Source organism: Chlorocebus sabaeus, chromosome 28 (genome assembly GCF_047675955.1).
Source record: "Chlorocebus sabaeus isolate Y175 chromosome 28, mChlSab1.0.hap1, whole genome shotgun sequence".
NCBI lineage: Eukaryota > Metazoa > Chordata > Mammalia > Primates > Cercopithecidae > Chlorocebus > Chlorocebus sabaeus.
Genome location: NC_132931.1, coordinates 15,275,810 through 15,336,989, shown reverse-complemented (window position 1 = coordinate 15,336,989; position 61,180 = coordinate 15,275,810). Strand labels below are relative to the sequence as shown.

The 61,180-nt window shown below is 47.2% G+C and overlaps 1 protein-coding gene and 1 pseudogene across 2 annotated transcripts; both read right to left on the bottom strand.

Annotated features, from left to right (window-relative positions):
• Positions 1-4,590: 4,590 nt before the first annotated feature.
• On the bottom strand, positions 4,591-33,198 carry RAC1 (Rac family small GTPase 1). Of its 2 annotated transcripts, XM_008018730.3 has the most exons (7): positions 32,917-33,171; positions 21,807-21,878; positions 16,197-16,314; positions 9,461-9,517; positions 7,981-8,043; positions 6,501-6,660; positions 4,591-6,211 (listed from the first exon to the last, which is right to left on the bottom strand). In XM_008018730.3, the coding sequence occupies exons 1-7, from the start codon at positions 32,949-32,951 to the stop codon at positions 6,081-6,083; spliced, it is 636 nt and encodes a 211-aa protein (XP_008016921.1). In that variant the 5' UTR covers positions 32,952-33,171; the 3' UTR covers positions 4,591-6,080. The 2 variants fall into 2 exon arrangements, with proteins under 2 accessions (XP_008016921.1, XP_008016922.1); XM_008018731.3 differs by lacking the exon at positions 9,461-9,517 and having other exon boundaries at positions 32,917-33,198.
• An 8,389-nt stretch (positions 33,199-41,587) lies between these two features.
• Positions 41,588-44,143, bottom strand: LOC119622780 (small ribosomal subunit protein uS2-like; annotated as a pseudogene).
• Positions 44,144-61,180: the final 17,037 nt, after the last annotated feature.

Sequence of the window (61,180 nt, the reverse complement as noted above, 5' to 3'; positions counted from 1 at the left end):
CCAGCTAAAGATCAGGTTTGCTCGAAAGCGGGAAGAAACCTGGCCCGTCGTTTGCTCTGAGGTGGAAGGCGGGGACTGGACACAAGCACAGTTGAGGGAAGGAGACTCTGCCCTCCTGGCTCCCCAAGTCTTCAAGAAGATTCACCCAGGAAATCTGACCTCAGAAGACACCACCGTGGGGCCTCTGCTGTCACAGCCATGCCACCCTAGAGCTTTGTAAAGCCTGCAAAGGGTCCTTTAAAAACTTCAGGCCGGGCATGGTGGCGCACGCCTGTAATCCCAGCACTGTGGGGAGGACCAGTGGGCGGATCACCTGAGGTCAAGAGTTCGAGACCAGCCTGGTCAACATGGTGAAACCCTGTCTGCTACAAATACAAAAATTAGCCAGGAGTGGTGGTGCGCGCCCATAGCCCCAGCTATTCAGGAGACTGAGGCAGGAGAATCACTTGAACCTGGGAGGCGGAGGTTGCAGTGAGCTGAGATCATGCCACTGTACTCCAGCCTGGGCAACAGAGCAAGACTCCACCTCAAAAAAATAATAAATAAATAGCCAGGCGTGGTGGCAGGTACCTGTAATCCCAGCTACTCAGGAGGTGAGGCAGGAGAATTGCTTGACCCCAGGAGGCAGAGGCTGCAGTGAGCCGAGATCGTGCCACTGCATTCCAGCTTGGGTGACAGAGCAAGACTGTCTCAAAAAAGAAAAAAAAAAGGCTATAGCAGCGTCCAACTGCTACAAGCTTGTTTCTAAACCCAATTCCTGCGCTCACCTAGTGTCAGAAAGGTACAAGATGGACTTGCTACGTGGTGTGACCCTCCTAGGGAACTGTTTCCAACTTCAGCCTTTAAGCATAAGCCAAGGACTCCTGACACTAGAACAAGAGACCAAAAGAAACAGATGATGTGGGTAGAAGCTCCTGATGAGCCATGCCATGGCTTGGGACTCAGAGAAAGCACTGTGACTCAGAACTGACCCTGGAGGCTCACAGTGGAGACCGCGGAAAAGAGCTCCTGAAGATGAATAGCATCAGAGACAAAATGAAAACCTCAAAGATAACAAACCGGGAAAAGAAAAAGGTTACGAGGCCACTCCAGGTCTGACATCTGAGTCTGAAAGTCACGAATTTCCAAGATGGAAAGAGGCCACTAAGTGCACAGCACGGTGGATAAAATAAACCCTAGGATGTGGAAGAGAAAAGGACAATCTCACAAGATGTAAGAAAAAATACATCCCAACAGAAATGGCTAAGAACAATCATGGAAGAACTGCCTTCAAAAGTCTGAAGGGGCGAGGCACAGTGGCTCCGGCCTGTCATCATTCCATTTTGGGAGGCCAAAGTGGGAGGATTCCTTGAGCTCAAGACAAGTGTGGGCAACCCTGTCTCTACAGGGGGGAAAAAAACAATTGAGATGGAGTCTCACTTCGTCGCCCAGGCTGGAGTGCGGTGGCGCAATCTCAGCTCACTGCAACTTCGTCTCCCAGGTTCAAGCAATTCTTCTGCCTCAGGCTCCCAAGTAGCTGGGATTACAGGCGCGCACCACCACACCTGGCTAATTTTTGTATTTTTAGTAGAGACAGGGTCTCACCATGTTGGCCAGGCTGCTCTCGAACCCCTGACCTCAAATGATCTGCCCACCTTGGCCTCCCAAAGTGCTGGGATTACAGGCGTGAGCCACTGCGCCCGGCCAAGAATAAATTTTTTTTGACTGAAGGGAGGCTGGGTGCAGTGGGCCAAAGCCTGTAGTCCTAGCTACTTGAGAGCCTGCAGTGGGAGGATCACTTGAGTCCAGGAGTTTGAGTCTAGGCCTGGTCAACATAGCAAGAGCCTGTCTCAAAAGAAAAAATCTGCAACCTGAGCAACATAGTCAGATCCCATCTCTACAAAACAAAATTAGCTGGGCATGGTGGTGCACACCTGTAGTCCCTGCTACTCGGGATGCTGAGCAGGCCTGCTTGAGCCCAGGTCATTCAGGCCACAGTACGCTGAGATGATGCTACTGCACTCCGGCCTGGGTAACAAAGTGAGACCCTGTCTCAATAAAACTTAGGGATGTTAACACCAACCTAGAATTTTAGGCCCAGCCAGAAGTACTGTAAAACAGTTGTCAAGATGCAGGGGCTCAAAAATAAGAGTGATGCCTTACTTAACAACAGGTATACATTCTGAGAAACACATGAGTGATTTCACTGTTAACGTCAGCCTACTATACACCTAGGTCGAAGGTGGGGCCTGTTCACTGCTCCCAGACTACTCACCTGCACAGCCCGTTACTATACTGAATGCAGCTGGCAGTTTTAACAGTGGTATGTGCGTATCTGTACACAGAAAAGTTACAGTAGAATTAAGGTAGTCACACACACTATCATATATGCAATACACTGTTGACTACAATGTCATTACATGGTGCATGACTGTGTGTACTTCCAGCACACTCGCAAGGAGCTCTTGGAGAAACCATTCAGGATGAAGTAAATCAAAAGAGAGAATCTAGGTGCAGGAAATGAAGACCAGCACCTAAGAGAGGTGCAGGTCAGATGACTTCAGGAAAATGGATATTGGCAAAATAACACCACATCTGAACATCTTGAGAGGTTTAGACAATGGATAAAAAGTTCACAGCTGAGGCCGGGCACAGTGGCTCATACCTGTAATCCCAGCACTTTGGGAGGCTGAGGTGGAATGGTGGCTTCAGGCCAGGAGTTCAAGACCAGCCTAGGCAACATAGGGAAACCCCAATCTACTAAAAATTTTAAAAATTAGCTGGACATGGTTGCACACACCTGTGGTCCCAGCTACTCAGGTGGCTAGGGCCGGAGGATCACTTGAGCCCAGGAGCTGTGATGGCACCACTGCACTCCAACCTGGGTGACAGAGCAAGACCCTGCCTCAAAAAAAAAAAAAAAATAGTAGTTCACAATTGAATTCATAGGAAAGTAAGCAAAGTACTAATTATCCCAAAGAAAACCAGAAGTTGTGCAGGAAACGCAGTTTTGTTGCTACATGGCATGGCCGGTGAGTAGTTTATGTAGTAGTGACTGTGCAGGCACTAAACTGAGTCCACCAAAACCATCATATTGAGGGGATGAGAAAGGTTTTGGGTGGAGAGGGTTGCAACCAGAAAAGCAAGCCTCACATCTTCCATGGTGGGAATGTCGACGAGAATGGTTGAACTCAGAAGTTTCACTGGCACAAAAAGCCTAATTTAGACATGGGCAGGTAAAATACCAAAAATCAGGTAAGCAAACAAAGTATTCCTTTTGGAGAGGGTACGAAGGGGGAAGACTGTTTTTCTTTAAAAACCACTAAAACTTTTACTTTTTTTTTTTGAGACGGAGTCTTGCTCTGTTGCCTAGGCTGGAGCGCAGTGGCCGGATCTCAGAACTTTTACTTTCAAAAACTGCATATTGCCAGGTATGGTGGCTGGAGTCCTAGCACTTTGGGAGGTCGAGGCTGGCGGACTGCTTGAGCTCAGGAGTTCGAGACCAGCCTGGCCAATGGCAAAACCCTACAAAAAATACAAAAAAATTAGCTGGGTGTGGTGGCGCACACCTGTGGTCCCAGCTACTCCAGAGGCTGAAGTGGGAGGATGGCTTGAGCGCAGGAGGCATAGGTTGCAGCAGGCCAAGATCATGCCACTGCACTCCAGTCTGTGAGACAGAGCCAGACCCTGTCTCAAAACACAAAAACTGCATTATTTAATCTGTTAAAAAAATACTCGGCTGGGGGTGGTGGCTCAGGCCTGTAATCCCAGCACTCTGGGAGGCCGAAGTGGACAAGCCTGGCCACGGTGAAACCCCGTCTCTACTAAAAAAAAATACAAAAAATGAGCTGGGCGTGGTGGCACATGCCTGTAATCCCAGCTACTCAGGAGGCTGAGGCAGGAGAATCGCTTGAACCCGAGAGGCAGAAGTTGCAGTGAGCCGAGATCGCACCATTGCACTCCAGCCTGGGCAACAAGAGCGAAGCTCCATCTCAAAAACAAAAACAAAACAAAACAAAACAAAAAATCTTCAAAGCAATAAAAAGGAATTTTAAGAAAACAAATTCTAACATGAACCTTTATATAGTACAAGTTCAGGTTCTTGTGTGGTTTTTTTTTTTTTTTTTTTTTGGTAGAGAGGTCTCTCTCTCTCGTCCAGGCTGGCCTAGAATTCCTGGGCTCAAGCACTCCTCCTGCCTCAACCTCCCAAAGCGCTGGGCTTACAGGCGTAAGCCACCCAGCCAGCCTCTGGAAAGGACCTTAAGGGTGTGTGGTTCACCAACCTCTACTCTTCCAGGGCCCGTCGAGGGTCCCAACGTCTGCATCTTCAGCCCCAAGCTCTGGGCCAGGATGTGCACAGCCCCCGACGCGCGTTTCTCCACCAGAGCTTTGCTGCTGTTCGACAGGTCCAAACGTGAACATCACCTCCACTCCTGCCGTATTGTTTGGGCTCACCCAGTTCTCCCCTGGAGGTGGCACTCCCTCTGTCCCTCCTGTGTGGAGACATGCATTGAAAATGACTGTCTCCAACAACCCGGGACTTTAAAGCGAGGCAAACAAACGCACACCAGGAACTTGTTCATCAAGTCTCAAAAACACCAGTATTACCAGTTGTATGATTCAAGGATTTATTAAGTCATACATGCAAAACATAATGCTAACTGCATTAGCAAAAGATCAATGTAAAAACACTCCACAATTCTGCAACTGTCAATTTAAAAAATCCTGTTGTCGTGGCTGAAAGGTTCCGCGTTGTATTCTTGCCGGTGAGTTAAGTTGTACAGAACATTGTCAGCACTAGCACAGTTTACAGAACCTCACAGACCCAAAGGAACATCATTAGGCAAAGCGACTACAGGAGGCGTGTGTCCGCGTGGGCGAGGTAAAGAGGGTCAGTATTGGTCAAGTGACAGTGTCGGTAATCTGGCAAGACAGTGATGTTAAGAAGGTTCATAGTTTAAGAATTATCTAAAATATTTTAAAAACTATAAAGCTGCAACACATGATTTTTACACCTAGTTACTAGAAAACTAAGGAAAGCACTTATTAGCTTTGAATAAAGTAACATGGAAAGCACTTTTACTCATCTACAAAAAAACCTTCTAATGCATTATCAGAAAGATTTTATAATACAAGGAGGCATATTGCTCAGTAAGAAGGGGTCCTATAAGAAAAGCACTTACTAAGTTAGCGACTAAGGGAACGACCAGTTTAAAGATGAATTAAATGCCCAATTTGGGGAGGGATGGCAGGTGTAAGAGAAAGGAAAAGCTTAAGAACACATTTCCTGATAATACCAACCTTTCTTTCATCATCTACTGCATTTGACAGAAATTAACCTTTTAGAGTTTTTACCCGTGACACTTTTGTTCCTTGTACAATGTAGTGTAAATCTCCACTTCGTATTTTGTCAAAATACTGTCTTTGTCCTTTGATCACACACACCCCACCCGGCACACCCACAGCTAAACAGAATTCTTCATTAGAGGAAACACGAGTTCTGTTCAAAATCTCCGCAAGAGCTGGTCAGAAAACTCACTATGAAATCAAAAAGACTGATCCAAAGAGCTGAGCTGTTACACTCACTCCATTACAGTACAATGTTATGTCGTGAACACGGGCCGCTAAATCACTGGTGAGTTCAATGGCAACGCGCCGTTCGGGAGGCTGTTCTGCTTTACACATCTGAGAACTACTGGGCAAGTGTCTGCATCTCCTAACTGCAGAGGCTACAGTCTTCTCAAAGACGAAGGTCCTTACACAGTTTAGTGCTCGGTGTTCTTAGCACAACAATGCAGTGTAGTTCAGAAGGTATTTTGGCAACTCTTAATCTGAGCAAGATGGGGGGGGGGGCTTTTGAAAAATAAGGCTTTAAGAAGGTTTGTCATTTTAGGGCTAAATTTTAATAGAACGTGAGTCTGAACTCTTACATTTAGAACAAACAAAAACCTTAAAATTACTGATTGGTTCAAAATGGTTTTATGGAAAAATTAATCTGTAACAAAAAGTTGGCATTGAGTGCGAAGGCTCCACCGTTTTTTTTTTGAGCAAAGCGTACAAAGGTTCCAAGGGACAGGACCAAGAACGAGGGGCTCAGACGTTTACAACAGCAGGCATTTTCTCTTCCTCTTCTTCACAGGAGGCGGGCAGAGGACTGCTCGGATCGCTTCGTCAAACACTGTCTTGAGGCCTCGCTGTGTGAGCGCCGAGCACTCCAGGTATTTCACAGCACCTACAGGAAACACGACCACACGGCAGTGTACACTCGAGCCCACTCTCTTCTGATCACAACACCGGCGGGAGGCAGCTCCGGGGACCCGGGCACCTTCTGCCGGCTCCCAGCCCTGCTTCCACCTTCCAACGCTGACATTAAGACCCAGAGGGCGATGCCAGCTGGTTCCCCAAGAGTACAACCAGGCCCTCAGTGGGAGACACACACCCTCCTTTCCCAGACTGGACTCCAGTCTCTGTCACTACAATCAAAGAGGTACAAGGCAGAGGAAAAACGCAGGATTCCATACCAATCTCCTTAGCCATGGCTAGACCCTGCGGATAGGTGATGGGAGTCAGCTTCTTCTCCTTCAGTTTCTCGATCGTGTCTTTATCATCCCTAAGATCAAGTTTAGTTCCCACTAGGATGATGGGAGTGTTGGGACAGTGGTGCCGCACCTCAGGATACCACTAGATGTGAAGAAGGAACAGAGGTTGTGACATGCTCCTTTACAGACGCCCTTCACCTACATCACACCCAGCCGGCGGCACTTGTGCCAGACACCTAACCTCCCCACCGAGCCTTCATGTGGTTCCCACCTTCAATCCGAGCCTTGAGCCGTAAGAAACATCTCAGGTGTTCCATTAGCAAGCTAGGCCTCCGGATCATGCCCGGACAGAACCACGACCAGAGAGAATGGGCTCTACAACCGCAGGGGAAGAGGCAGAAGGGAAGAGAGTTCCTCCCAAAGCAAATAAACCACTTTGTTTTTGGTAAAACAAGTTCTTAGGGTCATCTGAGAAAATTCATCATCTGTTCAGAAACGAGAATAAACTACCCAGCCCAAGGTCTCATGTCTGCCACCATTATCCCCACTGAAAATGTCCCTACTAAAGGGCCTGTCTCATCATTTTCACTAAGAAGTTTGTGAAAGAGACTGGAGTAGAAAGAAATGGTGGTTAGTTTTATTAGACCAATTCTGAGTGCCTCATTATTTTAATGAGGTCCAGGAAACTTCTGAACCAGAACCTGAAACTAAAAATCCACATATTAGGCCAGGCACAGTGGCTCACATCTGAAATCCCAGCACTTTGGGAGTTTGAGGTGGGTGGGTCACTTGAGGCCAGCGGTTCGAGACCAGTCTGGCAAACATGGTGAAACCCCGTCTCTACTAAAAGTACAAAAATTAGCCAGGTGTGGTGGCAGGCGCCTGTAATCCCAGCTACTCAGGAGGCTGAGACAGGAGAATCGCTTGAACCGGGAGGTGGAGGTTGCAGTGAGCCAAGATTGTGCCACTGCACTCCAGCCTGGGTGACAGTGCAAGACTCCATCTCAAAAATAAATAAATAAAAATAAACTGCTGATGGCTCAGGCGCAGTGGCTCACACCCGTAATCCCAGCACTTTGGGAGGCTGAAGTGGAAGGATCACTTTAGCCCAGGAGTTTGAGACCAGCCAGGGTGTACAAAACCAGTGCTACAAAAAATTTTTAAAGATTAGCCAGGCACAGTGGCGCACATTTACAGTCCCAGCAACACAGGAACGGAGGCAGGAGAACTGCAGGAGAACTGTTTGAGCCCAGGAGCTCAAGGCTACAGTGAGCTCTGATGTCACCACCACACTCCAGCCTGGACAACAGGGTGAGACCCCTGTCTCAAAAGAATAAAAAACCCAATCATATACTTAAGTAGCAAATTACTAAAACCAATTTAAATAACTGAAAATTCCGAGGCTAAGTGATATTTCTGAGAGTGTCATTCTATAACTCACATACTTTAAATCCCCACCTACCTTTGCACGGACATTTTCAAATGATGCAGGACTCACAAGGGAAAAGCAAATTAAGAACACATCCTACAAAAAGGAAACACAGGGAAACATTTAGACAACGCCTTAGAACAAAGCCTGCACTTTGCTTTCTGGATGTTGCTGGGAAGGACTTGTCGGACGCAGAGCGTGTCTGCTAGGTACCAGTGGCTTGGTCAGACGCTTCCTGATCCACCCTTTCAGTTTGTCGGAGGGCTCCCAAACCAAACCCAGCATGTCAAGCCACCAGTTACTTATGAAAATGGGGAGCGTGAAGGCAGAATGATGCCGGAAGCTCTTCAAGGATCGGGAGGATCAGACCAGACCCCCAGGAGGCTTCCTTTCCGCCTATCTATTTAAACAGAAAAAATCAAGTATGAAGGTATGATTCCAATATTTCAGTAAAATCTGGTTTAGAGTACAAACATTTTTAGATGGTCACTGGTTCCAATTAAACTGCTTCTTCAGGAGCTGCCTGTCACAGCTCCCAGCACCAAGCAGGGGCTCCAATATTTGCTACTTGAGCCCTTCCCTCCGCAAGGAAGGAGGACTTAGTGTGTAAGTGGCACCTTCACAGCTGACGACCACCCTCACGCTGCCCTCGAGTCAGCACAGCCAGGGCCTCAGGAGAACTTGCTCCCGGGGCAGCTGTGGCTGAAGCAGAGGCGCGAAGGGTGGGTGCGGAGGACACAGTGGAGGGTGCTTCGGGGAACACGCCAGACATCTGCATGCTTCCTCCATTCTGTATTTTGTGTCAAACCAAATTCAAATATTTACCTGTATTTAAAAATGCCCAAGAACTTCTAAAGTGCTAGATTTCTAAAATATTCTCCTAGAAAAAGGCAATTATGCTACTTTATGAAATGCACACAATTCCCAAGCTACACTTTCAACCCTCTAGCTGATACCTTGTACCTGAAAGGGAAAGAAACATCCCACACAACAGCTTTTTATAACTGGCATTTGAAGAATGCTGGCGCATGCACAAGCTCGTCCAAGAATCACCGCGGCACCCAGCACACCATCTCAAGCACGGTGGGGTTAGCTCAGCAGCACCACACAGCCGCGCCCAGACAGCCCCACCACACGGGACACCGAAGCAGAGATATAAGGCCCCGGCAACAAGGTTAGTCCTGCTCCAGCTCGGCTCACAGCCAGGTGGGCTTCCAAGAGGAGTCTCCGTATCTGCATCTCCAACCAGCCAGGAGAGGGGCCCTCTCACTCTCCCCTCCTTTCACTTGGGAGGGGAAGATGGCAGTTCACAAACTGCTTTAATTCAAGCCGGTGGGTAAACTATCACACTCTAATCAAGTTTATTTCATCAAGCAAAACCCCAACCTTGAGTGAATTAAATATAAAACACTCAAGGAGCTTGAGGCTTAATAAAAAAAAATCCTAAGAAAACAAAGTGAAATGAGAGAACAGAGAAAGCTTGAAACTGAAGTGGACTGAAAGTTTTACATACGGCAATCGGCTTGTCTTTGCCCCGGGAGGTTATATCCTTACCGTACGTTTCTCCAACCTAGTAATGCACGAGAACTTGGTTTGAGTTTAGTACAGACTGAGGAAAATAAAAATCAACATAACCTCTTATCGATTCTTTATTAGGATTTTGTCTTAACCCTCCAGAGGGATCCAAAAGCATATAATAATCTAACATCTTCGATGACAAATGCCACTGGAACACTCCACACCACCTGGTCAAAAGCGGGCGTCAGAAGTTCAACGATGGTGAAGACAGAGGTCAGGCAGATCCTCATGGGGGCAACAACGTGCTCCTCCTCCCACGGCAGCACCCACCAGAATCTACAACAGCCCGCACAGTCGGAGATGCTCTGCACCGTCCCTTACTGTGAAGGCAGGTGGGAGCCACGGGCACTTTCCAGTGCTCCACCTGAGTTCTCAGACACAGCCTAGCTGAAGCCACAGCACACAGGAAAGGTACCCATCGGTAAATGATGCCTACCAGACAAAGGGCTCTCCCAGAACATAGCCAGGCCTCAGGGCTGACAGTTTTAATGCTACCAGAACATTCCAAGTCTCCTATGCAGAAATGTTCCTATCTTCCACCTAGTTCTGGGAGCCCGGTTTGAATGTACAGACTTGCATTATCAAAATCAACACTGTTGCTGACACCAAGGCCCCCAATTCTGGGCCTCTTTGCAGGTCTGGGGGAAGCCACCCCTTAAGCACAAGCTTTTTTTTTTTTTTTGAGACAGAGTGTTGCTCTGTTGCCCAGGCTGGAGTGCAGTGGCACGATCTCAGCTCACTGTAATCTCTGCCTCCTGGATTCAAGCGATTCTCCTGCCTCAGTCTCCCAAGTAGTTGGAACTACAGGCGCACACCACCATGCCCAGCTAATTTTTTGTATTTTCAGTAGAGACCAGGTTTCACCATGTTGGCCAGGCTAGTCTCGAACTCCTACCCACCTTGGCTTCCCAAAGTGCTGGGATTATAGGTGTGAGCCACCACGTCCAGCCATGGACAAATTTGAGAAGTGAACACTTCCAGTGTTTATCACAATGCTGTCATTTCTTTATTTCAATAAAAACTGACAAACTCGCTCTTCCAACATAGAACCCTGAAACTATTTTAAGAAAAGGGCTCACACCTGTAATCCCAACACTTTGGGAGGCCAAGGCAGGTGGATCACAAGATCAGGAGTTCAAGACCAGCCTGGTCAAGATGGTGAAACCCCGTGTGTACTAAAAATACAAAATTAGCCGGGGGTGGTGGTGGACACCTGTAATCCCAGCTACTCGGGAGGCAGAGGTTGCGCCACTGCACTCCAGTCTGGGTGACAGAGACTCTGTCTCAAAAAAAAAAGGGGGGGGGGGGGGCAAATGAGAAAATTGTTTTAATTTCATCTCACTCATGCTTTTCTTTTTTTTTGAGACTTTTTGAGATGGAGTCTTGCTGTGTCACCCAGGCTGGAGCACAGTGGCGCAATCTCGGCTCACTGCAAGCTCCGCCTCCCAGGTTCACACCATTATCCTGCCTCAGCCTCTCCGGTAGCTGGGACTACAGGCGCCCGCCACCGCGCCTGGCTAATTTTTTGTATTTTCAGTAGAGATGGGTTTCACCATGTTAGCCAGGATGGTCTTGATCTCCTGACCTTGTGATCCGCCCACCTCACCCTCCCAAAGTGCTGGGATTAACAGGCATGAGCCACCACGCCCGGCTGGTTTTTCTGTATTTTTAGTAGAGACAGGGTTTCACTGTGTTGGCCACGATGATCTCGATCTCCTGACCTCGTGATCCGCCCACCTCAGCCTCCCAAAGTGCTGGGATTACAGGCATGAGCCACCGTGCCCAGCCACTCAAGCCTTTCTGGAATTACCATCCAAAGAGCATATTAGTTTCCACAGCTATCTGGGTTTCATCTATGGGTTATTTTTGAAGATCTGTCCTCCCAAGGACTTGATATGGTACCAAATCTTTACCATGGGAGAGGATCATCGAGAACCAGTTACAAAAATGCAGCTTCAGAAGAGCCTCTGATCGTATCTGTGGCACCCTTTCAATTTTTAAGAGCCTCTTTTTTGATGGAGAAGAGACACGCACAACAGGAGCAAACAGTTCCACTTTCCACCCTGCGTTCATGCGATGCCATCTGCCTGTTCCTTCCTTGTTCCTTCTTCGTCCCCAGCTAAATATAGCTTCCCGAAACCCTGTCTAGTGCTTCTGGTACTCACTTCCTAGCATCCGCTCCTCCCGGCCGTCGCTGTCCTGACGCCTCACACACAGAGGTTGTGCTGGTTGACCCTGGCTGGGAGGCTCCATTTCTTCCTTGTCCTCATAACACTCAGAGAACCTCAGAGGGCACCACCAGTGTCTCTCCAGGGTCTCTCAACTTCCTTCCTCACAGGTCACTTGTGTGTTCTAGAGCCTCAGGTTGTCTCCAGTCACCGGCCCATGTTTCCAGTCAACCTGAGCACTGCTTTCCCCTTTCTGACTCACCCAGACTCGCGCATGCCTGTTACACACATGGTGCCTTCAATGCCTCTGTCACTCCTGCATCACACACCACTTCCTCCTCGGTGGTGAGAGGGGCAGCCAGGGCTGCTCCTCCCGCGGCCTCCTGCCCACTGGTGGAACTAACCACAAGAGATGGGTCCACTTTCCATGGAGTAAGACAAGGGCGGGTATCTGGACAGCTGAGATCTCACTACAAAAAAGCAGCGTTGTTTCTACTTCATTTTATTTTCTTCCAAATGCTATACACCTGGATTTTACTTTCGGGTTTGGAGTTTTAAAAAAAACAGGCATTCTGGTCAGGTGCAGTGGCTCACGCCTGTAATCCCAGCACTTTCAGAGGCCAAGGCGGACAGATCACGAGGGTCAGGAGATCGAGACCATCCCAGTTAGAAACCCCGTGTCTCTACTAAAAATACAAAAAACTAGCCAAGCGTGGTGGCGGGCGCCTGTAGTCCCAGCTACTCGGGAGGCTGAGGCAGGAGAATGGCATGAACCCAGGAGGCGGAGCTTGCAGTGAGCTGAGATTGCGCCACTGCACTCCAGCCTGGGTGGCAGAACAAGACTCTGTCTCAAAAAACAAAACAACAACAACAACAACAACAACAAAACAGACATTCTGGCCAGGCACAGTGGCTCACGCCTGTAATCCTATAAAAGGGTCAGGCAGTCCCTGACATCTGAGAACCAGCCTGGTGCTCGCAGCTTCACCATGGTGGAGGTTGCCACTACTGAATAGAATAATCTTGCAGAACACTGACATCAGACAAAGTCACCTGTGTGACCGTGCTGAAATAGGACCAAAAGTAAGTAAACTTTAAAAAAAACACTCATAATCATTTCTAAGTAGTGACAAATCCAAGATCATCATACAAACCACAAAAATCACCAAATATCCCCTGCTCCCAGCCAGTATGAGTAAGGGCCGAATTCCCACAGCACCCAGGTGCGTGTCTCCCTCGCGGGGAAGAGTAACAAACCCAGTTCTGTTTAACCACAGGTGTGTGCCCGGTGCTCTCTGGCTGCACTTGTAACAGCCAACCTCACAAAAGCTGAAGCCTTTTGAAACTCAAAACTGCCAAGCCAAACACTGCAGTTTTTATTTTTATCTACCATTACAGGAGTCTAGCCCACCACTTTAAAACCTTTAGCACTGGCCAGGCTCAGTGGCTCACGCTTGTAATCCCAGCACTTTGGGAGGCCGAGGCAGGCGGATCACGAGGTCAGGAGATCAAGACCATCCTGGCTAATACAGTGAAACCCAGTCTCTACAAAAATATAAAAAATTAGCCAGGCGTGGTGGCGGGTGCCTGTAGTCCCGCTACTCAGAAGGCTGACTGACACAGGAGACTGGCGCGAACCCGGGAGGTGGAGCTTGCAGTGAGCCAAGATCGCAGCACTGCACTCCAGCCTGGGCGAGAGAGCGAGACTCCACCTCAAAAAAAATAAATAAAAATAAAAAACAAAATTAGCCAGGCATGGTAGCGCATGCCTGTAGTCTCAGCTATGTGGGAGACGAGGGTGGGAAAGTCGCCTGAACCTGGGAAGCGGAGGTTGCAGTGAGCCAAGATCACACCATTGCACTCCAGCCTGGGCAACAAGAGCGAAACTCCATCTTAAAAAGACAAACTTTTAGCATAGCGAGAAAATGAAACAATTGGCATGACGCACTGGGGTCCTGGCTGACCCCAACATGGAGGCTCAGCATCTCAGCAAACCCGCTGCACAGCCTGAGTCTCAGGACACACACAAGGCTCAGGACTCGTTGTGACACTGACAGGTTACTTAAGCTCCCGCTCACACCAGCAATCCTGGTGCAAGCAGGCAAATAAATACAAGGGATCTACACAAGGGAAAATGCTGAACCTGAGCATCACTCTGACAAGACTTGATTCTGTGCATACCAACTGAAGATGAGTATGCAGAACTTAGGAAAGACTTTCAAGAGAAAATAATTTAACGATTACTTAATTCGAGAAAATAAAAACCTGAGGGCAATTTCAACTGAGAATGGCGACTACCTGCTCACCATCTTTTGGAGAATGAAGAAACGAATAGTCTGAATAGACTTAGCCAGAGAGAGCTACCCAACAGAGAAGGATGCCAACGTGAAATGACCACAGGAAATGTAACATCTCTTTTAGGACGCCCTAGATAAGAAATCTTCCAACTGGTCCTTCAGGAGCGTGTCTAAGCAGTCTTGGATGAGCTACATAAACAGGTCTGCAGATCACAGAGCCAGCAATCAGGGACCACATTCCATTTAGCACAAAATTTAGAGGTTTCACCTGTATCCACAAGAGACCCAGGTGTCAGCATGTTACTCCCAGATCCCGTTCTTCTTAGCACCATGTGGCCCAAAGGGATGAGGCCTTCCCGACACTGGTATCTGAGCATTTGTGGCCTGCCCTGAGTTGTCAAGATAATTTCCTTATCTCTGAAGAAGTCCGGGCAGGAAGCCTTCCACTGCTGGGTGGGTGCTCGTTCCTCTTGCTCCTTAAGTGCCCTGCTCATCCCCTTGCTGGTACAGGGTGTATTACATGATTTATGGGACTTTTCCGTGAACTGCCTGAGGGCAAGAACCATGTCTCACTCCCTTCTTGCTCTTCAAATATTTTCTAGGAAAGCAGTCCATGGTCTCACACAGAAGAGACATGAAGTTTAAGTGCTAGCCCTATGAGGACAACACCTACTTTCATACCAGGCCTCACACTCTACAGCTTTGTTCAAGCTGAGGAGAGTTCTCTTTCCTCATCTCTTGTTCCTTAGAACACAAAGTGGGACTCCTGCCAAGTCACCCTTGACTTACTGTGAGGCGTCCCTTAGAGAAAGGCCGCGCCCTGCCCGGTCCCCCCTGAGTCACAGCAGGGTGGCTCTCATTTCTCAGAATGACACCACACCCTTCCACATGTGTCCAGTGGGCTGGAGACTCCTACTCTACCAGTCAGTATGTTTTTAAATCCATTTACAATCTGAATCAGTAAACACCCACTGGGTATAGTTTCCTAAGGTACTGAGAAGAATTTGAATTGTTTGGGGATTATAGACTGATTGTTAATACAGTAGACTTACCTACTAAGTTATTTCATCCATATTACCCCCTAAAACCACAGGCTGCCTCATCATCAATCGGGGCTCAAAGCCAGCCTTTCTCTAGGAAGTCTTCCTCACCTCAATCCAACCCCAAACCCCAATCCCTCCGGCCAACCCAGGTTTGCCGAGCACCCACACAACTGCCACTCGTTTGGGCACAACGTGGAAAGCAGCGCTCTCTAGGCTGACCCACCCGCACACTCAGGAGCAGGAGAATTCTGAGAGCGGCTGGCCCGCAGTGTGTGCTGTATGCCCAGGACTGTTATCGGTGCGTGACACGTACTCATCTCACCCTACGAGGAAACAGGCAAAGACTGGAGAGAGGAAGAGGCCTGCCTGAGGTCACAGAGCTAGGATAGGACATGCACACAGGACACTGACCCAAGGAATCTCAAGCATATTTAAGTTTTGCTTCCAAAGACACTTTTAAAAATGAAGAACAAACATGTAACAAGATCAGCAAATGATACACAAGTAAAACAACTGCTTAAAGAAAAGTAACTTTTAACCACAACAATGTCTTCTAAGTACCCATTTTCACCAGCTACTGCTCTAATTAGCTTTGATAAATAACTTTTGTCTGATACAGAAAAAAAAACTAAACTTTTTTTTCTGATTGGACACAGTGGATATATTTTACAAAACCAAAACCTCAATCTACATTGAATAGATTTAGGTTCTATAGCCATACAAATTATGTATTTTGTGGGAAAAAATGCATTAAACCTGTAAGATTAGTTACTAACTTGGTTTAAAGAAACCCGAATATTAACTGCTTAATTTGATTCTGTGGTACAAAACTGTCACACAGCAAACTTGTCTTCAAACCAATTGGTGTTAAAAGCTGATTTGCAAAAACAAAACAAAACAAAAAGTACCTTTCATATGGTTATTCTAAAGCTAAATGGAAGACTGTAAAATGCCCAACAATGGAACAGCTGTTAACGCTCAAAACACAAAACCCCTGCCATCTAGGGGGATGTTTATACGGAACTAATTCCGCCCCGTCTGCTATTTACTCAATACCCAAATGATGGCAATATAAGCAAGTCCACAGGTAACATGCACTAATTAAACGCTCGAGCATTATATACTCTAAAAAAGACACATTAAAAATCAGCTGCAATCCTTACTGTTTGCGGATAGGATAGGGGGCGTAATCTGTCATAGTCTTCTTGTCCAGCTGTATCCCATAAGCCCAGATTCACCGGTTTTCCATCTACCATAACATTGGCAGAGTAATTGTCAAAGCTGTAGAACGGAATGAAAACGGTTAGTCACAGATGTGGAACCTAAGTCATGTCCTGGACATCCTAGAGAAGGTGTGCCAAGAAAAAGGGTGGGGATGGGCCTGGAGGCTGCCACACCAGCAATGTCCCTGCAGGCACGAGGAGGAAGGAGGCAGGGGCAAAACTCGCGAAAAACAAACCCAACCCAAAACGTGAGAAAGAAAAATGAAAGAAACAAACAACAAGCTATTTAAATGAAACAAATCACTGTCAGAAATACATACATTTCACTTGAAACAAAGTTTAAGACTTTTATCCCAGGAAGAAATAAGTGTAAAATTAGCCCCGCTTTCAAATCCTACTTGTTGCGTTTTTCATGTACTTATGTCACTCATTTTCAACAAGAGAGCTGGCCACTAGAGCTACCCTCTGCAGGGTTTCCAGAAGGCCTGAGTGTAGAGCAGTAACACAAAAGACACCTGACTCAACAAGCCTCCCAATAACATTTTCAAAGTGAGTGTACCTGATGACACAAATGTTTAAATTCACGTGAAGTTGGCCGGGCACGGCGGCTCACACCTGTAATCCCAGCACTTTGGGAGGCCAAGGTGGGCGGATCACGAGGTCAGGAGATCGAGACCATCCTGGCTAACACGGTGAAACCCCGTCTCTACTAAAAATACAAAAAATTAGCCGGGCGTGGTGGCGGGCGCCTGTAGTCCCAGCTACTCAGGAGGCTGAGGCAGGAGAATGGCGTGAACCCGGGAGGCGGAGGTTGCAGTGAGCCGAGATCGCACCACTGCACTCCAGCCTGGGCGACAGAGCGAGATTCCGTCTCCAAAAAAAAAAAAAAAAGATTCACATGAAGTTGCTACACAAATTAGTCAGAAGACGTAACCCAGCAAAGCCTACAGGCTGACAGAAGGAAATCAGACCCAAGCTAAAAATTGCTACTCGTCAGCAGAAACCAAGCTTTAGAAAAGAATAGTGTTTCCTCTGGACAGGAAGGCAAAAAAGAAAAGGAAAAATATAATAAAAAGCAGAGGCTGGGCACGGTGGCTCACGCCTGTAATCCTAACACTTTGGGAGGCCGAGGTGGGTGGATCACCTGAAGTCAGGAGTTTTTTTTTTTTTTTTTTTGAGACGGAGTCTCGCTCTGTCTCCGGGGCTGGAGTGCAGTGGCCAGATCTCAGCTCACTGCAAGCTCCGCCTCCCGGGTTTACGCCATTCTCCTGCCTCAGCCTCCCGAGTAGCTGGGACTACAGGCGCCCGCCACCTCGCCCGGCTAGTTTTTTGTATTTTTTTTAGTACAGACGGGGTTTCACGGTGTTAGCCAGGATGGTCTCGATCTCCTGACCTCGTGATCCGCCCGTCTCGGCCTCCCAAAGTGCTGGGATTACAGGCTTGAGCCACCGCGCCCGGCCAAGTTTGAGACCAGCCTGGCCAACATGACGAAAACCCTGTCTCTACTAAAACTGCAAAAATTAGCCGGGGCGTGGTGGCGGGTGCTTGTAATCCCAGCTACTTGGGAGGCTGAGGCAAGAGAATCACTTGAACCCAAGAGGCAGAAGTTGCAGTGGGCCAAGATCGCATCACTGTACTCCAACCTGGGCAACAAGAGCGAAACTTTGTCTCAAAAAAAAAAAAAAAAAAAAAAAAAGGAAGAAGAAGAAAGAAAAGGTGATGGTGACAGACATGGTAATTATGCTTCCATAAGAAAAAGATTATAGGATAAATGGTATTCTGACTTTCTTTCCCCTATAAGGGAAAAAGAATCAGGTCCTTGCCTCATTCTATACCAAAAATAAATTCTAAATGGATTAAAAATTTTAGCCACAAAAAACCTAGAAAAAATACTAGAGCACACTTTTGCATTATTTAAGTAGGAAAGGCCTTTCTGAGGTACAACATACAACTCAGAGGGAGAGGTGGTATTATTACTATTATTTTATTTATTTATTTTTTTTGAGACAGAATCTCACTCTGTCGCCCAGGCTGGAGTGCAGTGGCGCGATCTTGGCTCACTGCAACCTCCGCCTCCCGGGTTCAAGCGATTCTCCTGCCTCAGCCTCCTGAGGAGCTGAGATTACAGGCACCCACCACCATGCCCAGGTAATTTTTGTACTTTAGTAGAGACGGGGTTTCACTATGTCGATCAGGCTGGTCTCGATCTCCTGACCTCGTGATCCACCTGCTTCGGCCTCCCAAAGTGCTGGGATTAAAGGCATGGGCCACCGCGCCCAAGTGATGTGGTATTATTTACATTAAATGCTAAATTTCTATACGGCAGAAGACGCCACAATGAAGATCAAAGACAAATGACAGACTGAGAAGGATTATTTACAAAACGTTCCATCAGGCCACGTGCAGTGGAGCATGACTATAGTCTAGCTACTCAATCGGCTGAGGTGGAAGGACCAGCAGTTCAAGTCCAGCCTGGGCAATACTGCAAGATCCCATGTCAAAAAAAAAAAAGAAAGAAAGAAAAGGGAGGGAGGGGAAAAGAAAGGAGAAGGAAGGAGGGAAGGAGGGACAGAGGGAGGGAGGGAGGGAAGGAAGGAAATGTTCCATCAGTAAGAAAAAATTTCAGTAGAAAAATAAGAAAGATTTAAACAAACAATTCACAGGAGACTAAAAATGTACAGTAAACATTCAAAAGAGCCAGGTGTGGTGGCTCACGCCTGTGGAGGCCAAGGTGGAGAATCACTTGAGACCAGGTGTTCAGGACCAGCCTGGGCAATATAGCAAGATGTAGTTCTACGAAAACACATATTTTTTTTCTTTTTTGGAGACAGGGTCTTGCTCTGTTGCCCAGGCTGGAGTGCAGTGGCACAATCTCAGCTCACTGCAACCTCCACCTCCCATGTTCAAGCAATCCTCCTGCCTCAGCCTTCTGAGTAGCTGGGATTAGAGTCATGTGCCACCATGCCCAGCTAACTTTTGTATTTTTAGTACAGACGGAGTTTCACCATGTTGGCCAAGTTGGTCTCAAACTCCTTACCTCAGTGATCCACCCAGGTCAGCCTCCTCAAGTGCTGGGATCACAGGCGTGAGCAAAATTACTTAATTAAAAAAAAAAAAAAAAATTCAGCCGGGCGCAGTCGCTCACGCCTGTAATCCCAGCACTTTGGGAGGCTGAGACGGGCGGATCATGAGGTCAGGAGATCAAGACCATCCTGGCTAACACGGTGAAACCCCGTCTCAACTAAAAATACAAAAAAAAAAAAAAACTAGCCCGGCATAGTGGCGGGCGCCTGTAGTCCCAGCTACTCGTGAGGCTGAGGCAGGACAATGGCGTGAATCCGGGAGGTGGAGCTTGCAGTGAGCTGAGATCGCGCCACCGCACGCCAGCCTGGCCGACTGAGCAAGACTCTGTCTCAAAAAAAAAAAAAAAAAAATTCAAAGATTTTTAACCACATCTGTGATTAGAAATGCAAATGGTTAGATAACTTCAACCCACGTTAACGGCAGCGTGTACTGAGAGGCCACTTTAGTTAAGGCCAGCAAAGTGACAGCTTTGTAGACAGCAATTTGGTAGTGTCTACCAAAAAATAATCTGTTTTTTAATTTTTTTTTTCTGGAGACAGAGTCTCACTCTGTTGCTCAGGCTGAAGTGCAGTGGTGCAATCTCGGCTCACTGCAACCTTTGCTTCCCGGGTTTCAAGCAATTCTCATGCCTCAGCCTCCCGAGTAGCTAGGACTACAGGAGTGCACGACCACGCCCGGCTAATTATTACATTTTTAGTAGAGATGAGGGTTTTACCATGTTGGCCAGGCTGGTCTCGAACTCCTGAACTCAAGTGATCCTTCTGTCTTGGCCTCCCAAAGTGCTGGGATTACAGGTGTGAGCAATCACACCTGGCTGTATCTACCAAAATTTAAAACATCCATTGTCTTTTGATTAGGCACGATTTCACTTCTAATAATCTATCCGAGTGTACACAAAGACATGAGGGACAACACTGAACACAGCAATGCTTGTAACACCAAGAGTCCAAGTGACCAGTCAGTTAAATCAGTTACAGTACTTCAAAATCATGAATCATTAATGATTTAACCTTTATCTACACATGTAGATAAGGAAAATCTCCACCATAAATTTAGGACAACAGGGACGGCATGATTCCACTTACACTAAACAACGAGCGCCAGGTGCAGTGGCTCATGTCTGTAACCCCAGCACTTTGGAAGGCCGAGGCAGGCAGATCACCTGAGGTCAGCAGTTTGAGACCAACCTGGCCAACATAGTGAAACCCGTCTCTACTAAAGAAACAAAAATTAGCCGGGCATGGTGGTGGGCACCTGTAATCCCAGCTACTTTGGAGGCTGAGGCAGGGAATCGCTTGAACCCAGGAGGCAGACATTGCAGCATTGCAGTGAGCTCAGATCGCATCACTGCACATTCCAGCCTGGGCGACAGACAGACACTAACTCCAAAAAAAAAAAAGGAAAACAGCAACAACAAAAAACATGGGTATGACACTTCAGGGAGCACCTGGGTGTGTGTTGTGCCTGAGGAGGGGAGGAGGCAACACCTACCCAGCTTACACGGGGAGGACTCACAACAAATGCAGTATGGTGCATTATGAGGCTCAGCTACATGGGCTCCTGGGTAACCCATCACCAGAGCAGCACTTTCCTGTCTCCACCCAATTCCGCTGCCCACAGGGAGTAAGCAATTCAACAGCCAATTCCACCCTCCTATACCCCCTTCAACACACACACCCAAGTTTCAATTCCAAAGCCCTATACCTCAATGTTGACATGTAACCAACTGATGACTTATCAGAAAAGGCCAATTAAATCATAATGGAATCCTTCCCATTCCAGTTCCCAGAAAGCCAGTGCATCTGGAACTCCTGTACTCACAAGGACTGTCTCTGATCGGAGTTTTGGTCAGAGTCCTTGTGTCCAACTCTGGTTTTCTTTAACATCACCCAGTCTCTATACTTCAAGTTAGACTTTGTCTTCTGGATGTCAAAAAATCAATCAGCAAAGTTGTGTTTGTTCCATCACACCAGAACAGTTTATATTACCCTAAGTTTTTTGTTTGTGGGGTTTTTTTTTTTTTGAGATGGAGTTTCACTCTTGCTGCCCAGACTAGAGTACAGTGGCATGATCCCAGCTCACTGCAACCTCTGGCTCCAGGGTTTGAGTGATTCTCCTGCCTCAGCCTCCCAAGTAGATGGGATTACAGGCACCCGCCACCACACCCGGCTAATTTTTTGTACTTTTAGTAGAGATGGGGTTTCATCATGTTGGCCACGCTGGTCTCGAACTCCTGACCCTCGGCTGATCCACCCGCCTCAGCCTCCCAAAGTGCTGGGATCACCACACCCCACCCTATTTTTTAAAAGCCTAAAATACCTTATAGATTTCAGTGAATGTTTAAGAAAAAATTAGTATCTGTTCATATGAGGATTAAAGATGGCTTTAGAGCAAAACAAATGGTCAAAGGAATGTGAAAACCGTAACACAGACAAGTTAGTTCCCAATTTAATTGAAGATACTTACACAGTAGGGATATATTCTCCAGGAAATGCATTGGTTGTATAACTGATCAGTAGGCAAGTTTTACCTACAGCTCTAAAGAGAAAGAGAAAAAAGGTTGCTTAGTCAACATGAATGTAATCTTAGCTTTCATTATTCTGTCAAATAATCTCTAGAGAAAAAAACAATCAAGGCATATACATCACACGCTTAGCATTAAAGAAAATGTTTTCTATAACCCTTTATCACCATACACATTTGTACCCTGAAATTTAAAGTAAACAAACTAGAATTTCTCAGAAAGGTAGAGTCAGGAACCATCACACGTTCTGTTTAGGTACCTGGTGTTAGCATTAATAGTCAAGAAACAGTTGTTACCGATGTACAAGATTCAAGAGAAACAAGATTTTAAAACTTCACGTCTCTTCTGTGAACATCTGTAGAGTCTTTCATCCAAGAATCTTAAGTTTGATCCCGAAGATTTTTTTTTTTTGAGACTGACTCTCATGCTGTCACCCAGGCTGGAGTGCAGTGGCACCATCTTGGCTCACTGCAGCCTCTGCCTCCCAGGTAGCTGGGATTACAGGTGCCCACCACCACGCCCGGCTAATTTTTATTTCTAGTAGAAACGGGTTTTCGCCATGTTGGCCAGGCTGGTCTCAAACTCCTGACCTCAAGTGCGCCCACGTGGACCTCCCAAAGCGCTGGGATTACAGGCGTGAGCCACCACACCCAGCCTAAAGGTATTTTAATTAATACTAATACACAAGCACAGCTTTCTTTGGCCACCTGTACTTCTCTAAGTAACTTATTTTGCTGCCTTAAGTGGCACAGCTCAAAAATCCCACCACATCCCTAGAGCCTCCCCGCTGGCAATCGGCAATGACTGTTCTCTTCAGAGAAAGTGCTTAGTCAATAAACCACCACCCATAACTGCCATCCCAGTAATTCAGCTATATTCAACCGCCACCTCCCCCAGCCCCAGTCCTCACACAGCACCGTAAGTCTATAAGCAGGGGCTATCATAATACATCCCAGACATAGTAATCAACAGCTCATAGAGGATGGGAGTTAAACTTTACAAACAAAGAAGTGTGTAGAAATACTTGAGAGAAAGGAGCACCACCTGCACAATTGGTAATGGGTAGAGACTAATCCTAGTATTACCAGTGTGCCACCAGGCAGAAGTCCGAGTGGTGGCTGAAAGTCTCCCAACCACCTGGAAAGTTTTTCAAGAAGCAATCACCTAATAACTAAGACCACCACATCATTAGCAAATCATAAAGGTCTCCAATTTTCACAGCACTGACAAGACAAGCTTAAGGGCTTATGTGAGAGCTCAAGTCTCTGGCATCCTGAGGGTTCAGTTAGCCAAGTGCTCTCCTTAACGAGCCCTTCTGTCTGCTGTGCTGTCAGTTTACCAAGGTCACGATACATCAGTGTCATAATTTGTAAGATTTTTGTCGTTCAATCTCAACTACTATAAATGAGAATTCACCATAAAGTTAAGCACTTTTCCATTTTCCCTCACACTCAAGGCAGATTACAAGCCCAGCCAGTCTTGCCAATACTCATTCACTCATGACATTATTGAGGGCTTAACAAAAGTTGGAACTCGCCATTCCAAAGACTTCACAGAGTCAAACATTACATCACCAGGAAGTAGCTTCCAACTCCTAAAGGCTTTCTAAACAGAAATGACTCATTGGACATACATTTTGTTAAAAGCTTAGAATGTGAAAATAAACCTGTATGAGCAGGAGCCTAAGCTTTGGAGTCAAAAGCCTAGATTCGAGACCCAGGGCCAATTCTAGCACGTACTGGCTGTAATTTTCTTGGCAAGTTTCAACTTCCTCATGTCTGTTTTTTTACCTGCAAAATTAATGCAAAACTACCAGCTCCATCCCCAAACTACTGTGAGCATTAATTCAATTTCAATTTATACCAACTGTGTGCTACACCAAAAGCACATGAGGTGCTAAAGGTATATCAATGAACAAGACCTCATGGAGTAAGTGCAGTCATGAAATTTAAAAATAAGGAATACGGCCGGGTGCAGTGGCTCATGCATGCCTCCCAAGGTGGCTCAGCACCTCGGGAGGCTGAGGCAGGTGGATTACACGGTCAAGAGATCGAGACCACCCTGGCTAACACAGTGAAACCCAAAAAATACAAAAAATTAGCTGGGCATGGTGGCAGGCGCCTGTAATCCCAGCTACTTGGGAGGCGGAGGTAGGAGAATGGCATGAACCCAGGAGGCAGAGCTTGCAGTGAGCCGAGATCACGCCACTGCACTCCAGCCTGGGAGACAGAGCGAGATTCTGTCTCAAACAAAAAAAAAATAGAAATGCAATCATCACATGAAATTATGGGTGTGATAACTGTTATTATTAAAGCAGCTCTGGAAATGTACAGCAAAAGAGCTAACATTTCTAGAGCTGAAAAAAATATTTTTAGGCAAGGCATGTTGGCTCATGCCTATAATCCTAGCACTTTGGGAGGCTGAGGCGGGCAGATTGATTGATCCCTGGAGTTCAAGACCAGCCTGGCCAAAATGGAGAGAAACCCGGTCTCCACTAAAACTACAAAAATTAGGTGGATGTGGCAGTGTGCACCAGTAGTCTCAGCTACTTGAGGGGTTGAGGCAAGAGGATCACTTGAACCCAGGAGGGAGGTCAAGGCTGCAGGGAACCAAGATTGCACCACTGCATCCAGCCTGAGGGACAAAGTGAGACCCTGTCTCAAAAAAATAAAATTTTTTATATTAAAAAATAAGTCTGGTGCGGTGGCTTAGGCCTGTAATCCCAGCACAGGAGCATGAGGTGGGAGGATCGCTGAGCCCAGGAGTTCAAGACCAGTCTGGGCAACAAAGGGAGACCTTGTTTCCATAAAAAAATTCAAAAATAAGCGGGGCGTGGTGGCACACGCCTGTAGTCCCAGCTACTCAGGAGACTGAAGCAAGAGGATCCCTTTAGCCCAGGAATTAGAGGTGGCAGTGAGCTGTGATCACACCATTCCATCCCAGCCTAGGTGACAAAGCAAGACCTCATCTCAAGAATAAAAAAAAGAAGCAAGCAGTGGTATAGGGAAATATGTTACCTCTTCTTGTTAAGGACGTGGGGACGATTGGAAAGTCACAGGTTTTAAGTTGCCAAGAAAGCACTGGATTTTAGAAGAAGCCTCCAACTACAGTGTGGCAGGAGGCCTGAGAATGCCAGGGACTCACTCAAGGCAGGCACACATGGAAGCTGCTGCTACAGTTCAGAGGCCACCCAGGGTGGCCTGGACCAAGAATGGCGACTGGATAGTGAAGACAAGTGGGCTGTTTCATGGACTGCTTGAACTCGGAGGCAGAACAAGCATCGCTTAGCCATGGTTTAGATGTGGCACCTGAGGAAGAAAGTGGAGCCTAAGGCTCTAAGGGACCTTTTTAAAAATGATAAAGGTTGGCTGGGCATGATGGCTCACGCCTGTAATCCCAGCACTTTGGGAGGCCAAGGCGGGCAGGTGACCTGAGGTCAGGAGTTCGAGACCAGCCTGACCAATATGGAGAAACTACAAAATTAGCTGTGGGTGCATGCCTGTAATCCCAGCTACTCGGGAGGCTGAGGCAGGAGAGTCGCTTGAAACCAGGAGGCAGAAGTTGCAGTGAGCCAAGATTGCACCATTGCACTCCAACCTGGGCAACAAGAGTGAAACTCCGTTTCAAAAAAAAAAAAGATAAAGGTTGTGTAAAAACCTTAACAACAGTTGCCACTCAGTGTCAAGAATAAGCTGCTTCAAGGTTTTGACTGTTATGATAAAACGTCGTATCACTTCTTTTACGATCCTGTCCTAAGTCTCTTCTATGTATATGAGGAACAAAGCTACTACTATAAATGCAACCAGCTGTGTCTAACATCCTCTAAAACTTCCTTTACCAAATGACATCTTTAGCTGAGAAAGGCTCAACTGTCAGGAAATTCAAGACACTGGCATAACCTGATATTGACTGAAATTTTATTACCAGTCACTATTTGTTACAAATCTATGTCTTATAAGAACATGATTATTAAATTATAGAATTGTTAAAGTGTAACCTTACCTTTAAACTAAGTGCAATCTTAAAAGATAAAATCAACTCCTCTTTAAGTGTTTTGATGAAAACTTATACTTAATTTCTTAAAATGGGTAAAAGAAAAAGGTTATTCCACTCCTATTAGTGTATTTATTCCTTCCTTGTCCACGCTGCGCTTCCACAAACCAAGTCAACATCTGCACTGGGCAATGTGACAGCCTTTCCATGGCCTTTCCCTCACGAAGAATGGAAGCTGTATTTGGCCATAAGTCTTCACTCATGCTGCTGGAGAATTTCTGGAAGTTACTACCTGCTTTGGAATTTCTAACTTCATATAATTAACTGCTCAGTTCAACCTCTTTTCTTTTTTTTTTTTTTTTTTTTTTTTTGAGATGGAGTCTCGCTCTGTCACCCAGGCTGGAGTGCAGTGGCCAGATCTCAGCTCACTGCAAGCTCCGCCTCCCGGGTTTACGCCATTCTCCTGCCTCAGCCTCCCGAGTAGCTGGGATTACAGGCGCCCGCCAACTCACCCGGCTAGTTTTTTGTATTTTTAGTAGAGACGGGGTTTCGCCGTATTAGCCAGGATGGTCTCGATCTCCTGATCTCGTGATCCACCCGTCTCGGCCTCCCAAAGTGCTGGGATTACAGGCTTGAGCCACCGCGCCCGCCCCAACCTCTTTTCAATCATTGAGCGATGTCATCACTCTAGGAAATAACATGAGTGGGCTGGAAGAAAGTTCATGCCATTTCTACATTGGATTTCCCCCTAGCTCATGATGCTACAATTTTTTTTAACCTATCTGTGCTTCCCCTGCCCTATCCTGTAGAAATAACCACAATGAAAGCAAATAACTTATGTTCCTATTACGCTCTTCATTTCTCCATTAAGATAACTTTTTTTTTTTTTTTAAAGACAGAGTCTTGGCTCTGTCTCTCAGGCTGGAGCCCAATGGTGCAATCCTGGCTCACCACAACCTCCGCCTGCTGGGTTCAAACAATTCTCCTGCCTCAGCCTCCCAAGTAGCTGGGAGTACAGGTAAGTGCCACCACATCCAGCTAATTTTTTTTTTTTTTTTTTAAAGTAGAGATGGGGTTTTGCCATGTTGGCCAGACTGGTCTCGAATTCCTGACCTCAGGAGATCCACCTACCTGGCCTTCCAAAGTGCTGGGGTTACAGCCGTGAGCCACTACATCCAGCCAACAGAACTTTTTACTTACTTTTTGAGAGGAGTGAGGTAAACTTTAGTGTTACTTCCTGAAATCTATAAACCAAAACTTAAAAGCACACACAATCAATAAATCTGGAAACACTAGGAATTTCCTCATGTTAAAAAAAAAAAAAAAAAAAAAAGATCCAGGAAGCTCAAAAATAACAACTTTCTGCACTGCCTTTTTTTAAAGACATGTTGATCTTAGGACAGAAAAGCCAAACTCTTCCAATGACAATTACAATTGCAAACCAAAATACACAGCATATACTGCTGTCTTAAAAGTGATCTTGGCCAGGCACGGTGGCTCTTGCCTGTAATCCCAGCACTTTGGGAGGCCAGAGCAGGTGGATCACTTCAGGCAGGAGTACAAGACCAGACTGACCAACATAGTGAAACCGCATCTCTATTAACACAAAAAATTAGTTGAGTGTGGTGGCAGGCGCCTGTAATCCCAGCTACTCAGGAGGCTGAGGCAGAAGTATTGCTTGAGGCCAGGGGGTGGAGGTTGCAGTGAGCCGAGATCACACCACCACACTCCAGCCTGGGCAACAGAGCAAGACTCTGACTCAAAAAACAAACAAAAAAAAGTACATAGATCTTAAGGACAAGGCAGCAGAATTTAGTAACTGTCAAATATATATTCATACTTATTGAATAAATTAATAGACCTTGCATAAAGGTCCTCAATTTACACTGAGAAATAAGGTATGGGGATTATGTAACGGTAGACCTTATATATAATTGCGTTAATTATGCAGATAAAATCTGTCCGGAAAAATATACCACTAGAGTAGTTCAGCGCTAAATAAACACAAAACCTAATCTAAAATTATGATGTTCTACCACTAATAGCTGACTTCACAATCAATGGAAAGAAAACTAGCCACAGGCCAGGTGTGGTGGCTCACACCTATAATCCTAGCACTTTAGGAGGGCGAAGTGGGTGGACTGCCTGACCTCAGGAGTTCAAGACCAGCCTGGGCAGCATGGTGAAATCCCATCTCTACTAAAATACAAAAGAAATTAGCTGGGCGTGGTGGGAGGCTGAGGCAGGAGAATTGCTTGAACCTGGGAGGCAGAGGTTGCAGTGAGCTGATACTGTGCCACTGCACTCCAGCCTGGCGACAGAGCAAGACTCTGCCTCTACAAAAAAAAAAAAAAAAAAAGAAAGCAAGCTAGCCATTATCACCACTAGAGGCTTCAAAAAATTAAGATATTGCATAAAATTTCTCAGGCTGAAGACACCATGTACAACTGAGCTGAAGTCTGAAGCAGGCTTTACTTTAGACCACCTTTCTAGAATCAAGTCTAACCCTGGGGTGGCTGATACAAGCCAGCTGAACACACAAGAGTTCAAAAATAAGAATTTATATCTAACTGCACACAACCCCTATTCTTTTTCAAAATCAGACTGGGCATGGTGGCTCCTGCCTGTAATCCCAGCACTTTGGGAGGCTGAGGTGGGTGGATCACCTGAGGTCAGGAGTTTGAGACCAGCCTGGCCAAGATGGTGAAACCCCATCTCTACTAAAAATACAAAAATTAGCCAGGCGCAGTGGTGGGTGCCTGTAATCCCAGCTACTCAGCAGGCTGAGGCAAGAGAATTGCTTCAACCCGAGAGGCAGAGGTTGCTGTGAGCCCATATCGCGCCACTGCACTCCAACCTGGGTGACAGAGCGAGACACCGTCTCAAAACATAATAATAAGCAATTTTAAAAAATAAAAATAAAAATAAAGCAATTGTTTGGGCCAGGCATGATGGCTCACACCCGTAATCCCAGCACTTTGGGAGGCCAAGATAGGCAGATCACCTAAGGTCAGGAGTTTGAAGCCAACCTGGTCAACATGGTAAAACCCTGTCTCTATTAAAAATACAAAAAATTGCCAGGCGTAGTGGCTCACGCCTGTAATCCCAGTATTTTGGGAGGCCAAGGCGGGTGGATAACCTGAGGTCAGGAGTTTGAGAGCAGCCTGGCTAACATGGAGAAACCCCGTTCCTACTAAAAATACAAAATTAGCCAGTGTGGTGGAGCATGCCTGTAATCCCAGCTACTCGGGAGTCTGAGGCAGTAGAACCACTTGAATCCAGGAGGCGGAGGCTGCAGTGAGCCAAGATAAAATATAAACAAATAAAAAATAAAACTGTTGTTTATAAATACCTAAATGTAAAATGCTGTCTTTTTTTTGAGACGGAGTCTCGCTCTGTTACCCAGGCTGGAGTGCAGTGGCATGATCTCGGCTCACTGCAACTTCCACCTCCCTTGGTTCAAACAATTCCCCTGCCTCAACCTCCTGAGTAGCTAGGATTACAGGCACCCACCACCATCCCTGGCTAATTTTTTTGTATTTTTAGTAGAGACAGGGTTTCACCATGTTGGCCAGACTGGTCTCGAATTCCGGACTTCAGGCAATCTGCCTGCCCTGGCCTCCCAAACAACTGGGATTACAGGCGTGAGCCCTCGTGCCCAGGTGATGCTGTTTTACCTAAGAAAAGTTGAGAGAAATCTTGGGGCAAAGGTCCACTAAGTGAAAGTTACAGGGTGGGGCAGCAGTAAGGTGGAGGAAAAACAGTATCATAGAGCCCATGCTCAGAAACAACTATCTTAGAATAAAAAAGTACTGGCCGGGCGCGGTGGCTCAAGCCTGTAATCCCAGCACTTTGGGAGGCCGAGACGGGCGGATCACGAGGTCAGGAGATCGAGACCATCCTGGCTAACATGGTGAAACCCCGTCTCCACTAAAAAATACAAAAAATTAGCCGGGCGAAGTGGCGGGCGCCTGTAGTCCCAGCTACTCGGGAGGCTGAGGCAGGAGAATGGCGTGAACCCGGGAGGCGGAGCTTGCAGTGAGCTGAGATCCGGCCACTGCACTCCAGCCTGGGCGACAGAGCGAGACTCCATCTCGAGAAAAAAAAAAAAAAGAAACTCAGGAGGTGGAGGTGAGATCCTGCCATTGCACTCCAGCCTGGGCAACGGAGTGAGACCCTGTCTCAAAAAAAAAAAAAAAAGCAAAAACAGAAACTATTAAGAGATACATCTTTGGCCAGACACGGTGGCTCAAGCCTGTAATCCCAGCACTTTGGGAGGCCAAGGCGGGCGGATCACGAGGTCAGGAGATCGAGACCATCCTGGTTAACACGGTGAAACCCCGTCTCTACTAAAAAATACAAAAAAATTAGCTGTGCGTGGTGGCGGGCGCCTGTAGTCCCAGCTACTCGGGAGGCTGAGGCCGGAGAATGGCGTGAACCCGGGAGGCGGAGCTTGCAGTGAGCCGAGATTGGGCCACTGCACTCCAAAATGGGCTACAGAGCAAGACTGTCTCAAAAAAAAAACAAAAAAAACTGTGCTTGCTCAAATGCTCATTACTAATTAAAAAAAAAAAAAAAAAACAGACTGAAAACTCAAGGCCACAGGTTTTTAAACCTAACACTCCCTCACAGAGCCTCAGTAGTAGAAACCACAGTAACAGTACCTGGCACTTACTAAGCACTCAGCAAGGGGCACCTGCGAAGTAGTTAATAACCAACATCTAGTTTAGTCTTGTTGATCTCCCGCTGAACCGCCTCTCCTGGGAGGTGGGGGATGTGCTTGGGGTTACCCCATGTAAGCGGTGGGGTGGGTATTTGAAGGGAGGGTCCAGATTCCAGGATAGGTATTCAACAAGTTATTTGACTAGATAAAACAGCCAATTCAAAGAGCAGAGGTCCTTAATCGGTTACTATTAAACATATCTGCTATGCTTATGTTTTAGTTTCAGAAATTTTCAAATAATTATCAGCAATATGACTTATAAAAAAAAAAAACAGGCCGAGGCGGGGGGATCACTTGAGGTCAGGAGTTTGAGACCAGCCTGGCCAACACGGCGAAACTCTGTCTACCAAAAAAATTAAAAATAAATAAATAAATAAATAAATAAATAAAATTAGCTGGGTGTGGTGATGTGCGCCTGTAATCCCAGGTACTTGGGAGGCTGAACCTCTGCTTGAACCCCGGAGGCAGAGGTTGCAGGAGCAGAGATAGGCCATTGCACTCCAGCCTGGGCGACAGAGTGAGACCCTGTCTCAAAAAAAAAAAAAAAAAGAAAAAGAAAGAAAAAAATATTGGGCTTGGCGCGGTGGCTCACACCTGTAATCCCAACACTCTGGGAGACCCAGGCGGGTGGATCACCTGAGGTTCGAATTCGAGACCAGCCTGGCCAAAATGGTGAAACTCCGTCTCTAAAGTACAAAAATTAGCCTGGCACGGTGGCGCCTGCCTGTAATCCCAGCTACTAGGGAGGCTGAGGCAGGAGGATCGCTTGAACCCGGGAGGCAGAGGTTGCAGTGAGCCACAATTGTACCACTGCACTCCAGCCTGGGCAACAGAGTGAGATTGCGTCTCAAAAAAAAAAAAAAAAAAAAAAAAAAAACACCTTGAATAGCCTACATACTCTTAAATAAGTGAAAGTTAGAATTTTTGGTTATTATATAAACAGAATTATGAGGCATTAATAATATTTCTTCACACTTGCAAGACAAATCTGACAGATGGGCATCTTACAAAAATCAGTTGTCTAATTATCCTTCTTGCATCTGAATTGCAAGAACCAAAATCTGTCCTAATGACAAGTTTGAAGAGTATCAACCAAGTTAACCGTGATGCCAGAACTTGCCTTGGACTTTACTGGAACATGTACCAGTTGCACTGAGTTTCATTAAACTGGTAGTAATTCTTCCTTGCTAACACTAACCTATACAAGCAACGCTGAGACGCGCGATTTTGCTTGGGTTACACTGAGATTCTTGTTTCTATGGGAGAAAAAAACTGCATAAGACAAGTCTTGTCTTCCTCCAGGGCCTGTAACCACCACGGACAGTCATGAAAAGCAATGCCTGGAGGCACAGGGGGCCAGTACTGCTACATCCCATACCTAACGCGTTAAGCAAAGAACAGTTTGTCAATGACCACACCACGTTAAAAAAAAAAGAAAAAAAGAAAAAAGAAAAAACAGTCCCCCTTACAGCCGGCTCCTCCCAGCCAGCATCTTAAAAACTTTCTCCACGGAATAGGCGAAAACAACAATTTTAAGAATCCTAACAGTGGCAGAAGTGTATGTCGAAAAACCCTGCTCGAAAATAAGTTTAGAAGCCGGGTGCGGTGTCACCCCAGCGCTTTTGGAGGCTGAGAGGCAGGAGAATCACTTGAGCGCAGCAATTCCAGACCAGCCTAGACAACACAGCGAGACCCCCATTTCTACAAAAAGTTTTAAAGATTAGCCAGACGTGGTGGCACACGTCTGTAATCCCAGCATTTTTGGGAGGCTGGGATGGGAGGCCTGAACCCAGGAGTTCGAGACCGGCCTGTGCAACACAGCGAGAACCGGTCTATGAAAAAAAAATATTTTTCTAAAGAAAAGTTTGGGGGCACCAAAGAGGCCCGCACAATCAAAGCATGCATCAAATATCGACTTGACCGCCGCGTTCCCAACACAGCTCTCAAGGCGAATTGAGAGGTTCATGCAAAAAAACAAGAAAGAGTCCCTTTTTGGAAAAATGGTCAAAATCTCCAGCCCTTCCTCTACGAGCGCTCTCGAGGAGGGCGGCGGGCGGCGTCCGGGAAGAAAGCCGGAGGGTGGAGTTCACTTTTCCCTCCGGCCGGCGAGCGGCAAGGCCCTCCTCCATCCAGAGCCGGAACCAGGCACGCGCCGCCCGGGAAGTCAGGGTCCAGTGGGGGCGCCAGCCCGCGGCCCCCGCCCCGCGATACAGGCCCAGGCCCACCGCCTACGCGAGCCCGCGGCGGACGCCGGCCTGCCTGGGCCCCAGTCCGGGCCAGACCCCCGCCCGCGCCCGACCCCGCCGTCCCCAGTCCGGCCCCGGCCGCGCACTCACCCGTCTCCCACCACCACACACTTGATGGCCTGCATCTGGGCCGCTCGCTGGGCCGCGGCGGCGGCGGCAGGGCGCTGAGATAGGAAGCGGCGGCCTCGGGGCGCGGCGGACGAGCGCGCGGCTTGAGGGCGGCGGGGCGCTGAGTGCCGGGGCCGCTGTCCACGCCGCCTCGCCCTCCGCGGACTGGAAGCTCAAGCCCGGCAGCGGCCACCACCCAAAGCTCAGGAAAACTGCAGAGAAACAGGAAATGGCCGCTCCACTCACATCCGGCCTCCCCTCCCCCGCGCCGGCGTCGCCGCTCCCAGGTTCCGGGCGGGGCCGCTCCCGCCCTCGCCGCTCCCGGAGTTTCTCTGGACTTCGGGAATGCTCGGAAGCGCTCGGGACCGCTCGGCTCCGACCGCGGGGCGCGGCGGCCGCCATCTTGGCGCGCTAAGGAGGCCTGGGCGTGGCCGGACCTGCAGGTCCGTTCCCTGGGGTTCAGCGTTTAGGCTTTAAGAGGAACCTGTCAGTCGGGCGCGGTGGCTCACGCCTGTAATCCCAGCACTTTGGGAGGCCGAGGCGGGCGGATCACCTGAGGTCAAGAGTTCAAGACCAGCCTGGCCAACATGGTGAAACCCCCGTCTCTAATAAAAATACAAAAAATTAACGGGGCGTGGTGGCGGGCACCTGTAATCCCAGCTCCTCAGGAGGCTGAGGCAGGAGAATCACTTGAACCCGGAAGACGGAGGTTGCAGTGGACCGAGATCACGCCATTGCACTCCAGCTTGGGCGACAAGAGCGAAACTCCGTCTCAAAAAAAAAAAAATCAAGAGGAACCTGTCAGGGCGCGGTGGCTCACGCCTGTAATCCAAGCACTTTGGGAGGCCGAGGAGGGCGGATCACAAGGTCAAGAGATTGAGACCATCCTGGCCAACATGGTGAAACCCCGTCTCTACTAAAAAATACAAAAAAACTAGCCGGGCGAGGTGGCGGGCACCTGTAGTCCCAGCTACTCGGGAGGCTGAGGCAGGAGAATGGCGTAAACCCGGGAGGCAGAGCTTGCAGTGAGCCGAGATCGCGCCACTGCACTCCAGCCTGGTCGACAGAGCGAGACTCCATCTCAAAAAAAAAAAGAGGGACTGTGGTTGCAGGAGCCACGCTCCCTGTCAGTAACTCTAACTCCTGCTCGAGGCCATCGGAGGGCATTGATTTCCATCCCCCGTTTCATTATCTTCAATGTGCAATGACATTAGGTCCTTTTAGAAAATTCAGAATCTAAAACTATATGGAAGAATAAAATCATACACCATACCCTTATTCAGCAATAACTATGTCCATTCAGTCAAAAAAATGTGTTGCCGGCAGGGCGTGGTGGCTCACACCTGTAATCCCAGCACTTTTTGAAGCAAAGCTGGGCGGATCCACGTGAGGTCAAGAGTTCAAGATCAGCCTGGCCAACGTGGTGAATCCCCGTTTCTACTAAAAATACAAAAAAATTAGCTGTGCATGGCAGCGGATGCCTGTAATCCCAGCTACTCGGGAGGGTGAGGCATGAGAATTGCTTGAACCCGGAAGGTAGAGGTGGCATTGAGCCGAAATCTCACCACTGCACTCTAGCCTGGGCGACCAGCAAGACTCTTCTTAAAAAAAACAAAAAAACAAAAAAACAAAAAAAGTGTTGCATGTTCTCCTGTGTCGCATATGCATTTTCTGTTACTTGTTTTTAATGTATTTAGTGCTATGCCTCGTACTTTGTACCAAGTTCTGGAGATAATGGCCATTAGATGGTGAAAGTGCAAATATTTTGGTATATTTCCTCTTAGTTATCTTTTGATATGCATAATGAACGTTTTGTAAGCAAAATTAAGAAGTCATACATAGTCGGTGTAACTTTTTTTTTTTTTATTTTATAAAATAGAGGCAGGATCTCACTATGTCACCCAGTCTGGTCCCGAACTCCTGGGCTCTAGCAAGCTCCCACCTCGGCCTCCCAAGTCGCTGGGACTACAGGCAGGTGCCACCACACCTGGCTGATTTTTCTATTTTTGGTAGAAATGGAGTTTCCCCATGCTGCCCAGTCTGCTGTTGGAACTCTTTTTTTTTTTTTTTTCGTGCCACTGCACTCCACACTCCAGCCTGGGCAACAGAGTGAGACTCCATCTCCAAAAATAAAAATAAAAATAAAATAAATATGCCAGACGCAGTGGTTCATTCCTGTAGTCACAGCACTTTGGAAGGCTGAGGTGGGAGGATTGCTTGAAGCCGGGAATTCAAGACCAGGTTGGGCAACACAGCAAGACCCCTATCTCTAAAAAAAATTAGCCAGGCGTGGTAGCATGCCCCTGTTGTCCCAGCTACTTGGGAGGCCAAAGCAGGAGGATCTCCTGAGCCCAGAAGGTCGAGGCTGCAGTGAGTTATGATCGAGCTACTACATTCCAGCCTGGGTGACAGGGAGACCCTGTCTCAAAAAAATTAATTAAATTAATGTACAACCCACATATGAAAACCAGTTAATTTAAAACTGAGTGAGAACAGTTGTCCAACTTTAGGCTTCAGTATCTGCTTGGAATGTTCCCCATGGCAACAAATGATCCAAAAAGTTAATTTTTAAAAAATTGTGGGTTTTTTTTGAGACAGGGTCTGCCTTCGTCACCCAGGCTGGAGAGTAGTGGTATAATCATAGCTCACTGCAACCTCTGTCTCCTGGGCTCAGTGATCCTCCCAAGTAGCTGGGACCACAGGTGCACCTCACCACACAAGGATAATTTTTGTATGTAATTTTGTATATTTTTTACTATGTTGCCCAGGCTGGTCTTCAACTGCTGGACTCAAGTGATGTGCCGGCCTCAGCCTCCCAAACTGCTGAGATTATAGGCGTGAGCCATTATGTGCGGCTTAAATTAAAATTAATAAATGTGGCCGGGTGCGGTGGCTCACACCTGTAATCCCAGCACTTTGGGAGGCCAAGGCGAGTGGATCACCTGGGGTCAGGAGTTCAAGACCAGCCTGGCCAACATAGTGAAACTGCGTCTCTACTAAAAATACAAAATTTAGCTGGGCGTGATGGTGGGCGCCTGTAATCTCAGCTACTCATGAGGCTGAGGCAGGAGAATTGCTAGAACCAGGGAGGTAGAGGTTGCAGTGAGCCAAGATCGTGCCATCTAGCCTGGGCAACAAGAGCAAAACTCCATCTCAAAAAAAAAATAATAATAAACGCAAATAATACTCTATTAGACCATGTGTATTTCTTTTCTTCTTATTTTATTTTATTTTATTTTATTTTGTTTTTGAGATGGAGGCTCACTATGTCGCCCAAGCTGGAGTGGAGTGGCACGATCTCAGCTCACTGCAACTCCCAAGTAGCTGGGATTAGAGGTGTGCACCACCACACCCAGGTAACTTTTGTGTTTTTAGTAGAGATGGGGTTTCACCATGTTGGCCAGGCTGATCTCGAACCCCTGACCTCAAGTGATCTGCCAACCTCGGGCCTCCCAAAGTATTGGGATTACAAGTATGAGCCATCGCCTCCGGCAACCATGTGTGTTTCTGAATGTTTTACATATTTATTTTTTGAGCGCCTATTACGGATGCAATTGTACACCCTGCCTAGGTCCTCCATTCAAGGCCATTCATTCATTCCACTCCTCTGGCTGCCTAGATGTTAGAATGTGAAATGAACGAAAAAGATCCCTGCTATTCTGCATTCTAAAGCCTGCATTCTAGTGGGGCAGACACAATGGGCAATTAACATGTAGTCTTCATTTCCAGGTTAAGATTACAGACTGGATTGTAGGTGTCTCATTTTACTTCTACTCAACATCCCACTAGTACTCCAGAAAGGGGACTTCTGGAATAAAAGGCAGAAACCTAGAACAGAGGGAATAAGAAAGAAGGAATGCATGGACAGAATGGTTGTAACTGACTTAGCCACCTGTAGTGTACTGGCAGTGGGAAAGGCAGGTCAGCACTAGACCTAGGCTGGGCCCAGTGGCTCCTGCCTGTTATCCCAGCACTTTGGGAGGCCAAGGAGGGTGGATCACCTGAAGTCAGGAGTTTGAGACCAGCGTGGTCAACATGGTGAAACTCCATCTCTACTAAAAATACAAGAATTAGCTGGGTGTGGTGGCAGGAGGCTGAGGCAGGAGAATCGCTTGAGCCCAGGAGGCGGAGGTTGCAGTGAGCTGAGATCGCACCATTGCACTACAGCCTGGGTGACAAGAGCGAAACTCCGTCTCAAAAAAAAAACAAAAAAACAGATCTACATGAAAGAATCATTTAAGGGCTGGGATTGATGGCACCCTGGCCTTAGGGAACTAGGAGTAAGGGGAGAGTAGGATAAAAGCTGAAAAGCAGCAGGAGACCTGCATGGCCGCCTGTTATGCACTCGGCAAGGGGGCCACCCTACCCTTCACCTACAAAAGACGTGATTCCACTCTAGAGTGAGTGAAACACAGGGTATTTGGCCTTAAGACCAGGCATAGGGCCTGGAAAACAAAACATAAAAACAGAGATTTAGTAGGCTGAATCTTGAGCCTCCCCAATCCCTTCCTTCGTGGTTCCATGCTGACGGTTTTCCTCTGGGGAGGAGGGAGGAGGGTGGAGGGTGGAGGGTGGAGGGTGGAATCTGTCCAGGGCAGGAGGTAAAAAACAAACAGATATCAACATGGGGCCAGGTGCCATGGCTCACATCTGTAACCTCAGCAGTTTGGGAGACTGAGGTAGGAGGATTGCTTGAGTCCAGGCATTTGAAACCAGCCTGGGCAACATAGCAAGACGCCATCTCTGGAAAAAAAAATATATATTTTATTTATATAAATATATATTATTTATAAATATATATATTACTATATATTAAAATATATATTGCTTTATAAATATATATTACTATATATTTATAAATATGTTATACAATATATATTTTGAGCTGGAGTCTCACTCTGTCACCCAGGATGGAGTGCAGTGGTGTGTTCTCAGCATGCTGCAACTCCCACCTCCCGGGATCAAGCTATTCTCCTGCCTCAGCCTCCTGAGTAGCTGGGATTACAGGTACCCGCCACCATGCCTGGCTAATTTTTATATTTTTAATAGAGACAGGTTTTCACCAAGTTGGCCCGGCTAGTCTCGTACTCCAAACCTTAGGTGATCCACTGGCCTTGGCCTCCCAAAATGCTGGGATTACAGGCATGAACTACTGCACTCAGCCTATATTATATTTATATGTAAATATGTATTTATATATATTTTTAGGTAGAGATAGATCTTATATATATTTAGATCCATATACATATATATATATATATTTTTTTTTTTTTTTAATTTTGAGACAGAGTCTCACTCTGTCACCCAGGCTGGAGTGCAGTGGCATGATCTCGGCTCACTGCAACCACCACCTCCCAGGTTCAAGTGATTCTCCTGGCTCAGCCTCCTGAGTAGCTGGGACTACAGGCACGCACTACCATACCCGGCTAATTTTTGTATTTTTCAGTAGAGATGGGGTTTCACCATATTGGCCAAGCTAGTCTCGAACCGCAGACCTCGTGATTCGCCCACTCCAGCCTCCCAAAGTGCTGAGATTACAGGCATGCCCAGCCAGTAAATGGTTATTTTTAAGGCTAGAAATAAGATAATATTATTCATTCATGAATAAGAAGGGGTTCTACTTAAAAAGGAAGCAATAGAAAGTTTTTCGTGTTTTTTTAATTTGTGGAACTTAAAAGCAACTTAGCAGAAATTAAAAATAATTGAAAAGCTGGGACTGGGTGGGTGGGCATGGTGGCTCACGCCCATAATCCCAGCACTTTGGGAGGCTAAGGTGAAGAATTGCTTGAGCCCTGGAGTTTGAGACCAACCTGGGCAACATGGTGAGACCCCCCTCTACAAAAAAGAAACAAAAATTAGCTGGGTGTGGTGGCACCCGCCCGTAGTCCCAGATACCTGGGAAGCTGAGGTGGGAGGATCACTTGAGCTCAGAAGTTCTAGGCAATGGTGGCTCACGCCTGTAATCCCAGCACTTTGGGAGGCCAAGGCAGGCAGATCGTGAGGTCAAGAGATCAAGACCATCCCGGCTAACATGGTGAAACCCCGTCTCTACTAAAAATACAAAAAATTAGCCGGGCGTGGTGGCGGACGCCTGTAGTCCCAGCTACACGGGAGGCTGAGGCAGGAAAATGGCGTGAACCTGGGAGGGAGAGCTTGCGGTGAGTGGAGATCGCGCCACTGCACTCCAGCCTGGGTGACAGAGCGAGACTCCATCTCAAAAAAAAAAAAGAAGTTCGAGGCAGTAGTGAACTGTACACTCTAGCCTGGGTGACAGAGCAAGATCCTATCTCAAAAACAAAAAAGGAAACAGTGGGAACACTAGAAAACCAAGAGATCTGGCCAGGCGCGGTGCCTCATGCCTGTAATCCCAGCACTTTGGGAGGCTGAGGTTGGAGGATCACCTGAGGTCAGGGGTTCCAGACCAGCCTGACCAACATGGAGAAATCCTGTCTCTACTAAATACACAAAATTAGGCTGGGTGCAGTGGCTCACGCCTATAATCCTAGCACTTTGGGAGGCCAAGACAGGCTGAGCACAAGGTCAGGAGTTCGAGGCCAGCCTGACCGACATGGCAAAACCCAGTTTCTACTAAAAATACAAAAATTAGCAGGGCGTGGTCATGCGTGCCTGTAATCCCAGCTACTCAGAAGGCTGAGGCAGGAGAATTCCTTGAACATGGGAGGCAGAGGTTGCAGTGAGCCGAGATCGTGCCATTGCATTCCAGCCTGGGCAACAAGAGTGAAACTCTGTCTCAAAAAAAAAAAGAAAAGAAAACCAGGAGATCCAACCAGCTTAATAACACCCATCCTATAGGCCGGGTGTGGTGGCTCACACTTTAATCCCAGTACTTTGAGAGGCTGAGGTGGGTGGATCACCTGAGGTCAGGTGTTCGAGGCCAGCCTGGCCAACATGCTGAAACCCCGTCTCTACTAAAAATACAAAAATTAGCCGGGCATGGTGGCACACGCCTGTAATCCCAGCTACTCTGGAGGCTGAGGCAGGAGAATTGCTTGAACTCGGGAGGCAGAGCTTGCAGTAAGCTGAGATTGTGCCATCACACTCCAGCCGGGGCAACAAGAGTAAGACTCCATCTCAAATAATAGTAATCATAATAATTAGCTGAGCATGGTGGTGTGCGCCTGTAATCCCATCTATTCGGGAGGCTGAGGCACGACGAGAATCACTTGAACCTGGGAAGCAGAGGTTGCAGTGAGCCTAAAGAGTGCCACTGCACTCCAGCCTGGGCGATAGGTGAGACTCAGTCTCAAAAAAAAAAAGCACCCTGTAACAGAAAAAGAAAGAACAAAGAACAAGCAAAGGAGGAAAACAATCACGAAAATATTGAAAGGAAGCCGGGTGCAGTGGCTCAAGCCTGTAATCCCAGCACTTTGGGAGGTTGAGACGGGTGGATCACGAGGTCAGGAGATCGAGACCATCCTGGCTAATACGGTGTAACCCTGTCTCTAATAAAAAATACAAAAAACTAGCTGGGCGAGGTAGCAGGCGCCTGTAGTCCCAGCTACTTGGGAGGCTGAGGCAGGAGAATGGCATAAACCCGGGAGGTGAAGCTTGCAGTGAGCTGAGATCCGGCCACTGCACTCCAGCCTGGGCGACAGAGTGAGACTCCGTCTCAAAAAAAAAAAAAAGAAAATATTGAAAGGAAATTTCCCAGACCTGAATGACAACAGTTTACAGATGGAAAGTCCGACCCAGTGACTGAAATAGTCGCAACCTAGAGTACATCATTGGGAAACTTGAGAACAATGGCAACAGATAAGATCCTATAAGCTTCCAAAGAGAAAACACATGGCTTAAGGAAACAGGAAATAGAATGGTTTGGGGTTTCCCAGCAGTTACAAGGGTGGGGCAATGCCTTCAGAAAAATTCTAAAGGAAAAAAGTTTTCACACAAGAATTCTGCTCATAGGCCGGGCGCGGTGGCTCAAGCCTGTAATCCCAGCACTTTGGGAGGCCGAGACGGGCGGATCACGAGGTCAGGAGATCGAGATCATCCTGGCTAACACGGCGAAACCCCGTCTCTACTAAAAAATACAAAAAAAAAACTAGCCGGGCGAGGTGGCGGGCGCCTGTAGTCCCAGCTACTCGGGAGGCTGAGGCAGGAGAAAGGCGTAAATCCGGGAGGCGGAGCTTGCAGTGAGCTGAGATCCGGCCACTGCACTCCAGCCCGGGCGACAGAGCCAGACTCCGTCTCAAAAAAAAAAAAAAAAAAAAAAAAAGAATTCTGCTCATAGTCAAACTATTGATCAAGTAGGCGGATAAAATAAGAACATTTTCAGGCAAGTTCTCAAAAAAGTTTTACCTCCCACACACCACATCCCAGAAAGCTGCTGGAACATATGTTGCTTCAGTAGGAGGAAATAAACCAAAAGAAAGAAGCTACAAGAGGCAGAAATGGGAGATACCACAAAGCCGAAGAGAGAAGGGGCCTCCTAGGTCATGCGGATCATTGTATGAGCAGCCCGTATTGGAGCAGGGAGACTGTGTGGCCATAAACCCGCACAGGGTCTATAACTGGGTCAATTTCCACTAGTGTGAACAGCCAGGAATAGTTACAAGACAAACCACTTTTGTTAACTGGCTCCCCTGTGATGACAATGCGTGGAGGTGATAACGACGAGAAGTGTATTCTTGGTGCCTATACCTCTTCTTTCTCTTTTGTTTCCGTTGTGAGACAGAATCTTGCTCTGTCACCCAGACTGGAGTACGGTGGTGCAATCTCTGCTCAATGCAACCTCTGCCTCCTGGGCTCATGTGATTCTCCTGCCTCAGCCTCCCAAGTAGCTGGGATTACAGGCACCTGCCACCACATCCAGCTAATTTTTGTAATTTTAGTAGAGATGGGCTTTCACCATGTTGGCCAGGCTGGTCTTGAACTCCTGACCTCATGATCTGCCTGCCTGAGCCTCCTAAAGTGCTGGGATTACAGGCGTGAGCCACCGTACCTGGCCAATTTTTGTGTTTTTAGTAGAGACTGGGTTTACGCCACGTTTGCCAGGCTGGTCTCAAACGCCTGACCTCAGGTGATCTTCCCGCCTTAGCCTCCCAAACTGCTGGGAATACAGCTGTGAGCCACCGCGCCCGGTCCTAGCATTTTATTATACAATTTTTTTTCTTTTTTTCTTTTTTTTTTTGATGGAGTCTCCTTGTTGCTCAGGCTGAAGTGCAGTGGAGCAATCACCACTCACTGCAACCTCCGCCTCCTGGGGTCAAGCAATTCTCCTGCCTCAGCCTTCTGAATAACTGGGATTACAGGTGTGCACCACTACACCCAGCTAATTTTCTTTTCTTTTCTTTCCTTTTTTTATTTTTTTTTGAGACGGAGTCTCGCTCTGTCGCCCAGGCTGGAGTGCAGTGGCCGGATCTCAGCTCACTGCAAGCTCCGCCTCCCGGGTTCACGCCATTCTCCTGTCTCAGCCTCCCGAGTAGCTGGAAGTACAGGCGCCGCCACCTCGCCCGGCTAGTTTTTTGTGTTTTTTAGTAGAGACGGGGTTTCACCGGGTTAGCCAGGATGGTCTCGATCTCCTGACCTTGTGATCCGCCTGTCTCGGCCTCCCAAAGTGCTGGGATTACAGGCTTGAGCCACCGCGCCCGGCCTATTTTACCTTAATCTTATTTCCACGTTGCTTAAGAGCCCATGCAAGATCACCTTAAGGCCATTCAGTGGTTGCTGCTACCCATTCAGTGGCCTGAGCAGTGGGAGCTGCAGACCAGTCTTCCGTGGCAGGCTGACTGCTCCAGTCTTCAGTAAGGAACTGCTGGATAGGCACAGAGGGCACCTGCACACCATCAGACCAGTTGCAACCTCAGGCTGAGTAGCAGTGAATTTAGGAGCTGGAGCAGTCCATTCACCCTGAAATTCCTCTTTGGTCACAGCCTTTTCAGCAGCAGACAGCTTTTTATTTTATTTTTATTTTTTAATTTTTTTGAGATAGAGTCTCGCTCTGTCGCCCAGGCTGGAGTGCAGTGGCCCGATCTCAGCTCACTGTAAGCTCCGCCTCCTGGGTTCAAGAGATCCTCCTGTCTCAGCCTCCCATGTAGCTGGGAGTACAGACATGCACTACCATACCTGGCTAATTTTATTTTGTATTTTTAATAGAGACGGGGTTTCACCATGTTGGCCAGGCTGGTCTCGAACTCCTGACCTCATGATCTACCCACCTCGGTCTCCAAAAGTGCTGAGATTACAAGCGTGAGCCACTGCTCCTGGCCCAACCTGTTCTTCTTTTTCAACCTCTTCAGGATCTCTACAGAAATAGAGATCACCAGCTGGGCACGGTGGCTCACGCCTGTAATCCCAGCACTTTGGGAGGCCGAGGCGGGTGGATCACGAAGTCAGGAGATCGAGACCATCCTGGCTAACACGGTGAAACCCCGTCTCCACTAAAAATACAAAAAATTAGCTGGGTGTGGTGGCAGGTGCCTATAGTCCCAGCTACTCGGGAGGCTGAGGCAGGAGAATCGCTTGAACCCAGGAGGCGGAGGTTGCAGTGAGCTGAGATCGCACCATCGCACTCCAGCCAGGGTGATAGGGTGAGACTCCATCTGGAAAAAAAAAACAAAAGAAGTAGAGATCAGGCATGACCTCCCACGGGTGTTCACGAGAAATGGTGCCACAGATGAGCAGAACTTCCTGAGCCGGCAGCCACCACTTCAAACCCACTGAGTGAGCTCCCTTGTTGTTGCTTGGGACGGCAATGTCCACATAGTGCAGAGGAGAATCTGTGTGACACAGAGCAAGGTAGGTAGGTCAACATAAGATGCCTCTGTGAGAGGCTGTTGGTCAACCCTGGGGTCAGTAACCACAAGAAGCCGTGGCTCCTGGAAGGCTTCCTGGATATGGATAGTGAAGGTTCCAGAAGTGAAGTGGCCAGCGATTGGAGTGGCTCCAGTGGCAGCAGCAAACGTCAGCATGGCCCTCTGGCCAGTATACCTGGAGGATGTGACACTGACATCAGCAAGGTTTTCAATGGCAACAATGGCACGAGCTGCCAGCAGAAGCTTCTCCCGGGTCCTCTTCAGATTTAGGATGTAGATGCCATCACTTTTCCTTTTGTAGATGTACTGTTCCATCTGGAAGTCAAGACTGGTGCTACCTAAGTGGGTTCCCGCTGCAAGGAACGTAAGGACATCCTCCTCCTTAATTTGCAGGACATCAAGGGCTCCGGACATTGTGAAAGTTTCCCTTTAAGTTACGATGATAATCCAGAACAACACCAGACAGACTCCTCTGTGGGTAGCACGGAAAGGCCAGAATGCATATTATTCATTAACATTCCATTTTATTTTATTTTATTTTATTTTATTTTATTTTATTTTATTTTATTTTATTTTAGACAGCGTCTCGCTCTGTCACCCAGGCTGGAGTGCAGTGGTGCGATCTTGGCTCACTGCAAGCTCCACCTCCTGGGTTCACGCCATTCTCCTGCCTCGGCCTCCCAAGTAACTGGGACTGCAGGCGCCCGCCACCACGCCTGACTAATTTTTTGTATTTTCGGTAGAGACAGGGTTTTACCATGTTAGCCAGGATGGTCTCGATCTCCTGACCTCGTGATCCGCCTGCCTCAGCCTCCCAAAGTGCTGGGATTACAGGCGTGAACCACCGCGCCCAGCCAATTAAGGTTCAATATTTGTTGATAGTTCCTTCTCTTCTTTTATTTATTTCTTTAGAGACAAGGTCTCACTCTATCACCCAGGCTGGAATGCAGTGGCAAGATCTTGGATCACTACAGTTAACCTCCCAGGCTCAAGCGATGGAGTCCCAAATAGCTGGGACTACAGGTGCACGCCACCACCCCTGGCTAATTCTTGTAGTATGTTAATATAATTTATCATCTTTCTTTTTATCTTTTTTTTTTTTTTTTTGGAGTCTCACTCTGTCACCCAGGCTGGATTGCAGTGGTGGAACGATCATAGCTCACTGTAGCTTCAACCTCCTGGGCTCAACAGATCCTCCTGCCTCAGCCTCCTGTGTAGCTGGGAACACACCCAGCTAACTTTTTTGTAGAGACAGGGCCTTGCTATGTTACCCAGGCTGGTCTCGAACTCTTGGACTCAAGCGATCCTCTGGCGTTGGCCTTCCAAAAAGTACTGGGATTACAGGTGTGAGCCACTGTGCCCACCCTAATTTGCCATCTTAATGAGAAGAACAAAAACCCTAAGGAAGGTTCTGGATCCCTTCAAATACAAGTGTCTGATGGCCCAAAGAAAAGGACTGTTTTCTCTTGATTATGTAAACCTTGCTGACATTTTGCATTGTAAGCATGGTATAGTGGAAGGCACACTGGAATAGAAGCCCGGGAACTGCCAACCACTGCTGCCAACCTGGCCCCAGCTTAGTCACCAATGGGCTCTGTGACGTTGCTAAGTCATTAAGCCTTTTTTTTCTCATTACTCACCTGCACAATGAGGAGAATGAACTTTGTGTTCTCCATTCTACCAGTCCATAGGTCCACTAAGTGCTGTAAAGATGTGGAGGAACAAAACAGTACATTTTTTTTTGAGATGGAGTCTCACTGCATCACCAGGCTGGAATGCAGTGGTGTGATCTCAGCTCACTACAACCTCTGCCCCCGGGTTCAAGCGATTCTCCTGCCTCAGCCTCCCAAGTAGCTGGGATTACAGGCACATGCCACCATGCCCAGCTAATTTTTGTATTTTTAGTAGGAGATAGGGTTTCGCCATGCTGGACAGGATGGTCTTGATCTCTTGACCTCGTGATCCACCTGCCTCAGCCTCCTAAAGTGCTGGGATTACAGGTGTGAGCCACTGTGCCCAGCCTGATTTTTTTTTTAATTAAAGTCATTTAACTTAAATGACTTTAAATCATTTACTTTAAATGATTGTTTAATAATGTGCACATTGTTAAAACATCAGCTAGTACAGAAGAGCTCATACTTTAGACATCAAAGTAAAATTTTATTGTTTGTTTGTTTTGTTTTGTTTTTGAGATGGAGTTTCACTCTTGTTGCCCAGGCTGGAGTGCAATGGCGCAGTCGTGGCTCACTGCAACCTCTGCCTCCTGGGTTCAAGTGATTCTCCTGCCTCAGCCTCCCGAGTAACTGAGATTACAGGCATTCTGATCTCAGGTGATCCGCCCCCCTCATCCTCCCAAAGTGCTGGGATTACAGGAGTAAGCCACTACGCCTGTCAATTTTTTTTTTTTTTTTTTTTTTTTTTGAGATGGAGTTTTACTCTTGTCACCCAGGCTAGAGTGCAATGACCCAATCTTGGCTCCCTGCAACCTCTGCCTCCCAGGTTCAAGGGATTCTCGTGTCTCAGCCTCCTGAGTAGCTGGGGTTACGGGCGCCTGTCACCATGCCTGGCTAATTTTTGTGTTTTCAGTAGAGACAGGGTTTCACCATGTTGCCCGGGCTAGTCTTGAACTCCCAACCTCAACTGATCCACCAGTCTCTGCCTCCCAAAGTGCTGGGATTACAGGCATGAGCCCCTCACCCAGCCTGTTATTTGTTTTCTTTTATAATTAAAGTCATTTAGTTTAAATGACTTTAAACCATTTACTTTAAATAATTGTTTAACATAGTGCACATTTTTAAAACCTCAGCTAGCACAGAAGAACTCATACTAAAGACCTCAAAAAAAACTTTGTGGTTTTTTTTTTTTTTTTTTTTGAGACAGGGTCTTCCTCTGTAACCCATGCTGGAGTGCAGTGGCACAATCATAGCTCACTGCAGCCTTGAACCCCCGGGCTCAATCGATTCTCCCACCTCAGCCTCCCAAGTAGCTAGAACGACAAGCGTGCACCACTATGTCTGGCTAATAGTTTTATTTCTATTTTTATTGTATTTATTTATTTATTTAAATTTATTTGTTTATTTTTTTGAGATGGAGTCTTGCTCTGTTACCCAGGTTGGAGTGCAGTGGCGCGATCTCAGCTCACTGCAAGCTCCGCCTCGGCCTCTGGAGTAGCTGGGACTACAGGTGTCCGCCACCATGCCTGGCTAATTTTTTGTATTTTTAGTAGAGACGGGGTTTCACCGTGTTAGCCAGGATGGTCTTGATCTCCTGACCTCGTGACCCACCTGCCTTGGTCTCCCAAATTGCTGGGATTACAGGCGTCAGCCACTGCGCCTGGCCTATTTATTTATTTATTTATTTTTAAATTTTATTTATTTTTTTTTGAAACAGAGCCTCGCTCTGTAGCCTAGGCTGGAGTGCAGTGGCACAATCTCGGCTCACTGCAAGCTCCACCTCCTGGGTTCACGCCATTCTTCTGCCTCAGCCTCCTGAGTAGCTGGGACTACAGGCGCCTGCCATCACGCCTAGCTAATTTTTTGTATTTTTAGTAGAGACAAGGTTTCACTGTGTTAGCCAGGATGGTCTCGATCTCCTGACTCTCGTGATCCACCCGCCTCGGCCTCCCCAAGTGCTGGGATTACAGGTGTGAGCCACCGCACCCGGCCTATTTATTTTTTTAGGTGGAGTTTCACTTTTGTTGCCGAAGCTGGAGTGGAATGGCGCTATCTCAGCTCACTGCAACCTCTGCCTCCCGGGTTCAAGCAATTCTCCTGCCTCAGCCTCCCGAGTAGCTGGGATTACAGGCGCCCGCCACCATGCCCAGATCATGTTTTGTATTTTTAGTAGAAACGGGGTTTCACCATGTCAGCCAGGCTGGTCTTGAACTCCTGACCTCAAGTGATCCACCCGTCTCGACCTCCCAAAATGCTGGGATTACAGGTGTGAGCCACCGTGCCCGGCCAATATTTTTATTTTTTGTAGATACAGGGTCTCACTATATTGCCCAGGCTGTACTCAAATTCCTGGCCTCATTGATTCTCCAGTGTTGGCCTCCCAACACTGTTGGCACTACAGGTGTGAGCCACAGAGATTTGCCAATGATTTGGTAACAAATAAAAAAAATTTTCAAACAGCCCAACACAGTGGCTCACGCCTGTAATCCCAGTACTTTTGGAGGCTAACTCTGGAGGATCACTTGAGGTCAGAAGTTGAAGACCAGCCTGGGCAACATAGCAGGACCTCATCTCTGCCCTAAATCTAAAAATTAGCCATCTGTAGCGGCATGCGCCTGTCGTCCCAGCTACTTGGGAGACTGAGGAGGGAGGATCACTTGAGCCCAGGATGTTGAGGCTGCAGTGAGCTATGATTGCACTACTGCACTCCAGCCTGGGGGACAGAGTGAGACCCTGTCTCAAACAACAACAACAAAAAAAGCAGAAAAAAAGAAACCTTGCTTATATTCTTGTTGCCTGATCAATTGTTTCTTTTCTTCTTCTTTTTCCTCACCCTGTCTTATCAGCTGATTGTTTGATCAATTGTACGCATTATCTCTTGTCTTTCGGCTGTGATACATGAGAATTTAGCTCACTGATACCAGCGGTTCCCCCATTGTGGTATATCTCACTGTTTTAGTTCTCCTCTTGGTTACCACTGAAACTTTAAATAACATGCGATTCCTGTCTTCTTAGCCCCGCCCACTATTTCCTGGATCCTCTTATGTAAGATGAGGATAACTCCATAGATCCAACTGGGCCAGCAGGGCCTAGGCCTGTGCCATCAGACAGCAAGCAATGCAGAGTTCATCAAGTTTGTGCTCTTAGGCCAGGTGCGGTGGCTCACACCTGTAATCCCAACACCTTTGGAGGCCTGGGTGGGCAGATCGCTTGAGGTCAGGAGTTCAAGGCCAGCCTGGCCAACATGGTGAAACCCCATCTCTACTAAAAATTAAAAATTAGCTGGGTGTGGTGGTGCATGCCTATAATCCTAGCTACTCAGGAGGCTGAGGCAGGAGAATTGCTTGAACTCAGGAGGCGGAAGTTGCAATAAGCCAAGATCATGCCACTGCACCCCAGCCTGGGCAACAGAGCAAAACTCCATCTCAAAAAAAAAAAAAAAAAAGAAGAAGAATACTAGGTAGCTCACAGAATCAAAGAAAAAACAAAGGAAAGGTTGAGTAACCAGAACTCAGAAAAGAGAGAATATTCAGGGTCACTTGGGGACCCTCAGGGATTTTATTTTGGGTGCATTGACATCACCTTCCTCAGGACCATCTTTTAGGTCTAGGCAAAGCTGAAAGCTGTATTTCTTCTGTATTCCTGTACTTGTTAATACAGTATATAATTAATATTTCAGGAGAAATACAGCTTTTGTTAATAACAATCTGTTAATAATCTGGCCAGGTACAGTGGCTCATGCCTGTAATCCCAGCACTTTGGGAGGCTGAGGCGGGTGGATCACCTGAGGTTAGGAGTTCAAGACCAGCCTGACCAATATGGTGAAACGCTGTCTCTACTAAAAATACAAAAAATTAGCTGGGCGTGGTGGTAGTCGTCTATAATCCCAGCTACTCAGGAGGCTGAGGCAGAAGAATCGCTTCAACTCAGGAGGTGAAGGTTGCAGTGAGCCAAGATTATGCCATTGTACTCCAGCCTGGGCAACAAGAGTGAAACTCCATCTCAAAATAATAATAATATAATAATAATAATAATAGTAATAATAATAATAATCTGCCTAGGGGTCCCTGTGCCAGTCCACCCAGGTTTTCATTCCTGATGACTCAAGAGGAGTCTTGGTTGGTTGTATTTGGTCACCTCCCCACCTGCTGGGGAAAAGAGAAGGACCTAGTGAGTGACTCACAGTCCACCAAAACCATATGGAATAGGGTAGAGGAAGTCCCCCCAAGAGAATGGGAAGTTGTGGCTGTACAGGCAGAAACAAGAGATAACCACTGTATTTATGAGTACTAGGTTCAGTGCACTTGACAGAGACCTACAGTGGTAATAGTTTAAACAAAATTAAAGTTTTTTTTTTTCTTGAAGGTAAAAATCCAGAGGTCAGTAATCCAGGCTGGTACATAGCTCTTCTCCATGAAGCCTGGTGCCCCAACCCCTTCCTCATGGGCCAAGATGGAGCTCTAGTCAGTACTTCTAAGTCCCAAGCACAGGATGGAGAAACAGAGATAGAAGAGGACAAAGAGGCTGGGCACGGTGGCTCACGCTTATAATCCCAGCACTTTGGGAGGCCGAGGCGGGAGGATCACAAGGTCAAGAGATGGAGACCATCTTGGCCAACATGGTGAAACCCCATCTGTACTAAAGATGTAAGAAATTAGCCAGGCATAGTGGTGCATGCCTGTAGTCCCAGCTACTTGGGAGGCTGAGGCAGGGGAATCGCTTGAACCTAGGAGACAGAGACTGCAGTCAGCCGAGATCCCGCCACCACACTTCAGCCTGGCGACAGAGCAAGACTCCATCTCAAAAAAAAAAAAAGGGGGGGACAAAGAGAGAGTGCTAAGCGTTTCTTCCGGATAATTCTAGGAAGCCATTGTACTTCTTCTTACATCCCATTGGCCAGACATAGTCACATGACCATTCCAAGCTGCAGTGCAGGCTGGGAAACAGAGGCTCTCCTAAAAATTCTACTACCACTAAAGAAGAGAAGAGTGGGTCTTAGAACACAATGGTCAGGTCCTGCCATATCCACCATGTACATCTGGTGGATCTCACGACTCACGTGCTTATATCTTCCAATTTAACATTTTTAAATGCTCCTACCCCACCATAATTTAATCATTCTAATGTCACACAAAACCAATAACACACCTCCTCCTCAAAAGAGACAACTAGAGTCACACACAGGGACTGTAATAGCCCCAAGTCCAGGACCTCTAGGAAACATCCCTCTTTCTTCAATCTCACCTCAATATTTTGCAATCTGTGGACTAAACAGAAGTCTTTTTATTTATTTATTATTATTTTTTAAAAATACAGAGTCTTGCTCTGTCACCCAGGCTGGAGTGCAGTGGCTCAATCTCTGCTCACTGCAACCTCTGCCTCCCGGGTTCAAGTCAGCCTCCTGAGTAGTTGGGATTACAGGCGTGTGCCACCACACCCAGCTAATTTTTTGTATTTTTAGTAGGTTTTACCATGTTGGCCAGGCTTGTCTTGAGCTCCTGACTGCAGGTAATCCACCCACCCCGACCTCCCAAAGTGCTGGAATTACAGTCTTGAGCCATCACTCCTGGCCCCAAATAGAAGTTTAATCAGCACCTGCTCACCCTGTATATGATAATGAGAAAAGAGACAGAAAATCTTCCTACATTTATTTTTAATTTTCATAATTTTTATTACAGATGGGGTCTTGTCATGTTGCCCAGGCCGGTCTCAAACTCCTGTTCTCAAGTACCCCTTCCACCTCAGCCTCCCAAAGTACTGGGACTACAGGTATACGTGACTGCACCCAGTTTAGAAACTTTTTTTTTTTTTTTTTTTTTTGAGGCGGAGTCTTGCTCTGTCGCCCAGGCTGGAGTGCAGTGGCACTATCTCGGCTCACTGCAAGCTCCGCCTCCTGGGTTCACGCCGTTCTTCTGCCTCAGCCTCCCGAGTGGCTGGGACTACAGGCGCCTGCCACCACGCCCGGCTAATTTTTTTCTATTTTTAGTAGAGATGGGGTTTCACCGTGTTAGCCAGGATGGTCTCGATCTCCTGACCTCGTGATCCACCCATCTCGGCCTCCCAAAGTGCTGGGATTACAGGCTTGAGCCACCGCGCCCGGCCAGAAACATTTTTAAATAATAGTATGACCCAGGCCAGGCATGGTGGCTCACGCCTGTAATCCCAACACTTTGGGAGGCCGAGGCAGGCGGATCACGAGGTTAGGAGATCGAGACAATCCTGGCTAACATGGTGAAACCCTGTCTCTACTAAAAATACAAAAAAATTAGCTGGGCGTGGTGGTGGGCGCCTGTAGTCCCAGCTACTCGGGAGGCTGAGGCAGGAGAATGGCGTGAACTCAGGAGGTGGAGTTTGCAGTGAGCCGAGATCGCGTGACTGCACTCCAGCCTGGGTGACAGGGTGAGACTCTGTTTTCAAATGTATACAAAAATGGACAGAATAGTAGTGAATCTCCACATGTATGTCATCTGATCTAACAATTATCAGTTTATGGGTAATCTTGGGTCATCTATACCCACTCTCCTACATGGTCATTATTTGGAAGTAAGTTCCATATATCATACAGAACATCTGTAAATATCTCAATATGTATTTCTGTTTTGAGATGGAGTCTCGCTTTGTCGCCAGGCTGGAGTGCAGTGGCGCTATCTCTGCTCACTGCAACCTCTGCCTCCCAGGTTCAAGCGATTCTCCTGCCTCAGCCTCCCGAGTAGCTGGGACTACAGGCACATGCCACCACATCCAGCTAATTTTTGTATTTTTAGTAGAGACAGGGTTTCACCATGTTGGCCAGGATGGTCTCGATCTCCTGACCTCATGATTTGCCAGCCTTGGCCTCCTAAAGTGCTGGGATTACAGGGGTGAGCTACTGTGCCTGACTTCAGTATGTATTTCTAAAAGAGAAGCTCTTTTTACAAACTTAACTGTAATTCCATTACTGCACCAAAAAAAAAAAATTCCAGGCCAAGTGCTGTGGCTCATGCCTGTAATCCCAGCACTCTGGGAGGCCAAGGTGGGCAGATCACGAGGTCAAGAGACTGAGACCATCCTGGACAAATGGTGAAACCCTGTTTCTATTAAAAGTACAAAAATTAGCTGGACGTGGTGGCGTGTGCCTGTAATCCCAGCTACTTGGGAGGCTGAGGCAGGAGAACTGCTTGAACTCAGTCGGCAGAGGTTGCAGTGAGCCAAAATCATGCCACTGCCCTCCAGCCTGGTGACAGAGCAAGACTTCGTTTCAAAAATAAATTAAAAAAAAAAATTCTGTAAAATCATCAAATTCCAATTTTTGCCAATTCCCCTCTCTGTTTTTATTCATAGTTGACTTTCTTTTGTTTTGTTTTGAGACAGGATCTTGCTCTGTCACCCAGGCTGGAATGCAAAGGCACAATCTCAGCTCACTGCAACCTCTGCCACCCGGGTTCAAGTGATTCTCCTGCCTCAGCCTCCTGAGTAGATAGGATTACAGGTGCCCCCCACCATGCCCAGCTAATTTTTGTATTTTTAGTAGAGACGGGGTTTCACCATGTTGGCCAGGCTTGTCTCAAACTCCTGACCTCAGGTGATCCACCTACCTTGGCCTCCCAAATTGCTGGGATTACAGGCATGAGCCATCGAGTCCAGCCTAATTTTTTTTTCTTTTTGGTAGGGACAGGGTGTTGCCACGTAGTCTAGGCTGATCTCAAACTCCTGGAGTCAGTTGATCCTCCCACTTCAGCCTCCCAAAGTGCTGGGATTATAGGTGTGAGCCACCACACCCAGTCTACAGTTAACTTTTTTGAAATAAAGTCCATATGATGGACTTGGCAGATACATTTCTCAAGCCTTCCTCTCTTTTTCAAATTACATCTCAAGTCTTTTTCAATTCATGGGTTCCCTTCCACTCTTCCTCTTCCTTTTTTTTTTTTTTTTTTTGAGACAGAGTCTCACTCTGTCGCCCAGGCTGGAGTGCAGTGACGCCATCTCGGCTCACTGCAAGCTCCGCCTCCCGGGTTCATGCCATTCTCTTGCCTCAGCCTCCGGACTAGCTGGGATTACAGGCACCTGCCACCACGCCCAGCTAATTTTTGTATTTTTAGTAGAGACGGGGTTCCACGATGTTGGCCAGGCTGGTCTCGAACTGCTGACCTCGTGATCTGCCCACCTTGGCCTCCCAAAGTGCTGGGATTACAGGCGTGAACCACCGTACCCAGCCAGTCCCAGTATTTTGAAAGGCCGAGGTGGGAGGATTACTTGAGCCCAGGAGTTCAGCAATATAGCAAGACTCTGTATCTACCAAAAAATTTTAAACATTAACCAGGCGTGGTGGTGTGCATCTGTGGTCCCAACTGCTTGGGAGGCTGAGAGGGGAGGATCGCTTGAGCCCAGGAAGTGGAGGTTGCAGTGAGCTGTGATTGTCACTGCACTTCAGCCTGGGTGAAAGAGCGCTACTCTTTCTCAAAAAAAGAAAGAGGGAGGGAGGGAGGGAGGGAGAAAGGAAGGAAGGAAGGAAGGGAGGGAGGGAGGGAGGGAGGGAGGGAAGGAAGGAAGGAGAAAGAAAAATGTATTCTTTTTTTTTTTTTTGAGATGGAGTCTCGCTCTGTCTCCCAGGCTGGAGTGCAGTCGCGATCTCGGCTCACTGCAAGCTCTGCCTCCCGGGTTCACGCCATTCTGCCTCAGCCTCTGGAATGGCTGGGACTACAGGCGCCCGCCACCACACCTGGCTAATTTTTTTGTATTTTTAGTAGAGACAGGGTTTCACCGTGTTAGCCAGGATGGTCTCGATCTCCTGATCTCGTGATCCGCCCATCTTGGCCTCCCAAAGTGCTAGGATTACAGGCGTGAGCCACCGCACCTGGCAGCTATTTTTTTTTTTTTTTTTTTTAAGTAGAAACAGGGTTTCACCTTGTTAGCCAGGATGTTCTTGATTTCCTGACCTTGCAATCCATCCGCCTTGGCCTCCCAAAGTGCTGGGATTACAGGCATGAGCCACCACGTCCAGCCAGAAAAATGTATTCTTGTTAACTACTCACTTACCTTGAAGTCCAGCTCCCAGTTCATACAGGTAGAGCAGAATATAATTGCTTCATCCTTTCCTTTTATTTACTAGTTTACAAAAATGCGTGTCTCTCCAAGCATTTTCCAAAGGTTTCCCATGAGATTGTTTTTGTTTTGTGTAATTCAGTACTGCATTGGGTTGAATAGTGTTCTCGAAAAATTCATATCCACCCAGTACCTCAGAATGTGACCTTATTTGGAAATAGAGTCTGCAGAGGTAACTGACTATGATGAGGTCACTCTAGAGTAGGGAGAGCCCTAAATCCAAGGCTGATTTTCACAGGAGGAGAGTTCGGGAATGGCAGCTCATGCCTGTAATCTTAACACCAAGGCAGGAGAATTGCTTGAGGCCAGGAGATTGAGACCAGCCTGGGCAACATGGTGAGACCCCATCTCTACAAAAAAATAAAATAAAAAGTTACCTGAGGCCCGGCGCAGTGGCTCATGCCTGTAATCCCAGCATTTTGGGAGGTTGAGGCGGGTGGATCACCTGAGGTCAGGAGTTCAACACCAGCCTGGCCAACATGGTGAAACCCTGTCTCTACTAATAATACAAAAACTAGCCAGGCGGGGTGGTTCACACCTGTAATCCCAGCTACTCTGGAGGCTGAGGCAGGAGAATTGCTTGCCAAGGTTGTAGTGAGCTGAGATCACGCTACTGCACTCCAGCCTGGACAACAGAACAAGACCCCGTCTCAAAAATAAATAAATAAAAATAAAAATTAAAAAACCACAATTAGCCAGGTGTGGTAGCATGCACCTGTGATGTGGTCCCAGCCATTCAGGAGGCTGAGGTGGAAGGACTGCTTGAACCTGGGAGGTCCAGGCTGTAGTGAGCTATGATAATGCCACAGTACTCCAGCCTAGGCCACAGAGTGAGACCCTGTCTCAAGGAAAAATTTAAAAATAAATAAATAAATAGGGCCGGACACAGTGGCTCACGCCTGTAATGCCAGCACTTTGGGAGGTGGCATTACTTGAGGTGGGTGGATTACCTGAGGTCAGGAGTTCGAGATCAGTCTGGCCAACATGGTGAAACTACATCTCTACCAAAAATACAAAATTAGCTGGGCGTGGTGGCAAGTGCCTGTAATCCCAGCTACTCGGGAGGCTGAGGCAGGAGAATCACTTGAACCTGGGAGGTGGAGGTTACAGTGAGCCAAGATGGCGCCACTGCACTCTAGCCTAGGTGACAGAGCGAGACTCCATCTCAAAAAAAAAAAAAAAAAAAAATTAGCTGGGCGTGGTGGCTCACACCTGTAATCCCAGCACTTTGGAAGGCCCAGGAGGGCGGATCACCTGAGGTCAGAAGTTTGAGACCAGCCTGACCAATATGATGAAACCCCATCTCTAGTAAAAATATAAAAATTAGCCGGGCATGGTGGCATGGGCCTGTAATCCCAGCTACTTGGGAGGCTGTGACAGGAGAATCGCTTGAACCCAGGAGAAGGAAGTTGCGGTGAACTGAAATCAGGCCATTGCACTCTAGCCTGGGCAACAAGAGCGAAACTCTGTCTGAAAAAAAAAAAAAAATTACAGTTTTAATGTTTCTTCAAATAGTTCCTCTTTTTGTGTGGTTATATCACTAACTAGATGTACAGATTTCATTTGTTTTATTTTGCTTTCAGTTTTTATGTATTTTTTAGAAATTCAGTTTTGTTTTACAACTGCGGAAAATATTTACATGGTTCCAAAGTCAAATTCTAAAAAACAAGATATATGCTGGGAAGTATAACTTTTTTTTTTTGAGACAGAGTCTTGCTCTGTCACCTAGGCTGGAGTGCAGCGGCAATATTTCAACTCACTGCAACCTCCATCTCCCAGGTTCAAGCAGTTCTCGTGCCTCAGCCTCCCAAGTAGCTGGGATTACAGGCGCGTACCACTATGTCTGCCTAATTTTTGTATTTTTAGTCGAGACAGGGTTTTGCCATGTTGGCCAGGCTGGTCTCCATCTCCTGACCCCAAGTGATCTACCCGCCTCATCCTCCCAAAGTGCTGGGATTACAGGCATAAGTCACTGCGCCTGGCCAAACCACTTTAAAATAAATTTATGGTATATCCTTTCATTTGCCTTTCATTACCTTTCATTTCAAATAAAAACACATATGTGCGTGTGTATATTTGCATATATGTATAGCATATAACATTTATATATGTATATGTGTTTGTGTACATCTATATATGCGTGTGAATATCCTTCAATTTCTTTTTCTTTTTTTTTTTTTTGAGGTGGGGGTCTCACTCTGTCACCCAGGCTGGAGTGCAGTGGCATGATCTTGGCTCATTACAACCTCCACCTCCTGGGCTCAAGCAATCCTCCCACGTCAGCTTCCCAAACAACTGGGACTACAGGTGTGTGCCACCACATCTGGCTAATTTTTGTATTTTTTTGTAGAGATGGTATTTCACCATATTGTCCAGGCTGGTCTCAAACCACCAGGCTCAAGCGATCCTACTGCCGTGGCCTCTCGAAGTGCTGAGATTACAGGTATGAACCACCATACCTGGCTCCCTCCCTCCCTCCTCTTTCTTTCCTTTCCTTCCTTTCCTTCCTTTCCTTCCTTTTCTTCCCTTCCCTTCTCTTTCCTTTCTTCCCTCCCTCCCTCCTTCCTCCCTTTCTTTTTTTCTTTTCTCTCTTTTTTGATGGAGTTTCACTCTTGCTGCCCAGGCTGGAGTGCAATGATGCAATCTCAGCCACCACCACCGTGCCTAGCCTAAACTTGCATTCTTCTAAGGATGCAAGGGATCTAACCATGAAAATAGCTACCATTTAGGCCAGGCGTGGTGGCTTACACCTGTAATCCCAGCACTTTGGGAGGTCAAGGCAGGAGGATCACTTGAGCCCAGAAGTTTGAGACCAGCCTAGGCAACCTAGCAAGGCCCCGTCTCTACAAAAACAAAAACAAACAAACAAAAAAGTCAGCTGGGTGCAGTAGTGTGCATCTATACTCTCAGCTACTTGGGAGACTGTGCTGGGAGGATCGCTTGAGCCTAAGAGGTTGAGGCTACAGTGAGCTGAGACCATGCCACTGCACTCCAGCCTAGGCAACAGAGCCAGATCCTGTCTCAAAAAGAAATAAGGCAGGAGAGGCTGGGCATGGAGGCTCACTTCTGTAATCCCAGCACTTTGGGAGGCTGAGGTGGGCAGATCACTTGAGGTCAGGTCAGGAGTTTGATACCAGCATGGCCAACATGGTGAAACCCCATCTCTACTAAAAATACAAAAATTAGCTGGGCGTGGTGGTGGGCGCCTGTAATCCCAGCTACTCAGGAGGCTAAGGCAGGGGAATTGCTTGAACCTGGGAGGCAGAGGTTGTACTGAGCCTAGATCTCACCACAGCACTCCAGCCTGGGCAACAGAGCCACATTCTTATCCCAGAAAAAAAAAAAAAGAGAAGAAGGCCGGGCGCGGTGGCTCACGCCTGTAATCCCAACACTTTGGGAGGCTGAGGCGGGTGGATCCCGAGGTCAGGAAATTGAGACCATCCTGGCTAACACGGTGAAACCCTGTCTCTACTAAAAATACAAAAAAATCAGTCGGGCATGGTGGCGGGCGCCTGTAGTCCCAGCTACTGGGGACGCTGAGGCAGGAGAATGGCGTGAACCCGAAAGGCGGAGCTTGCAGTGAGCCGAGATCGCGCCACTGCACTCTAGCCTGGGCGACAGAGCGAGACTCTGTCTCAAAAAACAAAACAAAACAAAAAACAAACAAACAAAAAACAAGAAAAAAGAAAGAAAATAGCTACCACCACTTTCTGGGTGTCCTCTATCTGCCTGAGACTGTGCTAAATGCCGTGTATACCTGATCTCATTTACTTCTCATAAATACCCTGTAGGATGGGTGTCGTTATCCTCATTTTACAGAACCAGGTCACAGGGCACCAAGAACTTGCTAAATGTGAAACCTGGCTTCTCTGTGCTTTCCTCACCAGATCATGCTGAAAAGAAAAAAGGCTTGGCTGGGCTCAGTGGCTAATGCCTATAACCCCAGAACTTTGGGAGGCTGAGGCAGGCAGATCACTTGAGGTCAGGAGTTCGAGACCAGCCTGGCTAACCCATGGTGAAACCCTGTCTCTACTAAAAATACAAAAATTAGCGGGGTGTGGTGGTGCTTTCCTGTAATCTCAGCTACTCAAGAGGCTGAGGCAGAATTGCTTGAACCAAGGAGGCAGAGGTTGCAGTGAGCCGAGAGAGCGCCATTGCACTCCAGCATGGGTGACAGAGCGAGACACTATCTCAAAAGAAAGAAAGAAAGAAAGAAAAAAAAACTTGACTGTTTCTCTCACCTGAGACACAGTTCTCTGGAGTGCAATGGCGCGATCTTGGCTCACTCCAGTCTCTGCCTCCTAGGTTCAAATGATTCTCCTGCCTCAGCCTCTTGACTGTAATTACAGTCAGCTGTAATCCCAGCTACTCAGGAGGCTGAATCACTTGAACCCAGGAGGTGGAGGTTGCAGTGAGCCGAGATCGTGCCACTGCACTCCAGCCTGGGTGACAGAGCGAGACTCTGTCTCAAAAAAAAAATTTATTTTTAATAATAATAATTATTGAAGGCCTCGGTCTTTCAAAGTGTTGGGATTACAGGCATGAGCCACTGTGTTTGGCTTACACTGATTTATAATTAGTTCTGTCTGTGTTTGTTTCTCAAACCATAATGAGGAAAATGTATTCCCAAAGAGGCTCAGTGACCCTGGGCTCAGCTGAATGCTAGTTCAGGAACCTAGGCTAATTTCCCAGCCGGCACTGTAGTTTGGAACAATTAACCTGGATATACCTCAAATATTGTTAGCTTTCCCGGGTGTCTCTTTGACCTCTCACTGCATCTTATTACAACAGTCCTCTTACCTTGCCCAGTTTAGCTTTGTGGTAATTTTCCTTGCCATTGTTTACGGCAACCGAATGGCCTGTTAAAATAACTCTCTGCCTAGGTAGAAGGATGGCTTGAGGCCAGGGGTTCCAGACCAGCCTGGGCAACATAGTGAGAGCCTATCTCTACCAATAATAATAATAATAATAATAAATAAATAAAATAAAAATAAAAATAAATTAGCCGAGTATGCGCCAGGCACGGTGGCTCACGCCTATAAACCCAGCACGTTGGGAGGCTGAGGCGGGTGGATGACCTGAGGTTGGGAGTTCAAGACCAGCCTGACCAACATGGATAAATACCGTCTCTACTAAAAATACAAAATTAGCCGGCCGTGGTGGCACATGCCTGTAATCCCAGCTACTCAGTAGGCTGAGGCAGGAGAATTGCTTGAACGCAGTAGGTGGAGGTTGCGGTAAGCCAAGATCGTACCATTGCACTCCAGCCTGGGCAACAAGAGTGAAACTTGTCCCCTGCAAAAAAAAAAAAAAATTAGCCGAGCATGGTGTCGCATATCTGTAGTCCCAGCTATTCAGAAGGCTGTGGCAGGAGAACGGCTTGAGCCAGGGAGGTTCAGGGTGCAGTGAGCTGTGATCATGCCCCTGCACTCCAGAGTGGGCAACACAGCAAGACCCCTCATCTTGAAAAAAATTTTTTAAATGCCACAATGACATTTAGAGACAAAAAAATGAGTAACCAGGGAGGATAATATATGCATGTGTGTATGACTCTGGGTGTGTGTGTGTGTCTATACGTATACATATACCTATCTCTCTCTCTATATAATCACATGTTACCTCAGCCCATCTGGTCTTTCCACATAGTTCAAATAAACAGGACTGACAAATTTCCCCAGTGAAAATCTCTACAAGCCTAAGAATAAATTTAGCTGATCTTCAAGCCTATTTACACATTACCAGATTGATTCTGTGTTTTCTGGCAAATGTTCCATCGAAGACTCTACCCTTTAAAATGTTTAAATTATTTGCCTAAATACTGCATAAAGACATTTTCATTCTACTTTTTATCAAGAGGATAGCTTGAAAAACAGTAATTCTGAAGCATGTGTGCTGTGGTGCTCAAGGAGAGCATGCAATGTGCACTGAAAGGAAAAAAATAGCTTTCAAAAAAATGAAGTGAGCTTTTTAATGTCAATGATAAATGTGGCAAAATATAATGCTGCTAAAATAAGGGAAACTAAAGGTTTATGATTTTTGTTTTTGTTTTGTTTTGAGACAGGGTCTCACTCTGTTTTCCAGACTGGAGTGACCACACTGCATCCTCAAACTCCTGGGCTCAAGCGATCCTCCCACCTCAGCCTCCCAAGTAGCTGGGACCACAGGTGTGCACCACCATGCCCAGCTAGTTTTTTTCACTTTTTGTAGAAACAGGATTTTGCTATGTTGCCCAGGCTGGTCTTGAACTTCTGGGATCAAAGGATGGACCCGCCTTGGCCTTCCAAATGCTGGGATTACAGGTGTCGGGCACGGAAACCGGCCTATTTTATTTGATTTATTTAAAAAATGCTAATCCCAGTACTTTGGGAGGTCGAGGTGGGCAGATGACCTGAGGTCAGGAGTTTGAGACCAGCCTGGCCAACATGGTGAAACCCCCTGTCTACTAAAAATACAAAAATTAGCCAGGCGTGGTGATGTGCACCTGTAATCCCAGCTACTCGGGAGGCTGAGGCAGGAGAATTGCTTAAATCCAGGAGGCAGAGGTTGCAGTGAGCCAAGATGGCGCCACTGCACTCCATCCTGGGCAATAAGAGCAAAACTGAGTCTTAAAAAAAAAAAAAAAAGCTCCTCAGCAGCATTTTTAATTCTGTTAAGAGCTACATAACATGAGATTTAGCACTGTAGGCCAGGCACGGTGGCTCACGCCTATAATCCCAG

Excerpts from the sequence above, each read along its gene's own strand:
- RAC1 (XM_008018730.3), bottom strand. The coding sequence starts at position 32,951 with ATGCAGGCCATCAAGTGTGTGGTGGTGGGAGACGG. Across the intron at positions 9,518-16,196 it reads CCCTATCCTATCCGCAAACA|GTTGGAGAAACGTACGGTAA; the intron begins GTAAGGATTGCA and ends GTGCATTACTAG. Across the intron at positions 6,661-7,980 it reads TTGAAAATGTCCGTGCAAAG|TGGTATCCTGAGGTGCGGCA; the intron begins GTAGGTGGGGAT and ends CTTCACATCTAG.